Here is a 72,089-nt window from a genome sequence, read left to right as displayed (position 1 = left end):
AACCATTGTTTAGAGAATACGAAATCTATTAAATAACAGAAAGTTATGTTGTATAAGGTTTTTTTTTTCAAACTGACACCGATAAGTTTACATTAAGAGTTGTGTACAAATAAAGCAATTAATGGGAAATAACTTTGATTGCCGATAACTTTTAACGAGAAAATCCAAAACCAAGAGATCAATAACCTTGATTAACGCATATAATTGGTCGGCTGTACTACAGTTCTTAACTGTAATCGTTGGTTTTTGGTACGGTACTGGTTCTTTTCCTTTTAACCTTTAGTAGCAGCAAGAATCATTTTTACGTACCAACACATCACAGTAATTTACAAATTAGTTATCGTTGGTGTTGCACCTTATTTATTACAGGCGTAGGCCTATTTAATTTAATTGATGTCTTAACTGTATAATTTTTGCTTTTTGATAAGATCCCCGTGCGTAGAACGGGCACACAGCTAGTTTAGTAATAAAACGCAAATAGTTAATTAAAAAAATAATTACATTTATAATGTTTACAGGTTTATTTTGGCAATACTGCTGTTAATCAAATGTTTTTTTGACTTATTTAATATGATTCCAATCGTATTGTTGTTAATGTTTACAGTTATTTAGATCAAATTTAGTCTAGTCAATATATGAAATAAAACCCCTTAACCTTAAAAAATTGCTTTAAAAGATTTTTTATGCTTTACATTTCCAATAAGTACGTGAAATAATATACAGTACTAAAAGTCTAATAAAATCTGAGTCTCGGAGATCGGGGTTTTTTTCAATATGGCCAAAATTTCCAAATTTCACTAAAATATTTCCATAGACAAGCAAGCTTTAACACTTTATTTATACTCCATAAGAATAACATGGTAATTTTAAATGTACACTTTTTTATTTTCTCCGTAACCGTTAGGCATACAACAACACTTCTGTATACTAAATTATTTGTTTTTAAGATCTCTCAAAATAGTTTGGAAATAAATTGCAACTTTTTACAGTGAAAAATGGGAAAATCCCACTTTTACCCCGTAAAAAATAGGAGATCTTAAGCATACTCAATTTTTGGGTTTAACCTATACACAAATCATAATACAAAAATTTTCTTCAGGGTTATATGTTTTTAGGACAGTGTCACTAATGTAACCTGGACATTCTAAAATAAAAATATTTTGTCTTATGGTCTGGCAATCTATGGAGGAACGCCTAAACAATTTTGATACAGTTCTGAAAATCTAAAAATGCGACAAGAATCATGCTATACTTAGACAAACGATAACTGTAAAAGATCAATTTTCTAAACTACACATTTTGACTGTCTGATCAATAAATATGTACTATAACTAGTGGCCTGTAGCGTAGGGGCCATAGCCCCTAATTTAGACTACAATAAAAAAAACCATATATAAAAAAGACAAATATTCGAAATATGTTTTTAAAATTATCAATTTTATGTTACTTAAAATTAACAGTGTTTCTTTTTTCATATCTTGGTTTTCCTTCCGTTGGAGTCGTATATTAGTTACTTCTGATGTGTCAATAAAATGCAATTGTAAAATAATGATTAAATCAATAACACAACATAACAAATGGAAACGTGCACACGGTTTGGCCTGAGCCCGGAGAACGACGAATCAGAGCTGAAATCATACTGCTAAACATTGCACATTTTTTTTAGTTTAAAATTGAAGATTTGTTTTGTAATCTTACGAATTCTGTTATAGTTTCCATTTTGAGAACAAAATGTATGTAAAGGTTAAAATTATTATTAATTATTATGAAGGCAACTCCCCATTTTGCGGTAGTAAGTCAGAAATAATCTATGAATTTGTCCCTGAATTTTAAAACATAATTTGGAAATTAGAAAAAATGTCCATTCATATGAAACTAGAAATAAAATTTATATAAATTTATCAATCTCAACTTCTATGAAAAAACTAAAAAAAGGAAACCTTCATGGGATAAAAATTTTTGAATCATTTTCCTACCAAATTAAAAAGTAAAATAAACCAAAATTATTTCATAAATCTAGTGAATCAACTGCTAAAAAAAGAAAAGAACTATTATTCATTTGAAGAGTTTTTTCAATCATTGTAAAAAAAATAATGTTGAGATGCTCTGCTGGAAAAAAATAAACAATAAAAACGACTCGATGACCCAAAGTGCCGCTCCAGAGATTCTTTTAAGATTTGTTCACTGCAACTACTCTACTGGCTGCAAGAATTTGCAATGCTCCTGCAACAAAGTATGGGTTACCTTGTACTACATCTTGTGGACTTTACCAGCTTGGAGATCAATGTGACAGTTCGTAAAATGATCATAACAGTGTACAACTTGATGAAAATTATGAATTATTATTTATATAATGCTCTACTACTAACCACATGAAAGTGTGACTATATTATACTATTACTAATATTATAAATGTGACAGTTTGTTTATTTGAAGTTCAATCACGCATTAACTACTGGTCGGATTGGGCTGAAATGTTGCTTTATGATAGCTCAGATTCCCGATTAATACAAGCCTATTCTTATCAAAAAAATCCTTTCGGGCTAAAAATTTATAGATATTTATTTAAGTAAATAAATATGTATGTTGAATTTTAGCAAGCTTGCGATCTTTATTTTAAGACCTATTATTGGATTTTACAAGCAAAAAATAGTCATAAATTAAAATACCCCCGCCGCATAAAAACCTGCACCCTAAGCGGATTTCAATTTGCCTGATTGAATCTAGACTAAAATATCACATTAAAAATATCACATTTGTTCCCTATTTAAATAGCACTACTTTAACTAGTGATTCGGTTTGCTGCGACAGGGAGGGTAAAAAAGTGTTTTTAGTAAAATTTTTAATAGTTTAGTATAAAACAAATGCACTTTCCAAATTTGATAAAAATATATTCATATACAGGCCAACTACAACAAGTTTTCTTATTCTCCGTAAGAATAACATAGGAATTTTAAATTTAATGTTTTTGGAATTTTCTCCGTAACTAGGTATTAGGCCCATGACAACGCTTCAATGTACTAAATTGTTTTTTTTTCTGAGCCCTAAAATGGTTTCGAAATAAATTGCAAAATTTTACGTTTTTAGGGTCAAAAATGGGGAAAATCAATTTTTACCCCATAAAACCCCCCATAAACCCCTGTTCCCATGGTCCGATCATGCTGGTTCGTGAACTCGTTCAAATAAATGTAGGTTTACATGTTTGTACCAAATTTCATCGAATTCGGATCATTTTTGCTTGAGTTATTGTGCTAACGGACACATTCGACAAAAATCTTACTTGTATACTTGTATACTTGTGTTGATCCCACTAGTAGCTTTCCAGCCGTGGTCGTCAAGGTTGTTTAATTTTCAGGTAGGGCCTATCTTCTCTCAATCCTCCAAAAATTATTCCAGCTTGTAATAGGCCTTTTCTATTAAATAATTTTTGAGGTTTTTCTTGAATACATTTTTGTCTTGGCAGCTTCTTATTTCTTCCGGCAATTTATTATATATCTTACTTGCAGTGTGATGTGGTCCAGCTGTCACTAATGATGTTCGGTGACAATTCAGGTGTATATGGTTTTGTTGCCTGGTGTTGTAATTATGTACTTCGTGGTTGCGTTTGAAGACTTCCGGAAATTTCCATATCATCATAGCTGATTCCAATATATAAACGGAGGTAAGGGTGGGAACTTTAAGATGAATAAAAAGCGGTCTGCAATGTTCTAAAAAATGGGTTTTACAAATTATTCTAATAATTCTCTTCTGTAGTAGAAAGACTCTGTTTGCTTCACTGCTGTTGCCCCAAAGTACGATGCCATAACTCAATACGCTATGAAAGCAGCCATAATATACTTTCATCAGGATATGATGATCCACTATGTTTTGTAGTCTGCGCATAAGACAACATACTACCACAAGTCTTGAGGTTATATGATCAATGTGGATATTCCATCTAAGGTTATTGCTTATTTTGATTCCAAGATAGTTTACGTTATCATTTATTTTTAAGTTTTGATTTTTAAATTTTAAGAGAGGGCTATGGTCAGGTGCCTTTGTGTTGAAAAAATTTAAAACTGATGTTTTGTTTTCATTTAGTACTAATTTGTTGTCGTTGCACCATTCTTCCATCTGATGAACGCCTATCTGGGACTTGCGTATTGTTTCCTCAGAGTTTTTATTATTAACTATATGGCAATTGTAAATCATTGACATAAAGCAAATACAGCACAGGTCCCATATTTGAGCCCTGCGGGACTCCAGTGTTGATGTTATTCTGAATTTTTGATCTGTATTGCCTTATGACATTATCAGCACCTAAGTTATTTACGGCTACTAACTGAGATCTATTTCCAAGAAATGACATAATCCAATTTAAAGGTGCATTTACTATACCCAATTTTTGTAGTTTTAATCTTAGGATCGAGTGATTTAGGCAATCAAAAGCCTTAGTCATATCATAAAACAGTCCAAGTACTTCTTCCGAGCAATCTACCTTTTCATGTACATGGTTAATCAGCGAGAACACAGCATCAATTGTTGACTTATTTTTACGGAATCCATATTGATTAGAATTTAAAATGTCATTTTTTCCAAGTATGGTATTAATCTATTTAAATATGCCACTTCAAAAATTTTTGAAAAAACTGACTGTATGGCCACTGGCCTATAATTGCTTACCTCCTCTTTACTATTCTTCTTGTGTATAGGAACGATTTTTGAAGTTTTTATTATGTCTGGAAATTTTCCTTCGTTAAAAGACTTATTAATGATCACAGATAATGGTTTTGCGATTACATCAACGCAAGCCAACAGTACCTTGCACGGAACCCCATCCACACCTGAACTTGATTTACGACATATTTTTTGTACAATTTCCAAATTTCCACTATTTCCACTATTTCTTTTTCATTTGTATGTTTTAGTTCTAATATTTCATGATTGGGTAAATCTGCCAAATTGAAGTTTGGAAGGTCCGAGGATATAGGCCCACCTGAATTGGCTCCAACCAATTTGTCTACTTCTTCGTAAAAATAATTATTAAACAGGTTAGCTACCACAATAGGGTTTTCTTGATCTAAGTTATTGGATTTAATTGTTAGGTTATCATGAGTTACAACTTCTTTTGTTAGGCTATGTACAATTTTCCAGGATTCTTTACTCACATTGGATGAATTAATTATTTTATTATTAAAAAACTTTTTCTTGCTATTTGCTACAAGTTGAGTGTGCAATTTCTTAGCTTTACTATATTCCATTTTTACTGTAGTATCCTGTGTTATCCTACTTTGCCAATAAATATTTACAAGATTCTCTCGGGAATCAACCACTTCATCATCTATCCAAGCTGTGTCCTTTTCATTTTTTAACCTAACTACCTTTTTGGGGAAGCTAACCATAAAGCAGTACATAAAACTATCGTAAAAATCCTTAAAAGCTAAGTCACAATTATTAGGCCTATCATCATTTTCCTTGATCCATTCTTCTTGGTTCAATCTAAAAATTAACTCCTCCATATTTGATTTGTTAAATTTATGCTTTTCTATTTTTAAGTTAACATTCTTCTTAATATCTAAGGTCAAATCTACAAAAAGCCACCGGTGATCAGACATAGGTGTTGCCATTACTCCGTGGTCTGTGAACTTTATGTCCTCGTTGACTGCAATATAGTCAATTTGTTTGGCAGTGGTGTCAGTCACCCTTGTGTCATCGGTAACTACATTTATTAATTTATGTGAGCTGAGAACATCAAACGAATAAAGTTTTTGAAGTGAGTCAGTTTTCCCATCAATATTTATATCCCCGCAAAAAATTATGGGCAGGTTGAAATCTGTTAGTTTGTTCAATGCATTTTCTAGATATTCAATAAATTTATTAAAATTATTATCGTATGGCGGTCGATACACAACCAACAACATAAAACTAATACTGTTATTTAGGGATAAAACACATGCACTGGACTCAAATACTCCCTCGGCCATCGAGTTTTCAAAAGCCAGAGGCTTAGCTTTAAAACTTATATTATTTTTAATCATTATGGCAACACCACCTCCAGTCGATTTTGTTCTGAACGAGTTGTTGATTACTTTGTATCCAGCTATTTGGATTCAGCCATGTTTCTGCAAAAGCAACGATTTCCGGTGACAATTATTCTAATTCTACCTCCAGTTCATCCATTTTTTTATTTACTGATCTAATATTTAAGAAACTTGGAAATCTTGGACGCCATCTTGAATTTTGGACTTCCGAGACTCCGATTTCATTAGACTTTTTTTCCTGGAAAATACACATAATTCTAAGTCAAAGTAACCAATAAAACAATTTAAAGCAATTTTTTTTAGGGTTCTCGTACGGATTTACTCGACTACAAACCTTCATCACTTCCAAGAGAGCTGAGCTAGTATGAAGATATAAATTGTGAACTGCCTCAAAATTTATAAAAAAGTGCCTATATTTGAACCTAAATTAGTAAAATTCGATTAAAGAAGAACCGTCCTTGTTAAGAACATTAATAATTACAACATCAAGAAATTTACCGTGAAGAAGACATCAATTTTTGGTGAGATCACTCCAGTAGACATTTTCTTTCCTTGGAAGCCATTGGAACATTTTTAGGCCTATTTTTTGAACAAATACTAACATTCAAAGTCAAGAAACAAAAAGAAGCTTATTCAGAACTTAAATTAATTCAACCACTCAGAAGATAATTCGAATATAATTTATATTTCAAAACAAAATTTAATTAGGCTATCTTATAATCACAAGATTAAATTCAAATGCCGCTCGATCACCCCACCTGAGATAAAGATCCATGCAATAAGTTATAACACCTGAACCTAAATTAGAACTATTGTAATAGGCTTAGCCTAAAGCTTTAACTAGTAAATTTATTCCCACTCTTTGTAAACATTATTGTGAACCATTTTGACATATGACTATAAAGTCATATGGTTCTTAATTATTATTACGTTGTTTTTTTTTTAACATAACACAAATTTTAATTTTAAATTATAATCCAATTCAATTTATAATAACTTAATTTAGTAGTAGTTATAATTTAGTACAATTAATAATAATTTAATTTATTAAATAATTAAAGGCTATATCAATTTATCTTCAAAAAGTTTCTTCATTTCTCTCCCTTCCTGTTCGCCGCAGGTAATGCCGACACGCATTACATCGGCCGTGAGTGAAGCGTGAAGATATCATGCTTCCGCATATCCTGCACGGCCCCTGCGGTTCTTGGTATACTGTCAATATCAACAACTGTTCTGGGGCCGCATTTTCACACTGCTGACCATTTCGGTGGTAAAGGAAGACACCAATTGAATCCAGGCCTATTACAATCAGGCTCAGTAGGTAGACGTATATTATGTCGAGCTCTACATTAATCATCGTTGAGATCATCGTTGTCGCCATTGTGCAAGTTTTTTTATCTAATAAATTTGTAAGATATTTAGGTAGGTATTCAAAAGAAAAAATCTAGGCCTATCTGAACCTACTCCTGTAGTATCCCCCATGGTTGTTGTACGCCAAAAAGACAAACTCCGAATCTGCTTAGATCCAACCGATTTGAACAAAAATATTAAACGTCGCCATCACCCACTTCAAACATTAGAAGAAATAGCATCTAGGTTAAATGGCTCAAAGTTTTTCACACTCCTAGATTGCAGAAAAGGATTTTGGCAAATTAAGGTTTCTGAGCGTACTTCTAAGTATTTAACTTTTTCCACGCCTTGGGGAAGGTACAGCTACTTAAGAATGCCATTCGGCATAGCCTCTGCTCCCGAAATATTTCAAGAGCGCATGTGCTCCATTTTATCAGGCTTAGATGGGGTAGAAGTTTCAATGGATGACATTCTTATTCATGGCTCGACCATTGATATTCTGGAAAAAAGGACTTCCAAAGTTTTATCTGCTCTAAATACAGCAGGTCTTAAGCTCAACAAAGACAAATGTATTTTCAAAGCACAAGAAATCAAATTCTTAGGACACATAGTTTCTGGAAATGGCCTCCTTCCAGATCCCACTAAGATTGAAGCTATACAAAATCTAAAACAGCCCTCAAATGTAGCCGAGCTACAGCGATATCTTGGCATGGTAACTTACTTGGGTAAATTCATTAATAACTTTTCAAAGTTGACAGAGCCTTTGCGCAAACTACTTAACAAAGGAATAGCATGGGTTTGGGATTTTGATCAAAAGATAGCATACAAAAAGCTAAATGAAGCTCTTGCGTCACCTCCTTTGCTCCGTTACTTTGACCCAAAACTTCCCATAACATTATCAGTTGATGCAAACTCACACTCTGTTGCATCAGTGCTCCTACAGGAAAATCAGCCAGTAGCATATTCTTCCAAATCTCTAACTAAAACACAGCAAAGTTACAGCCAGTTGGAGAAAGAGGCTCTAGCAATTTCAGTTGCATGTAAGAAGTTTCACGAATATGTATGGGGATCACAAGGTCTGGTAGTTGAAACTGACCATAAGCCTCTTGAATCGATCTTTAAAAAACCCTTGCATGACACCCCTCCAAGAGTTAGGCGTATCGTTATGGAGATAATGCCATACAATCCAAAAATTGTTTATAAGAAAGGAACAGAATTATATATTGCGGACACACTGAGTAGAGACTGCATAAATCAGGCAACTCCTGAAGAAGAACTTTCTTTTGCAGTAGACTTGGTAATATCCATGCCAAAAGAAAAACTTAAGGAGGCTCAACATCTCACAGAAAAAGAAAATGAACTCTCCAAACTTAAGCACTGTGCCGGAAATTCACCAGAAATTTTTGAATTTTTTCCGTCACCAGTTTTTTGGGTCATAAGAGAACTTAATCAACGATGAGAGTTTTCTCTAAAACATTCTTATAGTGCGAGAACACCGAGTTTCTGAGATTTTATTTTGCGTGTGTGGTAGAACTGGGAGCATCGGCAATGACAACCCGAAAATTGACAACGTTATAGGAAATCAAGTGGAAGTTTATTTGTTTGAGATATTCAATATTACTTTGTTTTAGAATTTAAGGCGTATTGGAAATCATGTTGGTGGACGATATTTATTTTGTGTTACTTTTTCCAGTCGTTTGACTATGTTTAAATCCGTTACTGTTGTTTAAGTTTCGGTTTTGGTTTCAGTCGTTAGTTGAGTCGGCGTCCCGGTTTCTTTTTCTCTTGCCTCGCCATCTTGCAGAGAAGTACCATGTAGTTTTTCTCACTCTAGAACTTTTACCAAAGTCTTTTGAATTTTGTTTCCTTAATTATGTTTGAGTGATATCATTTTAAATTTCATGTTTGACTGACTCACCCACAACCCCATTATAATGGTAAGTTGAATTTGTATTAATTACTAATTAAGATCTCAAAACTGACTCAGAGAAAAATGCTGATTAGTTCGTTTCGCCGGTAGGAAGTTTCATACCTGTTAAAATGTTACACACTTTTAAGATTCAAACTATTTTATAAACTTCTGTTCATCTCATTTTAATCCCTGACTTGTAAAATTTCTTTTCCTTTGTTTAATGAGTATAAAATAAACTGTATCATACCCACTAGCCTAGGCCTACACTTGAATTTTTTGGCAGATATATTTTTGAAAGAAATCTCTGTATTGGTATCTAGTAACGATTCATTATTGTTTATTGCATTGCTGTAACTTTGTCAGACATCCAGGAGGCTCTGTGTTTAAGATAAATTTAATTTCTGGTCTTTTAGTTAGCTGGAAGGATAGGACTAAAGATTGCAGGCTAGGCCTACCAGATCCAATGACTGGTTAACGGCACATGTGGCGATTTGGTTTTGCAGATAAAGGAAAAACACTGTTATTGTTTCACACAGGCATAAATATTTTGGTTTCTATAAATTTTGTAAATTTTAATAAAATAGTGAGTTATACTACTTAGGCCTATTATGGAAACACTTGTAAAAAAAAAGGAAACTTATCTTTGTCAATTCAGATTTGGTTTTAGTAGGTTTTATTTCTGTTCTATTTCTTATTTAAATAAGAATTAAAAGATCAAAAGAAACTAAACTGTTTTAATGAAGACACTAATACAAGACAATATTATTAAAGAAAAGTAAATAAAATCATATGGTTAAATATTAATTCAATAACCATAGAGGTTAAACATCTTTCCCTTTGAGTTTCTTTTCAGAGTTTAGTCAGGAAAACGTTTCGTAGGTCTTATAATTCTGCCTCTTGATGATTGTTTTATTGCAGCTTCTTGATTGGGAGTAGTTGATCGTGAAAAAGGTTTACTTTTATCTTGAGTTATTCTAGATGGTGTAGTAGTTGTTCTTTCAGCATTATTTGATAGGGAAGAGTTGTTTTGAGTAACAGTAGTAAATGGCAGAGGATCTGACGTTGTATCTTTGATGGATAAAGGAATAGGATTGTTCGGTTTGGTTGTATTACCTTTGTAAGGCAAAAGGTGGTGTCGATTCCTTCTCAACGTAGTGTTTCCTGTCTTAACCCAGTATGACCTTGGCTCTTGTCCTAAGCTGATAATAATACCCTCTCTTTTTAGGTCTTGGATCCATACTTTTTTACCTACAGGCAGCGATGGAAGTTACAACGTCAGATCCTCTGCCATTTACTACTGTTACTCAAAACAACTCTTCCCTATCAAATAATGCTGAAAGAACAACTACTACACCATCTAGAATAACTCAAGATAAAAGTAAACCTTTTTCACGATCAACTACTCCCAATCAAGAAGCTGCAATAAAACAATCATCAAGAGGCAGAATTATAAGACCTACGAAACGTTTTCCTGACTAAACTCTGAAAAGAAACTCAAAGGGAAAGATGTTTAACCTCTATGGTTATTGAATTAATATTTAACCATATGATTTTATTTACTTTTCTTTAATAATATTGTCTTGTATTAGTGTCTTCATTAAAACAGTTTAGTTTCTGTCTTGATAGTTCTTCAGATCTACGGATAGTGTTTATAGCTGTGTTTAGTTTTAATTCGGGTTCAAGTTGAAGACGATCACTTAGTGTTTCGTCCCGCATACCAATAATCAAAACCATCAGAATCATCTCCTCTTCAATTTGACCCCAATCACAGTTTTTTGCATGATTGTGAAGGTCTGTGATAAAGTTCTCAATCGGCATGGAACCTTGTGTAAGTTTTAGAAACCTAGCCCGTTCAAAAATTAAGTTCTTTTTAGGAAGGAAATGATCGTCAAACTTCTGTATAACAGCTTTGAAATTAGATTTGTCATTGTCATTTAAACTGAATGAATTAAGTATGTCCTCTCCCTTTTCCCCCATACAGTAGATAAGCATGTCAATCTGATGCTTTCCAGAATGTAGAGCTAAATTACTAAGGGAATAATACCTCTCAAAACGAGTCTTCCATGTCTTCCAGTCGTGAGGATTGAAGGAAAAGGCTTCAGGAGGCTTAATGTTTAGGGATACGGGTTCTTCATTCGACTGCGCCATGTTCTATTTCTTATTTAAATAAGAATTAAAAGATCAAAAGAAACTAAACTGTTTTAATGAAGACACTAATACAAGACAATATTATTAAAGAAAAGTAAATAAAATCATATGGTTAAATATTAATTCAATAACCATAGAGGTTAAACAATTTCCAATTGTATGTAGCTATTTTCTTTAAATATCAAAATGTTCTAACATGTAATGTGAACTAAATGAATCTCAAATTTTGAGTGTTAAAGATGTAACGTATTTCACTTTCATTTAAAACTTAGACCTATTGTATACAGATTACTATGTATGAAGTTTTTCGTAACAGGGGTTCGACTTCCTGGGACGAACACGCTGAGGTCATCGTAGAACTAACTTGAAGCCGCAGGCCTACTAGCCTAGACACCTGGGTATGGGAAAGCAACACCACTTAGAGGAACCCCTTGTCTACCCTGTGCTTGGAGGCGAGGACCCTTTTTGAGTCTGTCGGACCTGGAGTTTTTCAACGTTAGAGTACATCCATGGGCAACTACCTACTTCTGTCCACCTCGCCAACACACCTCAAAATTGCTCGATACTCAGGTGACTTCTAAACTTTTTGGAAATTATTTTGCTTCAGCGGATGGACTGATCTACAACTTTCAAAGTGAAATCTAAATTAGGCCTAGGCCTATTTGAACTTAGTGGGTGCACCCATGGACTCAAATTAACTTCATGTATACAACTTTATAAATTTTGATTATTATTTCTGGCCTAACTTTAACTTGGTGATTTCCAGCGAATTTTTGGTAGAGATTCTTGTAACGTTAAACTGTTTTATCTGTTCTGAATTTTAGCTTTAACTTTAACTCATTTTATATTGAATTTTATTCTGTAAACCCATACTGGGAAGAATTAAAAGATGTTTGATTAAATTTCACTTAACTTTAACTTTTATAAATTTTTGGCCAAGCTTCAATAGGTTACAGCACAGACTTGGTGTCCCAGGAATTACTGTTTAGATTTATAGTTAGTTTCTTTATTGCAGGTTGTAATTTTATTTAAGTATTTGTATCTTTTAAGAGTTTTGGGCCCAAAATCTCGTCTTGTGTTAAGTTTGGCGAAACAAAGGTTTTAGTTGATAAGTAATTCACATTTTGACTTTGCAGGTGTTAATTATTTAGGAATTTGTCTACGCTTTTATCATACTTGTAGTAAATTTGTCATTTATGGTTTGAACCAGTTTGTAAAAGGGTATTTGTTTTTCTTTTAATAAATCAGGGTGAGTCAGTTACGATGTGTTATCATTTCCCGGTCCTGCTGACCTGTTTGAGATTGTCCCACCCTTCAGGTGGTACAAATTCTGCGCCACTCTGCTAACAGGTCGAGGAACGGGCTGTGATAAAGTAAATTTTTAAAGTTTTTCCTTTTTGTAGAGGGGTGGAAAGTAAAGATGTGCTAGGTAAAAGAAAAGACGCTTTATTTAGTTTGTGGTTAGGTTGTTGTTAAATTAGGGCGAACCAACATGGCTTTCAATCCGGACCTTTTGTTGAAAGAGGATCTTATTTTTGAGTTAGCGGTACGTGGACTGGATTTTGAGAAATTAGATGTGAACTCGATGAGGCGTAATTTGCGTCAAGCTTTTTCGGACAATGTTGTTTCTGATGCAAAGAACCTTGACGGTGTTAGTTATTTTAAGGTCACAGATGAGGTGAATCGTTGTTATCGCAGGTACGAAGAGTTTTCTGGTATAGTAGAGGGAATTGATGTAGAAAGTTCACGCAGTGCCCTGAAACGATACAAAGCTAGACTTGAACATTTGTTGAGGCGCCTAGGGGTCCTCGTAAGTTTAGGGGAAGGTATGGATGCTAAGGAAAAGAAGGCTGTACAAGGTATGCAATCTCTAACGCCTAACCTTCTTAAGGTAATTGAAGACAGATTGAGGGAATTAGAGAGGATAGAGGCAGCCTCTAATGAACTAACAACGAAGGCTGGGGAAGAAGAAAAGGAGCAGCAGGAATTAAAGATTTTGCAGCCACTGGTGGTACATCCTGAACAGCATAGGCCTATACAGAATACTGTAGAGGGGGGAAGTATCGAAAGTCCCCAGAGTAAAACCGAACCTAACCTAAACCAAGCCACATCCCACAGTCTAATAAATTTGAGTTCACCGAACCAGCATTTCAACGCTAGGGAAGAGGTAAACAGAGTAACTAGCCAGGTTAGTAAGGTATCATTGTATAGTAAATTACCCCACCCAATGGATAGATTTTTGAAGGAAATACCTGAGACTGATGGATTGTTTTTGCCTAAACTAATGGATTTCTTAAGGCGAGTTCTCAAAATGAAACAGCAACCGGGTGCTACTGACTTGGAACTATTGCACTTAATTTATCCTTTCACCCGAGGACCTCTGGCCGAGAGAACAAAATTAGCCTTAAGCGAGGGGTGGTCTTTCGATAAGTACCATGGGGACATCATTGAATTTTTTATCCCAAACCGGCAATATCAGGGAATGAAACAAGAACTTTTTCATAGGCTCCAACGGAATGGGGAACCACTGCCATGTTACATAGCTGATATAAAAGGATCCGCTGAGCTCTTACGCGTACCAGTGAATGAGGCGGAATTGGTAAATGTTATCCTTGAGGGATTAAACCCGGTCGAAAGGTCCCGCTTTGTATTTTCAACTAGGCCTACCAATCTTCAAGAACTAGACAGATTGTGCATTTACTCTCAGAACCTAGGGTATGCCGATAGACACCGTACCCCGATTCAGAACTTTTCAGGGGGAAAATTTTTGGGACAACGAAGCGCAGTCAATGCTGTCAGAGAATCAACTTCAAAGCCACCAAGTACAACTGGTCAAGAACACTTCCCAAGACAAGATGGTGCACGGGGACCACCTCGATGTTACAACTGCGGTCAAGTCGGACATATTTGGAGGTTTTGTAGGCAAGGTCGTAGTGATCCAAAAAACTAGTTGGCGTGAGGGCGTTTGGCCGGCACGTACCTCAAAACGTTTCACGGCGTCATAAACCCAAGAGAAAGTACAGGCGACAATGGACCAGGGCTAAAACAAACAAGTTGTCAGCTAACATTTCTGCAGTTTCTAGGAGTAACTATGGAGTCCCCTGGGTCAGAGTAGATTTTGGAGGATTGTGTGTAAATTCTTTAGTGGATTCAGGTTCTTCTAGATGTTTGATCAGCCATGACCTTTATGCTACTTTACAAAAAAGGGATCTTGTGTATGAATGGGTTTCTACAGACATAACTTGTGTCACGGCCACCAGTTCACCTATTGCAATTGAAGGATTAGCCACTGTTAAAGTAAGAATTTCAGATTTTACATGGAAACTGAAGTTTTTAGTTTCAAGAAATTTAGGAATGGGATGTATATTAGGAGCTGATTTTATAAGTAAGGCTGGGTTAGTTTTGGATATTCAATCACAATACTTGTACTTTAAGTTTAACCGCAAGGTAAAGATTCCGTTAGCCAATTGTAGTGATCCTGACTTAGTCACCCATACTTCCCAGGGCAAAGTTTCAAAAAACAATTTAATTGTGAGTGATAGCAAGACCAAGGATTTGTTAACTCCCAGTGAAAGGAAGGCTGTAGAAGATCTTTGTGCTAAATTTCCAGATGTCCTTACTAAGAAGTTAGGATTGACGCATCTAATCGAATACGACATAAAACTGAAGGAAAACGTGGTAGTTAAGTCACATCCCTATAAGTTATCCCCACCTAAGATGGAAGTTATGAGGAATCATATTGACGAATTGCTATCAAAAAATATAATTGAGCCTTCTATTTCCCCTCACTCTAGTGCTGCCTTCCTGGTTCCCAAAGGGACGCAAAGTGAAAATCCTACTGAACAACAATGGCGTTGTGTTATTGACTTTCGTAAGTTAAATCAATTTATTGAGATTGAACAAGTACCACTCCCCGATCTGCACTCTGCATTTCATTGGTTTAGTAAGGCTAGGTATTTCAGTTGTATCGATTTGAATCAGGCCTACCATCAAATTCCTCTCTCTGACCGATCCAAAGCATTGACGGCTTTCTGTGTGCCATGGAACCTATACCAATTCACTAGGGTGCCTTTTGGGTTAGCAACAGGAGCTCAAGTTTTGACACGACTGTTAGACCACATTTTCAGTGACATTAAGTTCAAATATGTTTTCAATTTTTTGGATGATTGTGTGATATACTCAGAGTCTTTTGAAGACCATCTCAAACATTTAGAGGAAGTCTTTACCCGTTTAAGAACAGCAGGATTGACAGTAAATCCCAAGAAGTTAAATTTAGCTGTAAAGGAGATCTCTTTCCTTGGACACATCGTTTCTCATCGTGGCGTATCCATTGATGCTAATAGAACGCAAAGCATTAGGGACTATCAACCTCCCAAAGATGTTAAAGGTGTGTCACGCTTCGTGGGAATGGTGAATTTCTACTCTAAATTCATACCTAAGTATGCGGAAATATGTGCACCCTTGAATAAGTTGCGGAAGAAAGGAGCAATCTTCAAGTGGGGAGAAGAAGAGGACCAGGCCTTCATAGCTCTCAAGGAAGCTCTGATGAACCCCCCAGTACTCAGGATGGTTGATTTCTCAAAGGAACTAATTCTAACAACGGACAGCAGCGGGATTGCTATCGCGGCGGTATTGCAACAAGAGACAGATGGAGTTAGACAGCCTGTGGCTTACTATTCTAGGACCCTTTCGGAAAGTGAGCGCAAGTTCTCCATTTATGAACTTGAGGGGTTAGCAGTTGTTGAAGCGATTGAAAAGTTTCGTTCTTACCTGGAACATGCACCTTTTCTCCTGGAAACCGATAACCAGGCCTTGTCATGGATTTTAGCTCACCCAAAACAGATTGGAAGAATAGGGAGATGGGTTATGAGAATAATGTCTTTAAAGTTTAGGGTTCAACATATCAGGTCAACTATGAATGTGGTGGCTGATGCGCTTTCACGGATGTATGACTCAGGCAATCAAGAGATGTCAAGTAGGGAAACCAAAGAGGGAGAAGTAGAAAATCTAGTGGGAGGTTTGTTGGTAGATTTTCCTTTGGCCTTTTCTGATTTGATTTCACACCAGCGGAAAGATGAGGAAATACAAAGAATTGTGGAGAAAGTAAAAGAAGGAAATGCCCCTCCGGCGTTTACATTGAACAAGGGAATGTTGTATTGGCAAGGTGGAAAAGGCATTAAGAAAATTGAATTGCCCTTGAGTTTGGTACCTTTGGTTTTTGATTATTTCCACTGCTCGGCTGTAGGAGGACATCTAGGTAAACACAAAACCACGTTAAAGATAGGAGAATTCTTTCATTGGCCGAATTGGCGTGGTGAGATAGCGGAACGAGTAAAAGGATGCGAAATTTGTAGTTTGAGTAAACCTGCCCAAGATTCTCACATAGGAAAGTTGGCGTCAGATGTTTCCGATTATGTAATGGAGAAGATTTATGTGGATTTTGTTGGCCCTTACCCTAGGAGTCGGCAAGGAAACCAGTACCTATTGACAGCCACAGATTCTTTCAGTAAATTTGTTTGGATTTTCCCGATTAGGCAGGCTAAAGCTGAGATTGCGTGTCGGACTCTAAAGGAGAGACTCTTCCAGCATTTCTCTTATCCAAAATGGATTGTGTCAGACAATGGCACGCCTTTCACTAGCAAGCTTTTTAAGAATTTCTGTTTCACTCATGGGATACGACATATTACTACCTCCCCTTATAGGCCACATGGTAACCAAGTTGAGCGTTTTCACAGAAATTTAAGATCTGCACTAATCGCTTTCCACGCTGAAAGTCAAAACAGGTGGGATGAGAATATTCCGTGGTTGGAGTTGGCTTTCAATTCAGCCGTACATGAAGCCAATAAAGACACACCTTTCAAATTGATGTTTGGTTTCCGACCCAACTACCCATTATCCAATCTCTGGAACATCGACACACTGCTACCGGACAGACCAACAACTGGAGAAATTAAAGAGCATTGGCTTCGGGCTAAAAGAAATCTAGTCAGGGCTCATGAGAGGGTCAGAGTAAAATATGACAGAGAACATAGAGATTCCCCTTTTGTAGTAGGACAATTAGTGTGGTGCAAAGATTTTCCACAAAGTAGAGGAAAGGACAAAGTAGCTGCCAAACTCAGTTATAGGTGGAAGGGACCGTTTAGGATTATACGTTTCTTATCCCCAGTTACCGCGGAACTGTGGGACATGAAAACAAACCGAGTTTACAGGAAAAGTCACGTCTCTCATTTGAAGTGTTACCATAAATCTAACAATGGTTAGGTACAAACAAGTGTTTACTATTTGGACTAATATGTAAGATAAGAAGCCTGATCAACTTCTTATTTTCATTATTTACCCGGCTCAGACAATTTCCGTTATGCAGGCATAACGAGACAAGAAAGTAGTACTACAAATGTGTAAATAAAAATTATTTCATCGATGAAAAACTATAAAAGACCATGGCAGTAGATATTAGTATTTAGAATTTAAGTTTTCATAGGTTTCAATGAACCGGGGTTCATTGTTTTGGAGGAGGGAGTATGTGCCGGAAATTCACCAGAAATTTTTGAATTTTTTCCGTCACCAGTTTTTTGGGTCATAAGAGAACTTAATCAACGATGAGAGTTTTCTCTAAAACATTCTTATAGTGCGAGAACACCGAGTTTCTGAGATTTTATTTTGCGTGTGTGGTAGAACTGGGAGCATCGGCAATGACAACCCGAAAATTGACAACGTTATAGGAAATCAAGTGGAAGTTTATTTGTTTGAGATATTCAATATTACTTTGTTTTAGAATTTAAGGCGTATTGGAAATCATGTTGGTGGACGATATTTATTTTGTGTTACTTTTTCCAGTCGTTTGACTATGTTTAAATCCGTTACTGTTGTTTAAGTTTCGGTTTTGGTTTCAGTCGTTAGTTGAGTCGGCGTCCCGGTTTCTTTTTCTCTTGCCTCGCCATCTTGCAGAGAAGTACCATGTAGTTTTTCTCACTCTAGAACTTTTACCAAAGTCTTTTGAATTTTGTTTCCTTAATTATGTTTGAGTGATATCATTTTAAATTTCATGTTTGACTGACTCACCCACACCCCATTATAATGGTAAGTTGAATTTGTATTAATTACTAATTAAGATCTCAAAACTGACTCAGAGAAAAATGCTGATTAGTTCGTTTCGCCGGTAGGAAGTTTCATACCTGTTAAAATGTTACACACTTTTAAGATTCAAACTATTTTATAAACTTCTGTTCATCTCATTTTAATCCCTGACTTGTAAAATTTCTTTTCCTTTGTTTAATGAGTATAAAATAAACTGTATCATACCCACTAGCCTAGGCCTACACTTGAATTTTTTGGCAGATATATTTTTGAAAGAAATCTCTGTATTGGTATCTAGTAACGATTCATTATTGTTTATTGCATTGCTGTAACTTTGTCAGACATCCAGGAGGCTCTGTGTTTAAGATAAATTTAATTTCTGGTCTTTTAGTTAGCTGGAAGGATAGGACTAAAGATTGCAGGCTAGGCCTACCAGATCCAATGACTGGTTAACGGCACATGTGGCGATTTGGTTTTGCAGATAAAGGAAAAACACTGTTATTGTTTCACACAGGCATAAATATTTTGGTTTCTATAAATTTTGTAAATTTTAATAAAATAGTGAGTTATACTACTTAGGCCTATTATGGAAACACTTGTAAAAAAAAAAGGAAACTTATCTTTGTCAATTCAGATTTGGTTTTAGTAGGTTTTATTTCCAATTGTATGTAGCTATTTTCTTTAAATATCAAAATGTTCTAACATGTAATGTGAACTAAATGAATCTCAAATTTTGAGTGTTAAAGATGTAACGTATTTCACTTTCATTTAAAACTTAGACCTATTGTATACAGATTACTATGTATGAAGTTTTTCGTAACAGGGGTTCGACTTCCTGGGACGAACACGCTGAGGTCATCGTAGAACTAACTTGAAGCCGCAGGCCTACTAGCCTAGACACCTGGGTATGGGAAAGCAACACCACTTAGAGGAACCCCTTGTCTACCCTGTGCTTGGAGGCGAGGACCCTTTTTGAGTCTGTCGGACCTGGAGTTTTTCAACGTTAGAGTACATCCATGGGCAACTACCTACTTCTGTCCACCTCGCCAACACACCTCAAAATTGCTCGATACTCAGGTGACTTCTAAACTTTTTGGAAATTATTTTGCTTCAGCGGATGGACTGATCTACAACTTTCAAAGTGAAATCTAAATTAGGCCTAGGCCTATTTGAACTTAGTGGGTGCACCCATGGACTCAAATTAACTTCATGTATACAACTTTATAAATTTTGATTATTATTTCTGGCCTAACTTTAACTTGGTGATTTCCAGCGAATTTTTGGTAGAGATTCTTGTAACGTTAAACTGTTTTATCTGTTCTGAATTTTAGCTTTAACTTTAACTCATTTTATATTGAATTTTATTCTGTAAACCCATACTGGGAAGAATTAAAAGATGTTTGATTAAATTTCACTTAACTTTAACTTTTATAAATTTTTGGCCAAGCTTCAATAGGTTACAGCACAGACTTGGTGTCCCAGGAATTACTGTTTAGATTTATAGTTAGTTTCTTTATTGCAGGTTGTAATTTTATTTAAGTATTTGTATCTTTTAAGAGTTTTGGGCCCAAAATCTCGTCTTGTGTTAAGTTTGGCGAAACAAAGGTTTTAGTTGATAAGTAATTCACATTTTGACTTTGCAGGTGTTAATTATTTAGGAATTTGTCTACGCTTTTATCATACTTGTAGTAAATTTGTCATTTATGGTTTGAACCAGTTTGTAAAAGGGTATTTGTTTTTCTTTTAATAAATCAGGGTGAGTCAGTTACGATGTGTTATCATTTCCCGGTCCTGCTGACCTGTTTGAGATTGTCCCACCCTTCAGGTGGTACAGCACATCATTCTAAGTGGTTGGCCTGAAGAAAAATCTGAATTGCCAGAAGAGCTACACAAGTATTGGAATTATCGGGATGAACTAGCTGTTCATGAAAATATAATTTTTAAAGGGGAAAAAATATTGCTTCCCATGCATCTTCGTCCACTTACACTAAAACAGATCCACCTAGGACACAGAGGAATACAAGACTCACTAAATTTTGCTAGAGAATACGTGTTCTGTCCTAACATGACAAACGAAATCAAAAATTATGTTTTGAACTGCAAAATATGCTCAAAGCTCCAAAAAGATAATATCGAGGAAACATTATTACAGCAAGAAGTACCTACTAGACCGTGGATGGAAATAGGAACTGACATTTGTCACCTATCCGGTAAAGATTATCTTGTTGTTGCGGATTCCTACTCTGATTTTTATGACATTGTAGAGTTAAAATCTACAACATCTTCAAATGTTATTACTGAACTCAAAAAGTTGTTTTCAGTACATGGAATTCCTGAAACGTTATTATCAGATGGAGGTACTCAGTTCAATTCATTTGAGTTCAAAAATTTTGAAAAAGAGTGGCAATTCAATAAAAGGGTTTCAATTCCTTTGTTTGCAAGATCAAATGGATTAGCCGAACGGTATGTTCAAGAAGCAAAACTCATTCTAAAGAAATGTCTAGAAGAAAACACGGATGTTTATCTAGCCCTACTTCATCAAAGAAATATACCCCGGAAAAATCTTGGATCTCCAGCTCAAAGATTAATGGGGCGCAGAACAAGGACACTGCTCCCTAGCACAGATAAAATTCTGCAACCTAAAATAATTCAAAATGTTCACAATGAATTCCAAAAGATTCGGGACAAATCCAGACAATACAGTAACAGAACAAAAAAGAACAACTTAGAATTTGAAGAAGGAGAAAAAGTACTGTATAGGAAAGAACACAGGGACTGGCAGCCAGCTACAGTCGTAAGAAAAGGTCCGGAGCCAAGATCATACCTTATAGAAACTCCAGATGGGAATGTTTATCGAAGGAACTCTTGGTTTTTGAAGAAACGATTTTATGACGTTGAAAAGCCGGCAGGAGCAAGTACAGTTAAGGGAAGTAAAGCTGGAAATGGAGTTAAAGACTTTTGATTATATCTCGAAAACTATCAACTTTTTTGTATACTATAGTAAACTATAAAATTGAAGAAGATTAAATGTTCTACAAGAAAAGTATATAATGTGTTTATTTTGGTTCAACAGATTACGAGTTATAACTTATTTAATTGATATCTTATTAAAATACTCCTTCCATAAGAAATACATGTAAATTAGTATGCGAAATGGGGCGAATCCTATCCGCCCAAAGGAAATATAAATGATATTCTGGAAATCTTGACAAAATTTCCAGTAATTTGACACTTTAATCATTAAAATTGATCCAAAATTAAGGCGAGGGCGAGGTAAAAAAATGTCGAGTTTTGGTGTTTTTTTATTGGAAATATAAAAAAAAACCTTAAATCATCCCATTTTTAAACGCTCACCCTCGCTTTAATTTTTACAAAATTTCATGATTAAAGTGTCAAATTACTGGAAATTTTGTCAAGTTTTCCAGAATATCAGTTATATTTCCTTTGGGCGGATAGGATTCGCCCCATTTCGCATACTAATTTACATGTATTTCTTATGGAAGGAGTATTTTAATAAGATATCAATTAAATAAGTTATAACTCGTAATCTGTTGAACCAAGATAAACACATTATATATTTTTCTTGTAGAAAATTTAATCTTCTTCAATTTTATAATTTACTATAGTATACAAAAAGTTGATAGTTTTCGAGATATAATCAAAAAACCTAAAATGCGTACCTTTTTCCCCCCCTTTTTCCCCCCTCCACCCCCTGGCTCACCACCTAGGAGTCAGGACTTTTGGTATGTTAACACCCTAGGCCCCCTGAACAAGTTTCTGAAGGAATCGCTTAGTTACCTGCTCACGCACTCTACACCTACTTTTGGATCATTCATTGACTGGACTATTATAAGTGAAGAAGGGAGATGACATATGACTATAAAGTCATATGGTTCTTAATTATTATTATGTTGTTTTTTGTAAACAATGTTTCAGTAAAACAAACTTACTTGTAGCTCATTAAATAGAATTCTTCTATAAAGATTTAGTTTTATTTTAAAACAAGAAACACCTTTCTTTTCATTTGTCAACAGTTTTGTATTGTAAATTCAATAAATTTAAATTTAGATACTGTACATGGAGTTTCCATTGTATTACTTAGCTTTAAGGTTGATTACAGTAGCTCAAATTAATTATATTTATTTAGCTTCTAAAACATTAATCTGATACATGAGGGAAATAATTTAAGTAGAAAATTTTATCTATCAACATAACCATTGCATTTGGAAGTAGGGTCTTAAATATACAGGGTTAGTAAAAAGTATGAAGACCCCCTGTTAATTTTTTTCCAGCCCGTACTAGAAAAACTAAACTCGGCACACCTTTATGGCATGTTGTTAAGTACTTTTTGGCATAACCACCACTTGGTGTACATCCCCATAATGGGGGATTTTGGAGGAAACTCAAAAATTTTAAAGATAGACCCATCAAATGAAGGTCCTGGTGAAAGAAACCTATTAACGCAAACTAGAGGTTATCTCCATAGAGACTCTATCTCCAGTAAAAAATTGCAGCTGATTGAAATCTTTAGAAATCAGAATTAATATTTTACTGTGTTAAGATAGAGACCTCTAGCTTGCGTTGTTAGTTTTCTTTTATCACTACCTTCAAAATGAGGGGTCAGTCGACGACGCTTAACATTTAAAATCTTTGAGTTTCCCCCTAAATCCCCCATGTTGGGTTTGGGAACCAAGTAGCAATTAGGCTCAAAAGGTACTTCATAACATGCCACATAAAGGTTTGTAGAGTTTAGTTTTCCTAGTGTGAGCCTTTACAAAATTTACAGGGGGTCTCTAGACTTGGAAAGCTGTAAGTTAAATTTAACTTTTGAGAATTTCAAACGGCTGCCAATTTCTACTGGATTGAGATAGACACTTCTAGTTTGCGTTATTGGTTTTTTGTTTCCAGGACCTTCAAAATGAGGGGTCACTTGATGGGTCTTACAATTTAAAATTTTTGAGTTTCCCCCCAAATCCCACATTTTGGGGATGTACACAAAGTGGTGGTTATGTCGAAAATGTACTTCAAACATGCCATAATGGTGTGCCGAGTTTATTTTTTCTAGTACAGCCGTTAAAAGAATTAACAGGGGGTCTCCAGACCTTTTACTAACCCTGTATAAATAAAATGATAGACTATAGGCCTACATTAAAAAATATCTAAGACTAAATAATAGTCATCGAAACCCTCATTGGAAAAAAGTCTGTATCGTAAATAATGTGTCCTCGTAAGCCACTTCACATGTACCCAGGCTTTTAACGCTCCTTCATAATTTACGATGATCCGGTTGTTTAGAAACTTGCTCTCACTCACAAGTGATAAAACAGTCATTGTATTTACAGCTGGCAACGCGTGTCACAACCATATAAATTGCACTCATAAAACTCATCAAATTAAATTGAAGCCGTACATTAATAGAGTAACTTAATATATTTCTCGTCAAGAGAAATCTGGATCTCCCTGCAAAAACGAGTAACAAACGGCTAAAATAAAATTTATTTTTAGATAAATGAAACAGAAGTTAATAGTTAATTATATTTATCTTAGTTAAATAATAGTAGTAACCTGTTTCTAAAACTTCTAAGTACTGATATATTGAACTTTTAAATATGAAACTCCATAGTCAGACAACGACGTTCCCATGCACAATGAAAACGAGTAATAGCTTCTAAATAAATGTATGTTTTTGACATAATATGCAGTCCTGTAATAAATCTAGGGGGACGTAACCAGATCTCAACTAAAATCTTAATTTTTCTTTACCCATTTACCGCTGTTCATGATTTATGAGCTTAAAAAGTGACCAGTTTTCGTTTTCAAGAGTTTGCTGTGCTACAAGAGTTTGTTGATGCATCTCAAAATATTATGCAGGAAAGTAATTTCAGTAAACTGATAATTTTTAGTTAATTAATATAAATACTTCATTAAATGTTCCTGTGAATTAACATTTTATTCCTTGATTTTAAGTTCAAATCATGCAATGGCTTATGAAACAGGCTACGAAAAATACAATTGTGACACCAAAGCCTTGATTGCACTAAATATTGCGGGGTAAGCAGTTCAGGCTTGCAGACCCACAGCTAAGCACATAATGTAATTTTTACGAAACACAACTTCCTAATAATATAACTTAACATATGGAACATCCGGTTATCCAGATCAATATTTTCACTATCATCTGACGATGAATCAAAGATAAGCCTGAGCCTAATCAAACATTTGCTCTCTGATTGGAATCTACATCTAAATTGCCACGTTATTACCCAATCCATCCATCGTAGTTGAATGATTATGTTTATGCAGCAGCTTAAAGTGGTGTATGAGTCATAATATTAAACAAGAATAATAGATGGAACGTATAGATAAAGAAGGTGATATGATTTAGCGTGGACTATTTTTCGATGGATAATGAAGGAATAATGAAAGATAAGATGACGTTTAAATTAAAGTAAATACCGGTAACATATATTTTTCTGACAATTGATTGTTTCCTAACGCTAACTTGATAGGCCTACTTACTTTGACAACAATAATATTTTATGAGATGTAACAATATGTTTGGTTCCTTGAAAAACAACTAATTGACTAATAAACCATTAGAACAGTCATTAAAATTTGCCGTTTTTTTATGTTTATGTTAAGTGCTTTATATTACTTTAAACACACTTTACACAAAATGGAGGCTATTTACTTTCGTTCCACTTCTGGTAACAAAATCTACCCTATTTTTCAATTGATAAAATATTTTTTTATAGAAGATTTCTAGTGAAACTTCTAGACTTAAACCTCCACTAAAAGTATCTGTTGTAGTCCGTCTTAGTTAAGCAAACATTTTAAATTTAACCTCTAATTAGAATGTCAACTGATGTTAACCTAATATGTCAACCTTAAATGTTCTTTTTTTAATGAATCGATATGAGTTTGGGCTATATATGAAATATCGTCAAATGGAAGTTACACTAAACGAATTAAAAATAATACTGTCCCATCATAAGGTAGATTGACATAGCCTCGCAGATAAGAGCTCCATTTAGGTTATGGTCTCTCTCTTCTGGACAGTGTTTCCCATATCACCTTTTGTTAGTTGCAACAAACAAAACGATTTAGGCTTACTCTGAATTTTTTATTATTGCTATTTTTAATAGTTTTTGCTTACGTAACTGTAAGCATTTTTAAACTTTTTAATATATCTGTAAAAAGTTTTAGCGTACTTAAAAAAAGATTTCTCTCTATTTTACTAAATTCAAAGTTGAGTTTAAATAATTAGTACCCGACATGCAGCAATGTAATTTAACTTAAGATTAATGTTAGCTGTTGACTGAATAGATAAATTATGCGAAACTTCGAATCAAATTTAGAATTTGTATATTAAATAATAATATCTTATTAAGTAAGACAAGGTAAGGATTTTAAATAAATGCGTAAGGTTTTAAACCTTTAAGTGTTTGTAAGTACGTTACGCTTTCTACAAAAATAATGGCTGGTAAGGTATTAGGGAGTAAGTTTAAATGAGGTCGCAACAAACTTTAATTCTTTACTTCATCACCTTCTGTTCCAGCCAGATTAATTGCTGTCAGTTGCGACATTATTACAGTAGTTATTTTGTTGAAAGCAACAAAAAATAAAAATACTATTACTTAATAGCAGATGTTTTCTGTGATAACTTTTTAATAATAATAATTGTGTAGCTAGTTAAATCTAAAGGTTTACTTTCATACAAAAAAGGTTATGGCCCTAATACAACTAAAATGTAGAAACTATCACCTTATGCATATATTAAAAAAACATATTAACCACTTATAAAGCGTGTTGTATTTTAGTAAGTAAAATAACGAAAATAAATGACAATAGGAGTATAAGCGGTCTTATAGTGCAGACCTAAAGAATTTTTTTCGTTAAGCTAGAAGACCAGCCGCCGGTGCTTTGGATGTTTGCATTGGTCGTATCATTTACTGTCCAAACCTCTTGCGGACTTCAATGTTTGGGTTACATCGATATGGAAACGTAAACAAACAAAGAATATTTTGAAAGACAACAGTGCAGAGAACGATCCATAAAAATTAGATTCGTTACGTAACAATTCATTATATTTCCACTGATATTTGTCCATAAAATCATTCAATTTTCACCAAAATATGTGTCTTTTAAATCTGTATGTCAAAGTAAATATTCATTCTCCCTTTTCAAAACCTTGTGTAATTAGCCAAGCAGACCAATTTTAATTAATTTAATATAATGTAATATAGAAAACGTAAAAATACCCTAATTTTGTAAATATGTGATTGTCTATAGCCTTTTGTAATAAAATTGCTTCAAATTTAATATAATTTACTTAAATAACTGTTTAAAATCCAAAATTAGCTCTTTAGCAGATGTAAGTTTTTATAGTGTGCGTGTGAATAATGGATTACAATTCTACAGTGATATAGTCAAAATTGACATGTGATTTCAGTGCAACAATTTCCTAAACCTACCCCACTTCAAGAGGGCTTAACTAGTGCCAACATACTGTAAACTGGCATCTTTAACATCAACATTGTTTTCCCCATATAATTATATTTGGACAAAGTGGTTCAAATGTTTATAAACTTCAAGAAGTATTTTGACCTGTGTAGAAGCTATTAGGACATTTTTAGACTAATATTTAAGGTACATACCTTTACGTCCACAGTTATTAAATGTACGGTCAAACCCACTACATTTTTCGCTTTCCCATAGGCATTGTCAAGTGGTCCTTCATGAACGTTTTGTCCATTGTAGACTCGTCAAAAAACATTTAACACTTAGTAGGCCTACTATTTACCGGTCGCGGTACGGAGGCAGACTGGCTGGAATTATGTAACCCCGACACCTTCTCCGTTATCAGTCGTACTGCAAAGGTCAAACTGTTCCTGTCTATTGTTGTGAGCTATTATTGCGTGAGATTTGAAGTTTAGCTTGTCATTTAAAATATGGTTTTTATTGCCATTATTAGGCCATATCTTTTGAACATTCATACTAAGGTTTTACCTCAATAAACTATTTAAGTATATTCGATAACGTTCATTTAATTAGTTAGAAGATTTTTAGTAATATATTATTTAAGAACCAAATTTGAACTGTTAAAACTTATGTGAAGACAGCCTATTAAAAGATCAATTACATCAGCCAGAACATTGAACAATCAACTTGATCTTAAGTTTCAGTCATAATCTGGTACTGAGTATTTATTGCAATTTATTATATTAGACATTCCATTCTCCAGGACTATTGATTAATAACTATGTTTTATAATCAAATAATTAATTCACAAGATTAAATTCCGACGCCGTCCGGTCACTTCAACCTGAGATTCAGAGCACATGTAAGTAACCCCTAAGCCCATTAAGAACATTGTATTCATAAGCTTTAAGTAACAGTAAATTCAACTCCCCATATTGTAAACCCTGATTGTAAATTCCCTTTTTAACTTTTAATTATAGGTGTTGTATTTTCATGGAATAAAGTTAAGTTTTTGTATTATAAATTTAGAATTCATTTTAGGCCTATCCTCCATGAATAGTCTTTAAGTTCCACCATTGTAGAAGGCCTTCAACCATACCCATAAGCCCCGATCTAACCGTGAGCATAACTGTCAAACTTTGTTTACTAACATTATAGCAGTGTTTTATTTACCATTAGTATAAATATGATTTGTTTCGGTACATAAAATATTATGAAATAGTCAAGTTTCTAGGCTAATTATATTGTTGTCGACCATATTGATCAATCTCTAAATACAACTTTTATATCTTAAGTAATTCGTTTTTCGCCCTACTAATTATATTCCCAGCTTGCAAGTCACTTTTGTAACAAAGTACAGTGTCTCGAAATGATAAGTAAAACTTTATATATAAATTAACTATACTGTTACTTTTCAGCTTACGATGACAGTGTTGGTTGTATCAGCCACATTCTAAAGTTCAGTTTTAAATTTAATAAGTAAGACGACAGTTGTCGAAGAATTTGATAGCCTTATTTAATAACCCGTCGTTCCAGTTAAAGAGTCTCAAAACACTCTTATCTAAGCATTAGCACAATAATTGCTTCGTATCACTACAAAGTATAACAATTTGTACAAAAAAGACCTTCAATAATACAATGTTTTAACATCAGTTTATAGTAAGTACTAACAATAGTTAGATAAAAGACAGTCTAACGTATTTATTCCATTTTACTGTTTTAAAGGACGTAAAATTTTAACTGACTAATAAATATTTTTACAATGTTTTAGTTTGTTATAGTTTGACCATATGACGCCACACACTACAATCTACGATGACGTAAAACAATTAATACACACTTTTTATAACTGAAACACATACAAAATTCGGCCTTAAACTACTAGTATATGAGATCATAAAACATAACCCCAAACTAAGATTAAAACCCGTAGATTCAACGGAATCGGACAATGGTCGTAAATCGTTCTGTTTCGGTTGCATTTAAACGATAAATGACCTCAAGTCCAGCACCGACCACAGACCATATCTCGTACATCTCCGGTCACTTACAACCTATAAACATGCAAACCTTCTAAGTACTCGAGATTTACTAGTAAAATCTGGCTGTATTCATATTTTAAATATTTAAGTTATCACTACAAGTAGAATTTCAAATTATTGGCTAGGTTTAAAATACATTCATTCCATCTATATTATTGTATGCCTAGATACTAGGGCAAAAGCCCGTGCTTTGCAACGAGAGAAGAATATTTGAGATAGATAATATGGGTCTCAAAAACTTCTATAAAACAAAGTTAATATGTAAATTATACGGACAAATCTTAATCCTACCTAATGCTTATTTTAATGAAAATCTCTCGTGTTTTTCCATTAAACTGTGTGACAGAATCAAAACTAACGAGCGTGTGGGAGAAAGTATGTGTCAGAATGCTGATACTGTTTATTTACATTGTAATATGTATGCATGTAAATTAAAATTAAAATAGTAAATACCGGTATTAAATTTCAACAAAATCAGTAAATGTACCCAATGCGTTTTATTGAATTGAAAAATGAATAACATCAATTAAATTATACAGCTGATCAAAATGTAAACAATTACATTCATAAGGATAGCATGGTAACTTATAAAGCCAATGGGGCAGAGCCCAAGGAACTTTCTGAAAAACTGTTACTAAAACATGTAACATTATTAATCATAAAGTCAACAAGCTAGGATTAGGCTACTAGCTTTTTGGTAGTAGGCCTAGGTTTACATTGCTTTGATTTTCACCATTTAGGCCTAGGTTGACAATTATTCTGTGAGACTTAAGTAATATTTTTACAGGTAAGTTTGACAATTCAACGACGAACCTTTAGTTTTAAGAATTATTTATAAAACACAGTTAATGGCTTTATTAATTAAGGGTCAATTACAACATCACAATTAAATTTTGTACCCGTGTTTGAGTTCCCACTTTTATTTAGAATTTCTTCGTAGAAATCATAAAACACATATAATTGAACGTTGAACAGCAAAATAGAAAACAATAACCTTTAAGAATTTATGTGTTATTCCCAGTTTCAAGAACAAAGGATTTATTAGTCTATATTGGTATGCTATATGGTTGCCAGGTTCTTGAATAAAACTTAAATAAACGTGTACAATCAACAAGAACATGGCAATCATTAGGTAAACCGACATAATAAATAACCTCCTAATGATATTACAATTGCCTTTTAATTGATTTGGCCTATGTACCTATTATAATAGATTTTATAATAAAATACCAATAGCAATTACCTTTATTCAACCTGAAGTTTTAAATTATGCTAAAGTACGATTATTTCTTCGTGTTGGCGTATTAATTATATAGAATAACTTTATCGTCATGTAAACAAACATCTATACAGTATTGAGGATCAAAAGATTAACCAAGGGAAATAGTTAACATATAAATAAAAATAAATAAATGTAAAAGCTGATGCATCTTTAATATTTTAAATGTGATTAAATACAGCCCCCAATTGAGGTTTGTTTCCTCAGGAGAGGGTTTATTGAAAAAGTTATATACAGGGTGAATAAAAAGTCAAGACCCCCCCCCCCCCCTCTAATATTTTTCCAAGTAAATATACAGAGATATCCTTTTGGTGGTCGAGCAATCTTAGCAGGAAGTTTCATTTTAATACTGTACTGGGAAGTTTTACATCATTACCTTTATTCAAGTATGGGTTTAATAGGTGTGCGGCTTGTATAAAAAAATCGTGTTCCTTACTAGCTTTATACGAATATAGACATAAATTTGAATAAAAAAGTTATTACTTATTGCGTTAAATGTATATTATTTACTTGATTTTAATTTCTTTTTTATTTTAAGTCTTACAACCCAAAGTCCTGCAGATTTTTTCACGCCCCTGTATAGTAACATGCTTTTAAATAAATAAAAATATATTTAACAAAAATAGAGGCAATTCTTTAAGTTATAAAATTACTCGAATGTGGATTTCTCCAAATTCTTGTTAGTTAATTGATATTTATTACATATCTATATTATAATGTTACTGTAGATTTTTTTATAGTTTTGTGGCTAGGGATTTAAATCCTCTTAATCTTAAAAGTTAGTTTATGGTAAATAGTACTTCCTCATATGCCACTTAGTGTTTTAAACACTACATTATCATTAATATAACGACTATCTGGACGATGAGAAAAACTTGCTTTTACTTAAACTTGATAAAACTGTCATTACATATACAGCTGGGTAACTCGTGTTTCTGCTATTTCTTCATACTCATTGACATGTGCCTTACAAGTAATAAATCATAATAATTACCTAACCAAGATTGTATTAATGCACGCTTAAACATTTGTCGTAAACCTTTACTGCATATATTTGATAACTCGCCTTTGGCTCGCTGGGGGCTCCGCCCCCAGGCCCCCTAGCTGTTAGTCGTCATTAGTAGATTAGAGTTAAGTTGTAACAAAGCAAGAAGTGAAACCGTCAATATTAAGTTATATAAGTTAACTTTGAGTAAGATAACTTCTAGCTTAAGGAACACCTCATAAAAAAATCATTTTTTAAGTTGCGGTAAGTGAGTATGTTAGTCAAGTATTTTTACAATTGAGTTTTTGGTCAAAGGAAGTAATAATATGAGGAGAGAAGGGTTCGTTATAGTAAAAATCGACATTAAAGTAATAACGATTTCATGAATTTATTAGAGGAGATTGATAAGTTAATAAGTTGATAATAGTAAAGTATTATATGAAGTAAATAGATTATAGTAGATATTCAAGTATATAATTACGAAAATAGATTAAGTAAGGTTTGTTTCCCTGTCGGTTAGCCATAAACTTTATGGCATATCCAGTTCCGCCACGAGGAGGCCAGGAAACGTCGGAACCATATTTGCAATTATTTGAATATGTACAAGTTAGTAAACTTTTGTACAAGATAAGTAAATTTATATTGATGTTCATTGATAGGTTAATAAGTTGATAATAGTAAAGTATTATATGATGTGAATAGATTATATTAGATATTCATGTATATATGATGTAAATAGAAAATAGATTATAGTAGATATTCATGACGTATATATTTATGAAAATAGATTAAGTAATGTTTGTTTCCCTGTCAGTTAGCCACAAACTGTATGGCATATCCAGTTCCGCCACGAGGAGGCCAGGAAACGTTGGAACCATATTTACAATTACTTACAAATGTACAAATTAGAGAACTGTTGTATAAGATGAGTAGATTGATTAGTATGTCGATTGATAAGTGAATAAGTTGATAATAGTAAAGTATCATATGAATTAAATAGATTATAGTAGATATTCATGTATATATTTATGAAAATAGATCAAGTAATGTTTGTTTCCCTGTCGGTTAGCCATACAATTTATGGCATATCCAGTTCCGCCACGGGGAGGCCAGGAAACGTCGGAACCATATTTACAATTATTTACAAATGTACAAGTTAGTAAACTTTACTAACTACTTTATACAACAACGGGGACTTTTGATAAGGCAGGCCCCCTATCGTACTGCCGATGTTGTCAAGTCACAACGGGGAGTTTTGATTAAGCAGATCCCCTAGCCTACTGCTAATGTCAAATCAGGTTTAGAGAAGGAGATCGCCATACACGATGTTCTTTGCGTATGCGATTCCATCTCGGACACGTTCGGGGTGTACGAGAACAACAATATGGTCTGGATGTCTGACCCTACTGAGCAAGACGTATAGTTGCCCGTGCGTGAAGCAATCGGTCCGTAAATCAACACCGACTGAATCTATTGTCTGACCTTGGCTCTTGTGTCCGGTCATGCAATAGGCCAACATCAGTGGGAACTGACGTCGACGAACACGTAACGGCGAACCCTCGACAAACGCAAAAGTAAAGGTAATCCGGGGAATTCCGATAGGTTGCGTCTGTCCGGGAAGTCTCACTGTAATCAGGCGGTTGGTGATGCCGATTACGATGACTTTAGTGCCGTTGACGAGTCCTTCAGCGATGTTGAGGTTCCTCATAATGAGGCAAACAGAACCGATCTTCAGCCGCAGAACATGGTCTGGTACGCCCTTGCCAGTAGCCGTGTTCAGGAGTTGAACGTCGACATCCAGGCCATCGTCGTTCTCTCTGTCGACTGTGTCGGCGCTCCTCAGCTCGTACAGATGACCGTCGAGGGAGTTCAAGATGTGGTCGTTGATCTCCTTGACGTTCACTATCAGAGTCGAGAGGATTGCGCGTCGCGAACACATATCAGAGTCGAGTAGGACGTTTGCGGGAAAGACGGAATCGACCAAATCAGTCAAAGACGTCACTTGTCTAATCCCGAGCAGCGGAATTAGACTTTGTTCGTTCCGTCCCTCCAAGAAAGTGGTCGAACTGACAGTTCCGTTGCCTACCCTAAGAAGGAATTCGGAATAGGCTGTGGAACTACTAGTCCGATGAGCTGTTGTCAGGGCAAAAATTTTGAAATGCTGCCACAGATGGGAAGCCCGAAGTGAGACACAAACAATGTCAGTTGGAGTACGAGCGTTTACAACGACAGGCGCGATCTGGCGAAAGTCGCCACAACAGAGGAATATTTTACCACCGAATAGCTCACTGGAACGCATGAGGTCTCGCAGGGATCTGTCAAGAACCTCGAAAACGAACCGATGTGCCATCGGGGCCTCATCAAAGACAATGAGCCTTGCGGCCCTGATGAGCTCTGCTCGCTGGGAGCCGTTGGTGATGTTCCAAAAGCCGGTGCCGTCACCGAAGTCGAGTGGCAACCGGAACATGCTGTGAGCTGTAGTTCCACCAGGCATGTTACCCGCGGCGATCCCAGAGCTAGCGACTGCCAGTGCAACCTGACGACAACCTCTCACGTATGCGAGAATGACACGAATCAGAGTGGTCTTCCCATAGCCTCCCGGGCCGTCAAGAAAAATGATTTTCGACGACGTTCCGCTGGCAGGGGCATTGAGAACGGAGGTAACGTACTCAAATACGCGGTTTTGATCTTCAGAGAGCTTTGGCACCCACTCCTCCACAAACACTCTCTGTTGATTTTCACCATGTAAGAGCAGTTCTCTGCCCAACTCCGTCGTGTCATCGTGTACATCGGGGAGGCCATGATCTGCGACGCAAGAACCCTGCCGACGAAGACTCCGATCAATATCGATGAGACCTAGCTTGTAGGCCAGTTCAACATCGAGAGGATTACGCTCTATGTGGTCCTCGCAGATGGAATCACGGAAAGCATCCCACAGGAGAGCTGCAGGAGCCCCCATGTTGCAGAGGATCACAAAGAAAGAACGAAGTCTCGGGCCAGTCATGAAAGTGGCGGCCTCGCGCAGTGCGTAGTGGTACTCCTGTTCGTCTTGCACCAAGCCAAGATGCCGCGCGACCCCTTGAAAAGTGCGGCAGTTTGGTCCACCGCGGGACAGGAGGTCGGCATAACCACGGCAAGATACAGTCATAAGCAGGATACGCAGGTAATACTGTTCTGTCCTGCTCGGTGAGACCCAAAACAGTCTGCACACCTTCTCGCCACGCTGTCGGGCAGTGATAAAATGGACGCCATCGGGGTGCTCGTATATCTCCGCAGTTTTTGGGCGCTTGACATGAACCACAAACGTTTCATAGAACCCCTGATAAGTCAGGTCGTCAAACAGTGAAATACGAGGCCGGTCAAAGTAGATGGTGAGTTTGGAGCTGTTCCTAGCGGCTGCCTCTGCCAGTTGGCCAGGTCTAAACAGGACGGACTGCTTGCCCTCCAGATGGACGGGAAGACATTCAACAGCCGGCTCAGATTCTGATACTGGAAAGTTTAATAAACGCCAGCACGCGTCACTGGCACCCACCATTCTCTTCGTCACGTAATGCTGTACCTCATCATCTTGCTTACTGAAGGGAGTAACTGTGACGTTCTGGAGAGATCCTCCCTTCATAAGATATTTGAAGAGGTACTTAATCACGCGGCGAGTAGACGCCAGCTCCAAATTGATGTGAGCCTCGTATTTCAACATCAGTGCGGGATTATAAGGCACAACCCAACCGTCATGTACGATAATGTTCTTATTGCGTGATACAATTGTCCCCCGATTGGTATAATCTCGCTTGTACTGGACGAATCCCCTCTCGTCGACGTGGGTGGTTTCACAGCAGGGCTTGGGGAAGTATTTGGTGCAGTAACCCTTTGCAGAGTCCCAACAGAGAAAGTCAGTCCTATGATCATTACCACATGGACCGTGGATCATGTGTTTGAGGACCAACTTTCTCAGTCGGCCTCCGGCCTCTTCTTCCGAGGGAATATCCGCGCGGATGATGGAGTCAATTTCGGACGCCTGAACTGGTCCGTCGCCGTCAATCTTGAATACAATGTGGGCGTGAGGAAGGCCCCTCATTTGCATCTCGATGACGTAGACGATATAGACAGAGCGTCCAAACATTGCTCCGCTGCGCAGGTCTCGGAGAAGTTCCAGAAGTTTGATCCTAAAAACTCTGCAAGCAGTGCTAGGGTCACTGCGAGTACCTCCACGAGGGCAAGCTTTCTTGTTTTCCTCCCAAGTCGCGTTGTAAGTAAACGTCAAAAAGAAAGTGGGGGAACCCAGGCGCGATACGATTGCCATAGCGTCTTCGTATTTTACTTTCATGTACCTGGGCCCCCCGGTGAACGAACTTGGGAGGTAGACTTTTCCTGCCTGCACCCCACCCTCGCCTTGGACGGTTTCATCACGAGCGATGTCGTTCAAGACCTGCTGTGCATTCCGAATCTCGTCAACCGGCCCCACCCGCAAGGCACTATCGGTGTTCTTCAGCTGCGTAAACTTAATGTAACGCAGTTTCTCCTCCTCGTACCTCGCGAACATCTCAACCTGCCAAGCTTGTGAGAGACGGCCTAGGTGAGAGAAGCGAGGTTCAGAAAGTAGGAGGCACCGCGAGTACTTAAAGTCAGTTTGGCACCCTTGTTATCAAGGCGGCCAACGTGCCATCCCACAGTGCCTTGCGGGTAAAGTAGGGGATATTGGAAAGGTTCCATTAGGGGGTGTAAAAGATCAATAAATGTAGGTCTATCGGAACCGGATTTCCATATAGTCAGTCTCCGGGGCTCAGTGTCGTTTTCATCATTGCTGAGCACGGCGTGCACTTCGACGCCTGTTTGCCGATCACCGAGAACAGGGCCATGGGTAGACCTGCTTGTTACTTCAAAAGCCAAGTGAGCTGTTACGGAAGGCTCGTTGCTCAATCGACGGTAATGCTCAATGTAAGGATTTTCCCTAGACAGGAAATCAGCAATACCGTCGATGATCTCGGCATCAAGCGATCTACCCATCGCAATGTTACGGCGCTCTTCGCCATCGTCAATATACAGGCGGGACCGATTCACAAACTGAACGTTCCCAGAACGAGTGGTGAACTTTTGTCCTGGGGCGTCCAGATTGTAGACCTGGTGGTACATTCTTCCCTCGATCTTGAAAAAAGAAAGACCACTGGGATGACGATACCCGCCTGACACTTCGAGCGCGCAGAAAGCAAACAGGTCGTTGTACGCACGGGCTCTTTCCAGGAAGAGACGGTCGGAATAAAAGCGTTCTTGCAACGGAGGAATGTCGAGAACATTGAACGCTCCTTCCCCGCAGCACCATTGCTTTCTATTCTTCTCCTCCTCGAAGAGCCGTGCTTGGCAATGACGACATCTGTAAACGTCGTCAACCCAGAGACTGACTTTTTTTAATTTGTATGGTTGTATTTCATTGAGTGGCTCCCCATTCCAAACAGACATGGGGCCATTTTTGACTACGGACCGAGCAAGTGATGCGGGCATATAGCGAAGTTCAGACATTTTCGGATTTTTCAGGCGAAAAATCTGAACTCTCTCAGCAGAAGCACCGGGATTACGCAGGTCGTATTGCTGAACAGCCTTTCGGTGCACCTCAGGGTGGGTTTGAGTGTAACGTTGACTGTCATCCCGGAGTTTGTCAGCGTGCGTCTCCCTATACTTCTTCTTCGCCGCATCCACTTGCTCTTCTCGGGTCGTGTCTAAAAGCTTTGGACGACCACGCTTTATTGTTTTTGGTCTACCAGGACATTTGGTTTTCTGAACCACTGTCTCAGAGGCAGATTCTGATAACTGAGTTAAGTCATTGTCCGAACAGTCGACCGTGTGGACAGTTTGAGTTTCGTTGACGGAAAACTTTATTTTTGTGACGGAGTACTGCCCACCGACGAACGCAGAATTCACCAAAATGAGGGAAGCTAGAGAACGAAAACTATTACAGACGAACACCCTAGCCTTATTTCTCGCCTCATCAATGTCTCGACGACGGTTTTCGTTTACCGCGTGGGAATCAAAGAGGTACAGCCGCCCTTGGAAACGCCAAAAAGCGACTGTCACCAACTGTCCCGTAAACAAAAAACCGCTATCAACGGAGTCACCGGGCATAGCTGCTTCCAAAACCGAAGACAAGGAAAGAGGTCACCTCATCTAGGCCATCGTTTCGTAACGGATACAACCCGTCCCAAACACAAGAAATTTCTTCGATGGTAACACGATGGTGTGCAACCACGAAGTGCCTGGCGAGGTCCTCAGGGAACAGATACCGGTTAGTGATGCTATGCTCACGGCGAGATAGTGTATACAAGCTATCGCCCGCCATGAGTATAGCGTCAATAGCGTTGGTACTGAATCCGCCGCAGAATGCTTGCCATGCGAGGGCACAGGTTGCATTTGCCATGCATTGAGCGTTGTTGCTCTCGGTAAATCTGGGATCTCCCTGGTGGAACGACCCAGCAGCAACGCAAGAGAATTCCATGCTTACAGAAAATTGCAGCAAAATCGCCAAAATAACAAGTCCAATAAATAGGAAGAAGTGACAGTGAAACTTAATCATGGGTAGCCAAATCCATTAGCAAAAATTAGAGCGAGAACCAAATGACTATACAGCGTTACTGACCTACGCGTTTTGGGGGTCAAGGAGTAAAGTTACGAAAAAACATGTGAAGGGTGAAATGTAAAGTAAACTAAGGAGAGTACGAAACATTAATAATATTTGAAGAAAAAATTTTTTATGTACGAAAAATTATCAAAAACCGTTAAAAATTTGAAGAAAATTTACCAAAATTTGAAAGTAGGGCGTTTTTTTTAGGTGAAGGAGTGCGATTTTCTAAAAACGCGTAATAGTGTCTTGTAGGAAATTTAATTCCTGTTCATGAAGATTCTTTCAAATTTTTGCTAGCTATTACCGTTTTTTAGTAAAAACCGTGTTTTTTCGTTTTTATACGTCTACCATTTTGGATTTTTTTGGGGGTTAAAATTTTTAAAAGGCATTTTTGCAAATTCCACCATTAACGGATGATCCCATACTGCAATACTACAAAAATTTAAAGTCTTTAGAACGTTTCTAAACTAATCAGATGAGCATACCAAAGTATTAAAATTACATAGCTATTCTCCATAAGGATAACATGGGGCTGGTAAAACCGGTAAAAACCAATCAAATTTTCACATTAAAATTAAGTTTTTGGGGGTCAAGGAGTAAAGTTACGAAAATACATGTAAAGGGTGAAATGTAAAGTAAACTAAGGAGAATACGAAACATTAATAATATTTGCAAAAAATAATTATTTAGGTACGAAAACATAGCAAAAACCGATAAAGATTTGAAAAAAATTTACAAAATTTTGAAAGTAGGGCGTTTTTTGAAGCTTAAGGAGTGCGATTTTCTGAAAACGCCTAAGAGGGTTTTGTAGAAAATTTAATTCCTGTTCCTGGATATACTGTCAAATCTTTTCTAGCTCTTACCGTTTTCGAGCTACATCCGGTTGAAAAAAAAGTGTTTTTTCGTTTTCAGAGGTCCGCCGTTTTGGATTTTTGGGTGGGTTAAAATTTGAAAATGGGACTTTTGCATATTCCACCGGTAATGTAAGATCTTTTACTACAATACTACGCAAATTTGAAGTCTCTAGCACGTTTCTAAGTGGTTCAGATGGGCACATGAAAGTCGGCCATTTTTAATGTTATTCCCCATAAGAATAACATGGGGGGGGAATTCGAATTTTCGGGGGGGACCCAGTCAGTTACACATCGGATTGTATAGTATTTAGATTTCTTTGTGCACAACTAAATGAGTTTCAAATAAATGTATGTACCCTCATAATATGCAGTTTCGATCATATACTCACGAATGTGATCGAGGCAGAACCAAAACCCAATTATCTTATTATTCTTGACCTTTTGCCTATTTTATGATAAGGTGAGTGTGATAGAAAATATTCCCAGCTGTTGTTGGACATTGTTATTTTATTTGTTTATGTTGAATGTTTGTAATCATTATTTCATTCTCTATATTTAACTCTTACTTATGAATTCCATTACTTGAATTGTGTTAAATAAAGCCTACTCATTCAAGGCAAACAATCTTTATTCTTCAACAATTTATTTAACACAATATCTGCAATCATGGAAAAACATTTTGCTCCAGCAAAACTTTCAATAGATCCAAACTCTTCAACAGCAGCAATGGAATGGAATCACTGGCTCAGGACATTTACAAATTTTATTGAAGTGACAGAAGCAAATGAATCTGAGAAATTGAAACTTCTAATCAACTATGTGGTGCCTTCAGTATATACTTATATCAGTGAATGTTTGAATTTTAAAGATACAATTGGTAATCTTCAAAATCTATATTGTAAGCCAGTGAACGAAGTATTTGCTCGCCATAAGTTATCTACTCGTCAGCAACAACCAGGAGAATCAGTTGACCAATATCTAGAAGCTTTAAAGATACTCAGCAAAGACTGCAATTTTAAAGCTACTTCTGCAGAAGAAAATAGAGATGACTGCATTAGAGATGCATTTGTAAATGGTCTGATTGCTCCACACATTCGCCAGAGACTGCTAGAGAACTTTAAGCTGCCTCTTCAAGATGCTTATGAACAGGCCCGTTGTTTGGAAAGTGCACAACAACAAGCCCTCCTATATCAACCCAGCTCAAATCTCAATTCAGTTTTAAAACAAGAAAACTCAATCGTTCAAGACGATGATACAAATAATCCAACCATAGCCGCTACTTCTGGGAGTAATAATAGATGTTTCTTCTGTGGATTCAATAGACATCCAAGAAATGACTGTCCCGCAAGAAATTCTTACTGTAAAGGTTGTGGTAAAAAGGGTCACTTTGTTAAGGTATGTAAGTCTTCCTCTCAAATAGATAAATTAAGTTTTGGTCAAAACTGAAAAATTAAACTTACAACTTCATCTGTCATAAGCCACATAAGTTGTTCTTCAAGTTATCCCCTAGGTCTTTCAAAAGCTATTGTCCCAGTTAATGTAAATGGTAAAGCAGCTCAAGCCCTAATTGACACTGGTAGTACCACTAGTTTCCTGAGTAGTGACTTAGTAAATCAGCTGAAAATAAAAACCTATCCTTCTAAAATCAGTCAAGTATCAATGGCGGCTTCTGAGTTAACTTCTAAAACTAAAGGTGAATGCAAAGTTAATTTGAAGAGCTTCATCCAAAACTAATTCCCACTTTGTCACGTCAAGTTGATAGTTCTTAAGGGCAAGTTCTACTGTTCTCCAGATTATACCATTATATCTCTCAACCTGACCATTACACTGAGGGTTGTAAGCAGTAGTCCGACTAGAAGCAATGTCGTTTAAAGCGAGAAACTCCTTTAAGAAGAATGACTGCTTCCTGTAAGGTATGTTCTGAAGTAAAACCAAGATTCTTCAAACATGATGGAAAATTAATAAAAGCAACATCACCGTTTGAACGTCTTAGCCTGGATTTTAAGGGTCCTCTTCCCTCTTCTACAAGAAATCGGTATATGCTAACTATCATTGATGAGTACTCACGATTTCCATTTGCGTACCCCTGTCCTGATATGTCCTCTTCGACTGCTATTTGCAAACTGAAACAGTTATTTTCATTGTTCGGTACTCCTAGCTACATTCACTCCGATCAGGGATCTTCTTTTCTTTCAAAAGAACTAAAGGAGTTTCTCGCTTTAAACGACATTGCTTCTAGTCGGACTACTGCTTACAACCCTCAGTGTAATGGCCAGGTTGAGAGATATAATGGTATAATCTGGAGAACAGTAGAACTTGCCCTTAAGAACTATCAACTTGACGTGACAAAGTGGGAATTAGTTTTGGATGAAGCTCTTCACTCTATCCGATCCTTGCTTTGTACTGCCACGAATTGTACGCCACATGAACGAATGTTTGGACATCCCAGAAGATCACAAAATGGTGTTTCCACACCAACCTGGTTGATGACTCCTGGAAAAGTGTTGATGAGACGTCCTATCAGAAACTCTAAGTATGAACCAATAGTGCAGGAGGTGATATTGCTGGAAGGAAACTCTGACTACGCTCATGTACGATTGCCAGATGGGCGTGAGACAACAGTGTCTACACGCAACTTAGCTCCTTGTGGAAAACAAGCTGAGAGAACAGATTTTGATGATGAATCAACACCGGAGAACCACACAATGGAACTTAATAGCGATGTAAACTTAGTAGACGAGACCCAGGATGTGTCTCATCCCGATGCAGAGGTGATAGAAGAATCTGCAACTCAAGAGCCTCTACAAACCTTAAGGACTGATGAAACACAATCACAGAGACGAAGCTCAAAACAGAAGAAACTACCTTCTCACCTTAAAGACTTTAAATTACTTTTATTAGCGGGGAAGAATGTGATAGAAAATATTCCCAGCTGTTGTTGGACATTGTTATTTTATTTGTTTATGTTGAATGTTTGTAATCATTATTTCATTCTCTAGATTTAAATCTTACTTATGAATTCCATTACTTGAATTGTGTTAAATAAAGCCTACTCATTCAAGGCAAACAATCTTTATTCTTCAACAATTCACGAGCCTTCAACATTAATAACACTTCCTCATTGTTTCTTTTGTGAACTGTAGATACATCCAGAATTTTTTTTAACGAGAGTTACATTTTTAGCCGTATAGTAAAAGTAAATATGGTTAGCTAAATTACAATTTAAAATCATTTGCTAGGTCTACGTTGGATGATTAGCATACGAAACGCATTGATGTGAATAATGTAATAGCTCAAAAGTACAGTACATTCAAGTGATCAGCATAATGTTCACTATCAATTGACGATGCATCTAGGATAAGCCTGGGCATCATCAAACATTTGCTCTCTGATTGGAATCTACATCCAAATTGCCACATTATAACAGAATCCTTCATAGTAACTATGTTGTAGATCGGGCATTGTCGTACCATCCACTAGATAACAAATTTTATCTGAAGAAAGAATTGGCAGCGATAAATAATAATTTTTACAAGTAGTAGACTTTTCATTGAACTTGAAGGTTACTTGCATATTAAGACATGGACACAATGTAAAAATATCTCTTTTGAATAGTTAAATTTATGATCAATAAATTTAACTCTTTACTTGTAGTGTAAATGAGAAAATAGTTTTAAATATATTGTACATAATTCAATTTGTGTTGTTTAAAATACTGAAAAATAATCTTATTTTTATAGCAGTGATTAAATGAGAGTTGCCACGAAGCCGTAATAAAAAATGCCCAATTACAAATTTTATTAAGTTTTATTCTACTGCATATACAGTAGATATGCGAATTTTAATTGCAAAAACATTATGTTGTACAGAATTGAATTTAGTTTCCTAAAAGAAATTGATGTTCTTTTCTGTGCTCAAATATCGATTTTATTGATTTAGGGTTGGCAATGTTAGGCCTACTGAGAGTTTGCAAAACCTTATATTATATTAATGGTACACTATATATAATAAACGTTAAAATATTTGGAAAACTATTTAATTTTTCTTTCACGCAAACTTTGTAAGATTTTACCAACTTTTAGACACTTGCAATACTTTCCGATGTTATAAAATCAAAGTTTCTTTACTAAAAGAGGAAAAGGCGAGTAACCATATTGAGTAGGGGGCCTTTTACATGATAGATTACCCTTAAACGATCGTCACGCATTTTACAGGTCACAAAATAGGCATTATAAATCTTCCACGGCTCGTAGTAAAATGTACTGTACACTGGGTTCCTCTTAAAAAGTTACTTTTCCCTTATTTTAATCCTGTTCTCGTTTTTTGTTTGTTTTGTATATCTTTTAAGTGTACTATCTAAAGTTTACATTTATTAGATAGTATCATTATTTGATAGCCCAGTGAAAAATGGTAGTACTAGGTGCAATAGCAAATACGCTTGGAATTGAACCCGCAAACTTCAGATTCGAGGGCGGGCACCACCAATATTAGAACGGAAATTATGTGGATCATCAATATAATCAAATGAAGTTACTGGCCCAAAAGTAAACATATTTTATTGATATTTAAATGGAACTATTAAACATGTACAAACGTAATAGTTAGAAGTGTATAAGTACATCAGTTTTGTGGGGAATATGTTCTCATTTCGTTCAATTATTTGGAATTTTATCCCGATTGTTGGTTTAGATTTAACTTTATCTACTTTCTATAATCATACGTACAATATCTTGTAAGTGATTTGATTTACTATGATTTTTCCTCCAACGTTATGAACGTGTCTAAACAAACACCGCAACAAATATACAAAATCTCATATAGGACTGTTATGTTATTTTTCAAAAATAGATGTTTAATTTTACTGAAATGAGAAGTAATACAATGTAAAAAGTGGTAATTTATATGTTTGAAGCTTCTAAAAAAATAATAATTCTTTCTATAGCACATTTTTTACACTCAGTGGAAAGTCCTTGTGAAGGTACAGCTGTGGTCGAGACGCCATTTAGGTAATGGACACTCTCTTCCGGTCACACGAAACACTCACAGACTCATATAAAGTCATTATTTAACTTTCATGTAAATTATTTTGATAAATAATAATAAAAAATGGCAATACGATCTTTATATTTCTTTACAGTATGAACTTATTTAATGAACTAAGCATGTATATGCAGAAAGTATACAGTGTGACTATTACGTCTTACGACAACTTTATAGCTTTAAAACAAAAAGAGATATCCCAACCAACTTTGGCATACCATTACTGGTAATAGTAAGCTACATTTGTGTACATAATGATTGGATATCACCTATAGGAGATGGCCTATAGGGAGTAAGTTGAAAATCTTAAGGGTAAGCTTAGGTTCATATACACATCAAATTAAAGGTCTTGTTGAGCTAAAAACTATGCAACAAACCGGGCTTTAAATGGGCAATCGAATAAAAAATGACAGCTGTTCAAAGATTCATTGAATTTGCAATGCTTATTATACGATACCTCCACAGGCCGCTAACTCGTAAACGTAAACATAGGTTGATACGCACATCAATTTATGGGACTTTATTGGTAGAATACAGTTGATTAATTATAGATGCCGCAAATTTGTGCTCAAATTAACAATTGAGTAAAAGCAGCTGTTTACATTTCCAAAGTAGCAGATTCAACGAATTTTTGAACGGCTGCTATTTTGTACTCAGTTGTCCATTTGAGGTCCGGTTTGTGGCATTGTTTTTAGATCAACAATGCCTTTAACTGGATGCACATAACAACATACGCTTTCGGTTAAGATTTCCAACGTACTCATTGTGGGCCGTTCCCTATACGTGACATCCGATCACAATGTACACAGAAAGGTAGCTTACTATTACCAGTAATAACATGTAAAATTTGGTTGTGATATCTCCTTTCGTTTTAAAGCTATAAAATCGTCCTAAGACTTAATTGTCGCCATGTATTTAGCCTACAATAAAACTTATTTTAATCAATAAACTGGAACTAATACTAGCCCAAAAGAGGGAAGCGTTTTTAGGATTGCATGACCCGTTGATTAATCACTTTCTTTAATATCCAAAGTTTTAATTTTATTTTTTACATGACCCATCTTTACATCCTAGGACGCTGGGCTCATGCCCAAGATAAAAAAAAGAGAACCGTTAAGTTTGTTGTTTTGAATGATCATAACAATAACATAATTCTAACATAAAAAAATAATAACTATCCCCTACTATCTTCCACAATGGTTAACAACATAACATTAATTATTGAGGTTAAAACATTTTTATTACATAATACATGAATTGAATGATAAACAAGTTTTGATATATGAATGGAACATGAGACATATACAAGATGAATGATGGTTATAGATAGTATGGTGTACATTAAATGAATGTATGACAGTTGTTGATGATCGTTAACATTTTCTTCCGTTTTTTGAAGTCATAATATTTATTCTCATCAAATTGTTTAACTTGTTCACAGTTCATTTTGACTTGTATCACACTGTGTTTGAAATAGTTTGCTGGGAATCTCTCGAGGATCTTGTAACATTCCATTTCGTTTTGGTAGGCTGTCTAGTGGTGATTCTAACATTTATTTTTATTTTTAATTGGGTTTATTTGTGTGGTATTTGATATAAGGCTGTTGGAATCAGCAGCTGATCTTTTTGTCAAGTCTTCTTTTAACTTTCGTCTGTATTTCAGTCGTTTATTCAAGTCAGATGAGTCTGCTAAGTCTAAATCGGGGACTCCAACCTCTTCCACGTATTGTAAAAACAAGGATGGTGTTAAGGGGGTCAAGTCCGTTGGATAGTCTGAAACATAAGTAAGGAGTCGAGAGTTCATGATCGCTTCACAGTCGCACAGAATAGTTTGCATTTCTTCTTGTTTGACATATGAGTTTTTTAGTATTAATTTTGATCATCATGACATTCGTATCTTCGGATACTTTTAAAGACTTCTGTTTTCTTTTCTACTCTTTGATGCATAAATGGAGCAACTTTTCAGAAAAGTTGTAAATTTTTAAAAGTAAATTTTTAATTATTTTGAAAAAAGGCAAATCATTTGCTGATTCCAACATACTCCCACCAAGTTCGCAGCTGATCTTTTTTTTTTCAGAAAGAAAATTTTTTATTGAAAACTAGTTGTTTACCAGAAGAAAAAATATGGAATGTTCGGACTTCATTCCTCTTACTGGATGTTCCTCTTCGGACCCAAAAATAAACATGTGATCCTTAAAGCTGGTCTCTGAACCAAAAATTGAACACCCTTCGGATCCAAAAAAATAAGCCATGATCCTCTTCACTTTGTGTCTCCTGGGACCTGTATGTCGGCTGAACCTCCCCCGGCTGGGGCAATAGTGGAGGCCCAGCTGGCTCAGGTTCAGATCCTGGCCCTACATCATGGGTTTACATCACGGCTGGCCGGGCTCCAGTGGAGAGTTTGGCTGGCTGTCAGCTGGCTCCAGACTGGATGAGGACCTGCTGGTGGACCTTGTAGTGCTGGTGGACCTGGAAGCTTTTATCTTTTTGTTAGGAGGTGACGGCTCTTAACTTAAAAAACAATAAAGCTCCGGGAGGAGACAACATACCTGCAGAACTACTCAAAGCAGGGGGTCAGTCTATAATAGAAGAACTCCATAAGTTAATCTTAGATGTCTGGGAGAAAAAAGAGATTCCAATGGAATGGAAAATAGCAACAATCGTCCCTATACACAAAAAGGGAAATACCCGTAACTGCAACAATTACAGAGGGATATCCTTAATTAATACTGCATACAAAATCCTATCAAGAATAATTAATGACAAATTAGTATTATATGCTGAAGAAATCTTAGGGGAACATCAAGCAGGCTTTAGAAGCCAAAGATCAACTTTTCACCTTGAGACAAGCTTTATCCAAATAATGGGAGTTTAACAAGACAGCACATTTACTTTTTGTTGACTTTAACAAAGCATACGACGGTATCAATAGGAAACAAATGTGGAAATACATGCAAAAAAATGGTGTACCTGAAACACTAATAAATATGGCAAGGCTATGCAATGAAAAAACCAAGTGCAAAGTGAGAATTAACAATGAATATAGTCAAGAGTTTAGTATAAATACTGGAGTTCGTCAAGGGGATGGACTATCACCTCTACTGTTCAACCTAGCTTTAGAAGAAAGTTTGAGACAAGTTAACCAATGCAACCCGGGACTAGAAATAGGGAGAAAGATAAATATTCTAGCGTACGCTGATGACATTGCTCTCATGGCGGAAAATGAAAGTGATTTAAAAGTTTTAGCAGGAACACTTATAAGGAAAGCAAAAGAAATAGGCTTAACAATAAATGAAAATAAATCAAGTATCTAATAGTAGGACGAAATCCACCACAAACACATCTTCCTCTGACAGTAGAATCCTACTCCTTCCAAAGATGTACCAAGATGTTCCAAAGAATTTAAGTATCTAGGAATAATTATTGATCAATATAACACAGAAGAAACTGAAATTAGATCACGACTGCTCAGTGGTGACAGATGTTACTGGTCCTTGCAAAACCTATTGAAAAGTAAACTTTTATCCAGAAAAACCAAATTAAAAGTCTATAAGACTATTATACTGCCTATAGTTACCTACGGATCTGAAACGTGGGTACTAACCAAACAAAATGAAAAGAAGCTAATAATTTTCGAAAACAAAATTCTCAGACGTATATATGGCCCAATTGAAGAAGAAGGAATTTGGAGGATTAGAACAAATAAAGAATTACGTGAGGTCTACAAAGATCCGGATATTACAGCATTAATTAAAAGCCAAAGATTCCGATGGGCAGGACATGTCTACAGGAGACCTGAAGAGTCAGTCTTGAGAACAGTGACGGATGCTGTACCTGTAGGAAGAAGACTTTTAGGACGCCCAAGGCTGCGATGGTGGGACCAAGTCCGGAGGGATATGAGAAGGATGTCCGTTACAGAGGAGATGATGAAGGACCGAGAAAGATGGCGCAAAGCTGTTGGAGAGGCCAAAAACCTGCTTAGGTTTGAGTGGCCAGCTAGGTAAGGTAAGGTAAGGTAAGTTAGGAGGTGACGGTGGAGAATCACTGAAGTCGGAGTTACTTCTTTCTCTTCTTGGTTGACATATGAGTTTTGTTAGTACTTTACGAAGTAGTGCCTTCAACCCACCCCACCAGGTTGCAGGGGGGTGAAAATCTCCAATGAATTTTCTTTACTTGACTGTATCGTTCAATAGAAGTCCAATCTAACCTTTTGAGAACATTATTAGCTCCAATAAAGTTTGTACCATTATCACTATAGATTATACTCGGACGTCCTCGTCTACTGATAAATCGTCTGAGGCCCATAAGAAAATTGTCTGTTGATAAGGCTGTTAGAAGTTCTAGGTGAACAACTCTGTACACACTACACGTAAAGATGCATACCCATGCTTTGCAAGTCTTTTTCTTATTCATCAAGAATAACGGGCCCGCAAGGTCAACTCCAGTTATTTTAAAAACCTTAACATTTCTTACACGATCTTGGATTTTTGCTTCTGTTGTCAACATTGAAGTTACAAGTAATGCTGCATTTTCATCTGGCTTTTGTTCGGTTGGGATTTTATCCATCAATGTCCATCCTAATTTTGTGTTTATAGCAACCAAACCACAATCTAAATCCTTAAGTTGGCCTGTCCATAGTTTGCCTACGACATCAGCACCTATCAACACCTCTATAGGTCTATAAGAATCAAGATCGTTCAAATTAACTTTTTGAGTAGCCAGCTCTTCAATCCAGGGTCCTCTTGTAACAGGGGAAGTGTTACCACATATCTGTTTGTGGTCCAAAACTTCAAAATGACACCTGCAACTGTCATCTAAGGAAGAAAGTTTAAGTTCGTACACGTTATGACAGATGAAATTCGTACTGCTTCCACCAAAAAGACTATGTTGAACATTTTCTTGACAAATGGGAGTATACCCTACTTTGGTAGCTGTACTGGACAAAATATATGATCTTTGGGAACCACAATCTATTAAGGCTCTTACGCAAAATACACCGTTAGGACCTCTTACATTTATTTTTAAGGTTTGCATCAGAACATTGCATGTTTTAGTGTTGGCAAGTGCTTCATCTGATTTAGTGGCTTTGGTTTGAATATCTGAATTTTCTCTACCTAAATACTTCTCTGTAGGTTTATTTTGACTTTGACCTACCGCGTCACACATTATAACAAAATGAGATTTTTTGCAAATTATGCACTTAGGTTTGTTCCTACATTTACTGGCAATGTGACCTGGCTTCAAACAACAAAAACATGCCTTTTTATTGTTTACAATATTTTTTCTATCTGATAGTGGCATATATTGAGCTTTAATACAGTCTTGGGATTTGTGTGACAATGAACAAAATACACAGCCTGAACTTTCTTACCGGTTTCTCATTCTTCGTTGACGTATATAAACTTGAAGCTGTGGCACAAGTAAATTAGTTCTATATGCTGATGATGCCACTTTAAAAATATCAGATAAAACTTTTAGTGAGACAGAACTATCAGTTAAGAATAATATGACCACTTTGTCTAGTTACTTCACTCAGAATAATTTAGCAATAAATAAAGAAAAAACAACTTTCATCAATTTTAAAACCCCACAGGCTGCAAAATATCCATCTGATAGTCTAAATATCGGAACAAATCAAGTAATTAGTAAAACAAAAAAAACCAAAATTGTTAGGTCTAACAATAGATCAAAATCTAAACTGGAACTCCCATGTACAAGCATTAATTGCTAAAATATCTTCAGGTGTCTCTGCCCTTAGCAGATTGCAGTATTTCTGTGAAACTGAAACCTTAAAACTAGTTTATTTTTCATATAAACATTCAATAATATCTTATGGCATCTCCTTATATGGTTGTACAAGCTGAAATAATATTTTTACGATTCTTAAATATAAAAAAAGCGGTGAGGCGTATATTGAAACTTCCACGAAAAACACATGTAAAAGAATATTTTATCTCACTTAAAATAATGACAGTCTATGGGATGTATACATACAGGGTGGCTGAAAAGTAACTTGCACCCCCCTTAACTTTTCAACCATTTGAGATATTTGAAATCGGTTTGCGGCAACCTTCTTAGATATGAGAGGCCACAATAATTATGGTCAATTTTGAAAATTTTGCCCTTAGGGGTAGCGGAAGTAGGGGGTAGCTCAAAATTTTCAAATGACAAGTATAGTCGAGTTTAGTATCATTTTATAGGTCTTGACGAAACATAAACATTGACATAAAGAAAACCAAAATCGGCTCACTAATAACAAAATGGCGCCCTAAAACGTTTCAAATCCAAATAACCATGAGGGTGGCAAAAAAATTAACTTGCACCCTCTTTAACTTTTTAACTATTTGAGTTATTTGAAATCAGTTTGCGGCAACTTGTTTGGATATAAAGGGCTATAATAATTATGGTCAGTTCTGAAAATTTTGCCCTTAGGGGTAGCAAGGGTTGGGGGTAGCTCAAAATTTTCAAATAGCAAGTATAGTCGAGTTTGGTATCATTTTGTAGGTCTTGACGAAACATAACAATTGACATAAAGAAAATAGAAATCGGACCATTAATAACAAAATGACAGCTAAAAATGATTGAGACAATGGTTATTTAAAGTAGTTTTGAGCTGCCATTTTGTTATTAATGGTCAGATTTCTATTTTCTTTCTATTTTCTTGCCACCCCTAAGGGCAAAATTTTCAAAATTGACCATAGTTATTGTAGCCCCTCATATCTAAGAAGGTTGCCGCAAACCGATTTCAAATACCTCAAATGGTTGTAAAGTTAAGTGGGGGGGCAAGTTACTTTTCAGCCACCCTGTATATATCAAACTAGCATCCACTTCAAGGAAAGGGAACATACTCTAAAACCATTAGGAAGTAATCATGAATATAATACTAGAAATAGGAACAATATTGCAATACCCATACATAATTTGGAACTATTTAAAAAGAAACCTACTTATGCTGGAGCGTTATTTTTTTCCAAATTGCCATTAACCTTAAGACAAGAGCCGAATCAAAGAATATTAAAAAGGAAACTTAAAGATTTTATAACGACTAAAGCATTATATAATATACAAGAATTTCTTGACCCAGAGTTTAATTCAAAACCTTCTGTGACTTGAAGGGCTTTTGGATGTTTGGAATATTTTTTTTTGGAATAATCTTAAATGGAAGCATAGGTCGATATGCACATCAAATTAAAGGTCTTCTTTAGTAGAATACAATGCCGCAAACCGCACTTCAAAAGGTTGATCCTGCGCAAAATGGCAGATGTTCAAAGATTTCTTGAATCCGCCATTTTGAATCTTTGAACGACTGCCATTTTTTACTAGGCATTCTTTTGAGCTTGAATTTACGGCATCGTAATCTACTAGTGAAGACCTTTAATTTGATGTGCATATTGACCTATGCTTCCATTTAAGATTTTCTTCCGACTCCTTGTGGGCCGTCCATCTGAAGAGTTATTGTATCACTGAATATGTGTTAAAATAGAGTTTTATGCCCTATAACTTTGTACCAAGTATTGTAGCTCTATCTGCATTATTTTTCAAAATATTTTACTGTCCAGGGACTTTTTTACCACCCTGTATACTCTTGAAAGCGTTTAAAGAACAGTTTTGCTTAAGTATAAACATCCTATCTGATGCCATCCGTTGGGAAGAGTATTAATAAATATTAATTAAAATGCAAGTTTTAACCCCTAAGCTGTGATAGAACTATAAATAGGTACATATGTAAATCATGACATGATTTTGTCAACTAAACCTTGTGCAAAAGATGATTTTGGTCAGCCGTTGGACACGGATGGTGTACAACAGGCCTGTTCTATCTGTATTTTTTTGTTTATTTTTTTTTTGTTTTTTTTAGTTCATGTCGTTCGTTTCGACTTGTATGATACTGCTTCAGCTGAATCTTTTTTTTTTTATTGTAGCATTGTAATGCCCAAACAACAGTAACCCTTGTCACAACAAATTAATATGAGCTGGGTATTTTAACTACTACATGCTTGTTAATATTTATTTTGGTAGAAAAGAAGAGTAGTTCTAATTAAAATGTATCTATTAGTTACGCTTTATGTTTCATTTACAACTCCCTAAAAATTTGGTGAAAAATATGAAATGTTAAAACATTAAACTTACCACACTCAATTTTACTCCAAACATTAACAATCTATAATACCATGTACTTCCAAAGTGAATTCGATTCCCAATCGTTTCTATAAGAACCACACAACAAACCATCAAAAAAGCAGAAACTCTATTACAAAATCTCTTATTGAAAAACAACTAGTGTTAGAATTTTTGTGAGGCTATTTACAAACTAAATAAATGCATGGTTTTAAAGCAAACAAAATGTTTGGCAGTGAAAAGGCGATGTCCCAAGATATGAAATTGTAATGATTCTATAACTAGTTTTCTCAATAAGAAGCAAATTGTGTCCAATGAATACTCTTTGAAGGACGTGAATAGTTCTTGTGAAGGGTCAGTTGTGGCCGAGTCGCCATTTAGGTAATGGACACTCACAGGCTCATATAAAGTCGTAGTTTAATTTCTCTGTAAATACTTTTAACCAAGTTTTTCTTTGAAAGATAATCAAACAATCGCAATACGTAGCTTTAATTTCTTTACAGTATGCAATAGTCATTAATGTTTTGATTAAATATGTTAGTCAACAATGGATATTTACCAATAACTTAATTTGATCAATAAATTCAAACCAATATGGCCTTAAGAAGAAAGGGTTTTTGGATTGTTTTTTCCATTTAGATAAATACGTTTGGGCATCACTCACCTTGTTGGAATAACACAGTCCTTGTCACCACACTCCATTTCAAACACAAACATGCAAATAAAAAATTATAGACTTAAGTTTTATTTGTGAATTTTATTTGTGGCTTCGAAACAGACTAAAACTAGCTTTCTCTTCCTTGGTCATTAGGCTTTTAACATCTGGCCCTGGCTGAAGAGAAAGCTAGTTTTAGTCTGTTTCGAAGCCACAAATAAAATTCAAGGCCACTCTAATATAATTCTTATATTATTTTTGGATTGAAATACGTCCAGACGCGTTCTTAACCAAAAACTTCAAATTAACTACTACAAATTTTCAATAATGTATATGCCATAAAACCTTTATAATTAAAATTAAATGTCACTGAACTGTATAGCAAAACTAGTTACTCTCGTTTAAACGTCTTTAGGATTACCAAGATATGGGCTGAGTGAATTCAGTTTATCGAGCCCCTGGAGGGCCGTAATGAGCCTTACACCACAGTAATGATAAGGCGTACCCCTCTGGGGTTAATATTTTATGATCACGAGTTTTTACAAATTTTAGATTTTTCCTTCTCCCCGAATTGATAATATCATCCTGAATACATAGATATAATTTTATCACTAAATATCATCCAAACTGTATATTTTTACACACACTATATATATTTTTTATCATACAGTATGCAGTCATAATTTTATAATAACCGTGTGGTTTATAAAAGATTGTCTACAAGTAAATAGTGTACATCAATAGTCATCTAAATAATGGTGGTTAAAACAAAATTTGTTACATAGCAATTACATCCTATACCCTTATAAAGGCTACGAAACGGGGGAATAAAGTAAATTACGTTTAAATTATTTATGTAGTTTAACATGGATAATGGCTAGGATTCTATACAAACGTATGATTCATTATGGAAACAATATCAATCTATTTTTATGCCATTATTTTTTTTAAGATTTTTCAAACTGTTGCGAAACCTGTCTTACTTATTTGGTGTTATTAGATTATATCAAACAGCACTAAACAATATATGAGACTTACTATGAATAAATAATTTATTGCGTCGTTAAATACAAATTATTTAAATATAAATATTCTTTAATACTTACAGACTAAAATAAAAAGAAATTGAAGTATTGAAATGTTGCAAGTTTTGTACATATTTTGTATGCTAATATGTAACAATGCAAGTTACGATCAATTTTACCAACACTGATAAAATTAAAAATAACATTTTAGCTGTAAATGTATATTGATTCAAATGTTATTCTAGAATAAACCAAATTTGTTGAAACCTTTTTTTCTTGGACACAGTTGAAAGATTCAAAAGTAAGGGAAGGTAGTTAAAAATTGTAATAATACACTTAAAATAAAAATAAACAACCTTATAAAGGTTTAATTTGTTCCAGAACTTAATATGATCTAAAATTTAGTAGTTTACACAACGATCGCGAAAAGACGTCTTGAGTAGAAATTTAAGGGATGAGCCTTGGCGAGTGCCATTATCACTAATTAAGCGAGTTGCGACAGTTTTCTAATTACTACTAACAATCACTACTAATAGCTTCTAAGAGAGGTTATGTTTTTGTTTATATCCTCTCAGTGCCACTGACAGTGATGCAACTAACCATTATAACAAACACTAATTGTACCACCTATTAACAATTAAATTGGTCTAACCAGCATTATAATTTTACTTTATCTCTCTCAATCCTCGAAACTTATTGGTCCGTTATCCGTGTTGTTAAGCAAAACAACAATGCTAACAAAAGTAAGTAAACAATGTTGTTAAGTGAATCTTTCCAATTCTAAGAACTGAACTCAAAAACGTCTACTTTAAAAACGGTCGTAGGTAAAATAACTTACCTGTCGGAGTGATTAGGAATACAGTTCAATCATAATGAGTCCAACACAAAGGATTGTTCTGCCTAATTGATTTAAATTAGACAGAATCAATTCCAGCTATTATTAGCTGGCAATATCATAACGGAATTCCAGCCATTAAAGGTTTTTGATTACAGATGTAGAGATAAAACATATTAACCTTATTTAAAACTGTAAATATTTGTTTATAGCTGACACGTTCGGCTGGATCTTATAAAAATGTTTAAGTGCTCAATATTCTATTATTTACCGCATTTACTTGTACGGTATAAAGAAATTTATTAATTTATTTATTCTCCGCATAAAGAATTTTGTTCAAAGACGTTATTCTATACACTGCCTTGATGCTGAAGTAATGGAGGCGAGAGGCTGTAAAGGATCGACTTCTAGATTATCGTGAATGATTGATTAGCTTTAAAAGCTCGACACGGAGTTTGAATCACCTGGGATTGGCAGTCCATAATTACGTCTTGGTAAAAACATAACTACACGTATCATTATAATTATTTACATATTTTATTACAAACGGTATTATATAAGTATTGCGAAATTTTAAATAAAAAACTTAAAAAATATCTGCAAAATGTAAACCATCATAGCAAGAACTGAAAAAAGTTTATTACTATCGATGTCGAGAATATGAGTTATAAATGCTACATTAGTCTTGACTGCTACACTAGCTACATTACTTGACTGCTACATTAGTCTTCATTGGTCAGCATTTGAAATATTTGGTACCAGTGACTGAGACACAATATGGTACAATATGGATGGGGATTCAACCCAATTAGTTAGGACAAGCCTTTGTGTCGTGCCAGTTATTTTTTGACTTCAAATCAAATAGACGGGCTTAGTTTTTGTACGTTTGTGGTGCGATACTGAATATACTTTGGTGTAAGTGTTGTAACAGCTTTTTCAACTGAACAAGTTGGTTCTATGTTGGTGTCTTTTAAATTTATGACTACAGCTAATTCAAACCAAACAGCAACAAAATGCTGTGATACACAATGAGAACTGTGAAGTACGATTGTTACCAGTTATGTTTATGTCTTTAAATTTAACTAGGACTACAATGCAGTTGTCTGCTTGCAATATTTAGTGGTGCAAGCATATTATACTAATATTTTTTAAAGCCAATGCTGCATCTGTTTTAATTAAATGAGATGTCTACTTGCAGTATCCAGGGTCAATGGTTCATCTGTTTCCCATTAATGATATTTCTTCCTGCAGATCCAAAGGCAATGCTTTATCTGTTTCTCGTAAATGACATGTCTTCTTGCAGTATCTAAGGTTATTATACTGCTGTAAGGTATGTAACACTTTTCAATCAAGTAAAAAGAGAACTAACTTTACTACTGGAAAACTCAGTTCTGGAGTAAGCCTATAATTATTTTAAGTGAAACAGCGGGAATAGTAATTTTGTGAAAAACATTATCTAGAGGGAGTAATTTAAAGCTCGTGGAAAAAGAACATTTATACAGTAAATTGGTGCAAAACGCCATTTTAGCTTTCAACGGGTTAGTATTTGTAAAACACACACAATTAATACACACGAAACCGACGAGTAATAGCTAGTAATATTTAAAATAAATCGAAACCACAGTACATTATTTCCCTCTTAAATTAGGTTATTAAACAACCTATTTTAACAACAAGGAGCGTAATTAAAGTGTTTAAATCAGGGTGTTTCGCAATTCGCTGCTAGAAACGAATCAATAAAGTATAATAGGCAGAAATATTGTTGACACAAAAAGAAACAACGGCCTGGCTATTGTCCATAAAACTTTATGCTCCTTTACGCCTTTGTTATAAATTTCTTTGATCCTCTGTGTTCTATAAGTTTTTTTGTTATTTAACACTTTATGTTTCTCATTTTCTTTTAAGGATTAATAAATTCCAGCAAGATTTTACTACATTAGGCAAACTCTTTCCAGGTAAAAGTAATTTTAGCAATTGGAAATTGCATATTCTTTCCTTTTTGTATACATGATATTATTTTCTTTCAAAGTAATAATTTTGAGTACATTTTGCAAAATTCTCCACATCATAAGTGTAACATGAATGTTCGACTTAGATTTTAAGTTCCACAATGTAAAAGAAGTTTCAGACGATAAGACTATTGTCGGATTGCTTTTCTTCGACTACAATAGACTCTTCACAGTAGCTGGAACTCTTATTTCTCCCTCTAATAAGTTTAACAGATATTAAGAATACACCTTACACATTTAGTAGCATTGGTAGTCGTAATAACGAAAAAACAATATATAGAAATGCTCATTATACTATAAAATACTGGACACACTATATTCTTTCATAAAACGACTATCATGTTATATATTTTATGTGAATCAGCAATTATTTATAAATACTTCATGTCCATTATTTTAATTTTCTCTTAGTTTTTTACTTTTAAATGACAATAATTTGATTTAATAAAGCAAATTTCAGTTCGAGGCCACAAGCTTTTATTCACTGGGGTGTTGTTCATAATTAAGTTTACGGATTATAGGCATCTCTATTGTAGTCATATTAATCGCTATAAATTACATATGATGTTAGATGATTATACAGTGTGATTGAAAAGTCCCGGAACGGTTAAATATTTTAAAAAATAATGCAGATAGAGCTAAAATACTTAGTACAAAGTTACAGGGCATAAAACTCTATTTTAACACATATTCAGTGATCCAATAATTCTTCAGGGGGACGGCCCACAAGGAGTCGGAAGAAAATCTTAAATGGAAGCATATGTCAATATGCGCATCAAATTAAAGGTCTTTTTTAGTAGAATACAATGCCGCAAACCGCACTTCAAAAGGTTGATCCTGCAAAAAATGGCAGATGTTCAAAGATTTCTTGAATCCGCCATTTTGAATCTTTGAACGACTGCCATTTTTTACTCAGGCATTCTTTTGAGCTTGAATTTACGGCATCGTAATCTAAAAGTGAATACCTTTAATTTGATGTGCATATCGACCTATTCTTACGTTAACAATTTTCTTCCGATTCCTAGGGCTGTGCCCCCTGAGGAGAAAGCGTATAATAGCAATGTAAATTAAATGAATCTTTGAACAACTGTCATTTTGCGCAGAATCAACCTTTTGAAGTGCGGTTTGTGGCATTGTATTCTACTAAAAAAGACATTTAACTTGATGTGCATATTGACCTATGCTTCCTTTGAGATTTTCTTCTGACTCCTTGTGGGACGTCCCCCTGAAGAGTTATTGAGTCACTGAATATGTGTTAAAATAGAGTTTTATGCCCTGTAACTTTGTACCATGTATTTTAGCTCTATCTGCATTATTTTTTAAAATATTAAACCGTTCCAGGACTTTTCAATCACACTGATGTAAAGTAGCCTACATTAGGTAAGTTCGATGGTGAATGCAAAATAGTCATTTAAAACAAGTAAGAATATAAAAGTACGAAAAGGATAAAATCGTCAACAACAATTGTATAGAAAAACAATGATAAGCTGATAAATCAAGGTTAAATCAAATCTATATATAAAGCCAAAAGTACCCATGAACTTTTGAGAAAACTACAAGTCACAACCCCATAAACCATATACTTAAAATGTTCGTCATGACGAGAAACCTTGCGCAAAACTATCCATTATGCCATACATTGCCCTTTAAGGTCGTAATTCCTTTCTAAAGGGAACTTTTCATTTACCTAATGTTAAAAATACCTCAGCTGTACTTATTTGTTTGTTATTCGTTCAATTTACTACCTTATTAAAATCAGGTGTGATTATTTGTTCCTTTTACTGTATTTTGTTTATTTCAGGTTAACTTAACCAATCAATAGTTTTATTAATACTTGTGTTGTCAAACGGGGTGAAGCCCGCGGGTAACAGCTAGTTCTTATAATATCAATAACACATTCAATTCAATTCAATGTATTTGCAGTTTGAAAATGAACTTATGTCCGAAACATGTCACTTCTTTAAAAATATAATATTCAGGGTGCTCAGTTGTACTTATTTACTACAATAATTTAACATATCAGCAGCCCTATTACGTAAATACCTAAATTGAAACAATAACACCATTATATAAGCATTTGGAAAAGTTTCGTAGCGCCACACCGTGTAGTGATTCTGTGTAAATCTTTAGGCAGAATACCAGCCTTTCAAACCATCATTAAGCGTGAAACTCGAAACCCTATGAACAATGTATTCCATAAATTAAATTACTACAAATATTTTTTATTGATAATTCCCTAATACATAATCAATTAATATTGGTAAGACAAATTATATGTCAGCTTCTCTCATAATAAGCTCGAATTAAACCTCATTCCAGGCCATATTTGCTATCGCAGCACAGTTTATAATAACAGTTTCTTTTTTTAATTTCAGTAACTTACAAGTTCGACATCGGCGAAACAATACGATGGTGTGACGGTGTATATGCCGAACAACTTATGATGGGCGAAGTTGTAAGTATCTCACTGTGTTTATCTTTTCATTTATTTATTTATTTCAAATGGTTTTATTTGGCCATTCAGTTACATAACAATAGGTTACGTCAAACAACAAGTAAATAAACATTCAAAACTTCTTCTTGCACTCTTGACTAACAAGATTAAAGGCTGAAATAAAAACATGCAGGAGCTCACTCATTACAAACCATGCAAAGCAATGTGTGCATACTAAAAATAAAAAATAAAAACTACATGCTGCAAGCAGGGGCGGCTCCAGGATAGATTCTCGGTGGGGGCCATCCAGTGGCTATGGCTTCTCCGGGGGGCCTGGGGGGTATGGAATCCCCCCCAGCGCAAGGGGGTGGAAAAATTTTGAAAAATATGTGTTCAATATTGCTGTTTTATGCTATCTAAAAGTGCTGGCCGTAACTTCATAAAATTCAGTTTACTACAACATTCTTTAGTTGTAAGTACAGAAAATGATTTTTTGATCACAGGAAATGAAGTACACACCTTTAAAATAGTATATGTTTAATGTTTTCTTTTAATCCACACATATAAAAAACATACTATATTACTAAAAATCAACAAAAACATCTTAAAATATGTTTTCTTCTAAATAATATATTCCTAAGACGCAAGAGGCAATAAAACATAAATTCGTGCTGACATTTAGCTGATAAAGCAGTGTTACTGAGAAACCCCTTATTAATTATTGTACTAAGTTTATAAGTTAGCAAATTTGATTCATAATATATGAAATGGTGTACAACAAACTGTTGTCATTCAAAAGAGACTACTGTAGGTACAGTTACTAACCACAAAAAAACTAACCCTAGCCTATGTACATTTAAGTTTTAAAGACACAAGAAAATTACATTATAATAATAAACTGGTAAACAACAAACTGTAGTAATTTAAACGAAACGTCAAACCAGTTAACCACTAAAACAAAATAACCCTAACCTAAGTAAATTTTAGTTTTAAAGACACAAGAAAATTAAATTAACAAGTTATAAAATGGTTTAAAATAAACTGTGGTTATTGAAAAGAAATTACAGCTAACCACTAAAACAAACCAAGCCTTACCTAAGTACTTTTGAGTATGAGTTTTAAAGATACAAGAAAACTAGATTCATAATTAATATGGTTAACAACAAACTTAAGTTATTATACGCGGCACGACAACACAGTGAAGGCATAATTCTCTCATAGTCTCACATGACACTTTGACACCTACCAACATAACAACACAGCCCGGTCCGGGCGCGCGCTTGTCCAAGAACCACACTATTATAGAACCTGATAAGGCTGCTGGACTTATCGAGCAAACAGAGTGTTCATTTAAAGATAACTCGATATAGAATGCTGCTAGTAAATTATCCGCAGATTAATGCGAGATATCTACTCGGTTTGTTAAGTAAGTAAATTTTTTACAACAATTTAATACTACTGAATTTAGGTACTGAATCATTAGGTACCTTTATAATTAACTACATTCTGTTTAGTGCCTAATTAGCCAGACATTGTTTTTGTAGATATTAACCAACTTCTATATTCTAAGCTGGTAATTCAACCATAGTTTAAGCAGTTCAAAATTTATAATAAAGAAAAAGCTGCCAAGATGAATTATAACATATGATCATTGTTATTTTCCCAACCTTTCCTCAAAACGTCGAATAGTAAAATAATTTGCATAAGCTTTCTTTTGAAGATTCGTGAGCTTCGATTCGTATACAGCAATGGTTATAGAATCTTACTTAAGCCTGGTTTACACGGGTAGAGTAGAGTTTCTAGTAAAGCCACTATCTTGTTCACTCTACCGATTTACAGAAGCCGACTGTTCACACACAGTAGAGTGTTGGTGATAGTGTGCCTCACTGCTCGTGTTGGGGATAGGTTTTTAAATTCCTCAAAATGAGCGTTGTTGTGAAGAAAATACAAATACAATAATATTCACACATAACACGCCTGAACACACGAAAGTCAACAATACAAGTCTCAAATACAGCTTCACTCTACTGGAAACTCAACTACTGACTTAAATCACGTTTACACGGGTATAGTGTGCACTGTGCAGGAAAGTGAAAATTTGGGCAGTAGTAGGGGAAGTAGAGTTGGAAAATTCCTTCCCGAGACACATCCAGGCGAGTGCGCAGGCAGAGTTGGCTACACATTGTGCATTTCGGCTGTACGAATATCGCCGAGGGTCGCCATGATGAAATGACCCCCTAACGATGCAATTGAAAGCCATATCAAGATAATGACCAGGAAACTTAATAAAAACGCCTGGATCACAATCACCGAAGTCTCAGATCTATCAAACAAGATTTTTCCTACAGTTACCTAACAATGTACATGTTCTCTCTCTGATTTGAGAAAGCAAAGTGGCCAATTCGCTCATCAGTGATAGAATGTGTTATCATTGTCTCACTCTAATTACTTTGTCTCACTCGCTCCAGATTTGCAACGTGAAGGCACGAAATAGTGAGTTCACTTCTGTGTAAAAATATGTCACGTTTCTTTACCAATTTATTTGTTTTATGGTAACTGTAGGAAAAATATAATGTGCAACTCGAGTACAAAATGTGCATTTGCCTCACTCGAGAAACCATTCCTCATTCGCCTACGGCTCGTGAGTAACTGTTTCTCTCGAGTGAGTAAATAGCTCCCTTTGCTCACTAGTTGCACAAATAACGATTGACTAAAGATTTCGATGAAATTCAAATCAGCGTGGATTCAAAGCAAGGTGCAGTTGATAGGTATACTCAAATCTAGATGCTAAAATAAAAGCGAGAACCAACTCATTATACTGCATTACTGATTTATACGTTCTGCTTTACCAAAATCCGCCTTTTTAAATGTGCAGTTGATAGTTATAGTCAAATATAGATGCAAAAATAAAAGCGAGAACTGACTCATTACACTATATTACCGATTTAGACGTACTGCTTTACCGAAATCCGTAAGTTTTAAAAGAACTTTAAAATGTTACTTTAGGAATATTTCCTTAACAGTTGGATGGCCTTAAAGTACAAATATATGTTCGAAAAAATAATTTTAAGAGATTTAAACACATACAGTTCCAAGAAGTTTTAAACATTTTTGAAAGTAGGGTGTTTTAAGGGTGAAGGGTGTTATTTCGGAAAACGTCTAAGAGGATTTTGTAGAAAACTTAATTCCTGACTATGAAAATTCTTTAAAAATTCTTAGGAAATCTTTGCTAACTCTTGCCATTTTTGGGCTATAGCCGTTAAAAAAAAGTCTTCAGTTCTACTTCAGCTCCTTAACCAAGTATAACCAGAACTTACCAGTTAAACTTAAAATATAAATAGTTTAATAATAACCACAGCATGAGATCCGAGTGGTTAGATTAGAGTTTGCACTAATGACACAACCTGACGACCCAGAAAAGCTTCGTTACGTCGCTCTTAGTTTGGTCTGCAGGTTGTAGTGGGAAGTGTTGTATTATGGTGTACCATTAGGACAGACGGCAAGTTTCAGTGATTTACTGTTTTTATTTTTGCATGATTTAGCTTAGATAGAAAAGTCATAACATATTTTACAGGCACTAGAATGCTTTTGTTGTGTAGGGACTCTGTCAAAATTATTGGTTCGTTGTTGAGGTAAGTTGTTTTTTGAGGGCTTGAAACTGGGTTTAAGTCCCGCTAATTAGCAATTTATCTTGTGCACGGTTAATATACGATCTAGAACACAAATACGTCCATGATATCTCTGTTCGTCAGTGTTAAGGTGAGTAAGGGCTTGGTAAAAAACGAGAGAAGCGTCATAATTAACATATGTCTGTATATCTGTTTTCCTAAATGTCTATAATAATAATATGTTTCACTTGCCGTAAGTTTGGTATCTACTTATAAGGCTAGATCATGCTGTGGCGTTGAGACGGTAAAGTTTACACAGTAAGGCTACATAAACTGTTTATAGGCCTGCGAGCTCTCGCAAGATTAGTGAAACGGATGAAACACTTTCTTCACAGCCAACTAACCACCCCACATTTTTAATGACAACCCACAATTAACTTAAAAATTATTATTATTAGGTTAGTAAAAATAGTAATATTGTGGACAATGAAGTAGGGTAAAAGTATTGATCATAAAGCTTTTATTTGGCAGTTACGATGGTTTTAAAGCGTTTAAAAAACTGTTTAAATTAACGTAAAAGTAAAATTATTTATTGCTAATTGGCATACATTAATATCTCCAAGAGTTTTAAAGAATTACATAACTATTTACAGATTTATTAGATAACTTGTTTATCGTGAAGCTAAATCAATGAATTAAAATTATAAACATATAATAAACGTTGTAAGATCAATTCACTTAAATTAGCATGTTCAAACCCACCAAGGATTATAATAAAAAATTGTTTGTTTGGTGCTATAATTCCTTCTGGATGTATGTATCATAAATGTATAAGTAGTTTTGTATCTTCAAGTGAACTGTTACCGAACGACACGAACACTTCATGTACTTAACATTGATCATTTCATATTGCTAATTAATTGTATTTGTTTATTTGCAGGTGGATTGTGGAATTCTATATCCATTTGTAAGTTACTCATAAACAGATTTGCATGTCACATAAATACAAATAATGTCAATGGTGATGCAGGGAATTATTCGGTTCAGAAAGTTCTATATTGCAGTAAGCTATGATAGCTATCATGTTTTTCACAGCATGGTACTGAGCAAACCTATTTAAGTATTTCAACTTCAGTTCAAAACCTTAACTGTAGCTCAGATACAGCCTAGTAGCGTGTGTTGCCGATGTATACAGTAGCGTGCGGAGATAGCTTCATAATGAGGAAACAGTAGTGTGCATGTCTGTACTGCATCGACATCCTCCTCCTGTTATACGTATGTAGAATAAATGAATACAAAGTCCTACAGTTTCAAAGAGCACACAGTCAACTGGATTGACTTTTGTATGATAGTCAAGTCACTACCTTATTATAGTGATTGTTTCCTTGACAGTTTATAAAAACAGGTTATAATACAACGTTTATTAAACTAAGTTTGTCATTTATATAACTAAAATATTGATGTTTACATTAAGATTATTTATTAAAGCTAATCTTTATAGGGATATAACTAACTTCAACGGAAATCTAACTAACTATCAAAGATATATTACAATTAATTAGATAAGCTATACTACATTACTTACAACAATAAGCTAGTGTTGCTTGCATCCTTAAATTTAATTTCACAATACAGCATGCCTTTCACAACATGGTCTGTCTTTAGTTGCTGACTCCGCATAGCATTAGAATTTATTTACATTTAAATTTCGTAGTTCTATCTTGATAAATAGTACCGTAATTTTTAATAAGGAATTGCTTTAAATGAACAATTCTTTACAATATAGAAACGAGCCAATGTTTTAAAGCCCGATACTGTATGTGATGGATTTCAAAAGAGGTATAAGTCTCTTCCAATAACATTTTATCGCAACTTATCACTCAATTTAAAATCAATTTTCGTATCGTCAAAAAGTCATAATTATTATTAACAATACGATTTAAATATATATTATTGAATATTCTTTCAATACACCTATATCAATTCATGTGTATATTAACGGGAAAATTTTCAGGATTCCAAAATACCAATAATTAATCTTCAAATTTTCCAGCTTTCATATTTGTAATCTTTAAATGTCTTTTGGAAATCTTTTTTTCAAAGACTTACTGAAAGAAAGCGAGATCAAAATACACAAATTCACCATTTGTTACAACAATTCCTATTGATCAAACTAGTATTGTTACTGGAGTTAGTGGAGTAATGAGGTGTCCATGGACCAACAATAGTTAATTGTAACGCCACGCGAACACCAATATTAATTGCGTAGGCATTCTTTTGTTGCTTCCGTAATGATCTGCTCAGGTTGAACTTCACCGTTGTTAAAATAAAAAAAAACAAGACGTACCATAGCAGAGGGTTTGTATTAATTGCACACTAAACTAATTCATAATAAACACTCCCACTGAGCATAGTGTACGGTGTAGAAGAATAAAAAAACTCATTTCCCCGAAAATTAGCTGCTTTAATTTGCCGAGATGCTGACCTACTTTGCTTTTTGTGGCTATGTTTTACCACAAAATTTGTCTTACTACTAATATCTGATTCTGTTGTATTTATAAAATTTACAAATTTTCATATGGCCAGCTGATATTAGGTGGTAACGTGACATAAGTTTACAAGTTTTTTTTTATTAAAACTGCCAGGGTTAGTCTTTATTCGTTAAAACTATCTGCTCTGATTTATATACAGTTGTAACGAAATACTCGATTCCCGTACGTAGGACGAACCAACAGATCGTTTATTTTTATTATATACACTACTGGATAAACGCCCCTAAGTATTTTCTTTCTACTCAGTTAGAAAATCTAAATGTTAAATATATATCTTTTAAAATGAGATGTAAGTAAAGTACTGTAGAAAGTACAGTTTGTACTACTGTAGGTAGTAAGTTAGTCGATGTAAGTGGTGAGGCGATAGCTCGGTTGATAGCCCAAAGGACTTCGGATCATGTTTGTAATGTTGTAGGTTCGGATCTAACTGCTACCACATTCTACCAGTAATGTTCAACTCATGCACTGTAATGGCTCCTTCTTTTGCTGGATACGTTCTATGCACAGGCTTAGGGCCTGTAGACGGGAAAATGTAAGTTATAAGAGAAAGTCATAATCTGTTATAAAAATACCACAAATGTCAATATTTCATCCAAGCAGTATAAATGTTTCAGAAAAATAAACGAGATCGACCTCATTGTTTGAACTCAAAACAGTTTATTTCACGACAAAAGCGGTGCAACGAAACTCATAAAAATATAAGTGTTTCTTCATTGATAATTACATGGATAAATACCGAACTCCTTTGTGATTTTATGAATTAGTTTGTAATAAAGGAAATGTTTGTATTAGATAAATCAAATATTTTTTCGTTCAAATTATTTATGTCATTAAAATAAAAAAAGACTGATGACAATATGTACATACATGTACATTTACACTGTATTCTTACGCTACAGAATAAATAAATTTTAGTTGGCTATTTATACATTTAAGTGCATTTATAATTACATGACGCCTATAGTTATGTTTAATGGAAAGAAGAATAGCACAAACATGTTGATTTTGTCACAACTGTCTGATCCGATTAAACTCTTAGAAAAGTATTTACCGTTTTTTATTTTTCAAAACATAGCAATTCGAAACTCTCATTACTGCCTCTAATGTTTAATTTACACTATACTGTCAATATTGCATAAAAATAACATCATTCCATTCACTGTAGCATCAAACCTAAGTATTCTCGATAGAGTACTCAGGTTCGATAACCTAATACTATTAAAATAGCTAATAAGTCTGATATTTTTCAGGAAATATTTCACTGTCTTTTAACAGTCAATTGGGAATTCACCTACAATGTAGGCTGAAGGTTTAAAATAAAGATTGGAATACTAATGTATGAGTTGCACCATGTTATCAGTTGACCGATGTTCCTTAGATCATCACTCATCATGTTATAAAATAAAATAAAAAATAAAAATATATTTAGTAAAACAAATAGGTACAATTTGTGTGTTGAAATGGATCAACTCAAATAGATGTATGAACCTACAATTCAATTTTATGAACACATAAATTACACGTTTATATAAAAGTTGCAAATCTGTTAAAATTTAGATCTATGTGGCTTGTTTTATTACGAACAGCCAAAGATTGTGTTTTCTTTAAGCCAAAAGGTATTTGAAGTAAAATTTAGATTAAAACAAGCGCAGTTTACTTAAGGTAGATGGGATAGCGACTAATCCACGGCCATTAAAGGATTTACTAAGGACGAGCGATGCATAATAACGAAGAAGCTGACGTTACTTTTGAGACAATTGTTAATTAACGTTAAAATGCTATAAAACGTACCATATAGTCTGATTAAAGGGATTAGTTTTGGTCGTATTTAAATACTATTAAGTGTATTAATACAGTTCAGAAATTTAATCTATTTTCCATCTTTTGTTAATTTTTACTCTTAGCTTTACAACACCAGGAATTATTTTAAAACTTATATAAACATTTTGTAATTTAGATAACATTTGTTTGTTAAAGATGGGAAAAATTATAATTAACGTTATGAAAAATGTGATTAAATTTTAAATATGTTATAATTTCTAATTACTTTGTTAGCATGTAGCCTTAGCAAAATCAAAATAACTCATTGCATTTAGGCATGACACAATGTAGCTTCTGGCATTAAGCAGATAAGTAAATAGTTTTATACTTTTTAACACCTGCAAGCTATTTGGTGTTTGAATTAGTTGTTGATTTTCATATTAATAAAACAAATCATAATATCCTTTTTCCCAAAAAATTTAAAAATAAAATATAAACATACACTTTCGGTGAAAAAAAAGCATCTTACTTACTATTGCTGAAAATAAAATAATTATAAAAATAACAAACAAACAAAAATTCTAGGACGCTATATGCCTACAATAACCTTAGACTGTTTTTCAAAATTACTTCAGGCTAGGGGTTGCACCTAGGGGTTGCGGTATTATCACTTCGATAAAATCCTTTGTTGATTTGGCAGGATTTGAACCCGGGACACAGACCAGCTTGCTCCCCAATAAATTAAAAATAAATAAATAATAATGTAAACATAATAATAACGAATATCTTGCCCCCTGTTAATAAAACGAAATGTAATCGTAATGTAACGTAATGTAATAATAATTATAAAGTTTAAAAAATAAAAGTTTTTGGACACATGCGAATTTCACTTCCAAATTAATTTAAAATATGTCTTAAAGATATTTATGAACATGCCGAGTACAAAATACACTTTTTTGTTTGCAATGTATATGATTGTTTAAAAACAGGTCGGAGTTCACCGCATTAGCACCTCAAAGGAAGCAAAACCCTTAATCCAACCTGTGGTTTGGACTATTATAATCGCTAATAAAATCCACATAATTTAGAAACATTAGTGTTTCATAAATAACACTATTATTCGTAAATTCTAATAAAACTTATTTAGGTTAAATTATCCATTTTAATTTTAACTTTGGTATGCACAGCTCATTTAAATTGAGATACTAAAAAGTAAAATTTATAATCTTGGTCTTATGATGATTAACTATTAACTATTAAATATAATTCTTAACTATTTAAAAGGTTCCCGATAGCCATCAATAACCTCATAGACTTCTAATTGAACAATAAATGATTTTTAGAAATGTTGCCTAACGCTTAAGTGAGGATTTAGGTTTGTTTCTATACAAATATTTGCTTAACCTTTAATACAAAGCTCATGTATGTTTTATCCCCTGGTCAATGTTATCAGACAAACAATCAAAGTATTTACATAATAATTGTTATTTATTTTTTACAACATTATATTACTATGACTAGTAAACAACGAACAATGTTAGAGTGTATTCCACTGTATTCGTTAAGCTTATTACTGGGAATGGAATAACGGGAGGAATAAGTGCTACAACAACCGTGAAGTGTCTATTGTAGTGGATGAAAAGCAATCCGACAATACTCTTATCGTCTGATACTTCCACAAATATTCAGAACCTAAAATCTGAGTCAAGCGATCGTAATAAGCTTATGTTTGTAGTTTTATTATTTTTTTTTTTTTAATCCAGGTTCATTCGAGTAAAGATTTATACAAATTTATTGTAAGGTTGCTAGTAAATAGTGATCCAATACAATCAATTTATTTTCTTGATAGAAAAATCCCTTTCTAATGTTTAATGCCGACTTACACCTAAAGGTTTTATTAATGTACAATTACAGCCTAGGGTGATATTCAAGTAGTTTTGTAGCCTAACTTGGTAGCCAAGCTATTAGTTACGGAATTAGTTACAGAAAATAATTAATTGATGATTTGCGTTGTTCAAGCCTGGCCCAATTATAAAAGTCCTGTGCTCCGACCACTGATCATTTGCGCTCCTTTTAAAGAAAAGAAAAACAATGGTAGTACAATTTAATATAACTTATTTCGTAGTCTGTTCGTTTTGTAAACATTAAATAAACCTATCAACATAAAATACATCTAAGAGTAAAATAAAGAAATACCGTTGTAGTGTGATAATCAGCAAAGTGATAATAGGAATAGGTTTATACAAATGTTTATTCTTCTGTTAATTTTCATGAGATTGTCTTATTATTATATCACCTAAAGTTCCACTCTACATAATAAAGTTGCCACGATTTTAACATTCCTGTTAGAAGTTTGTTGTACCTGTCAGTAATTATCATATTTACTTTACGGCTTGACTAGAATCTATAGACTCAGGAACAAGGTCAGGTGTCTAATCCAGTCCGATTATAGGCTTAGTAAAGACACGCCGGACATTTTGATGAGACATTACAACTAACAATCTGTTTACAAACTGCTCTACCATGATTTTGTATGTTTGGTGAAAAGTATCCAATGTAAAAGTCAAATGCTTGTAAATAAAAAAATATTTACCCTGCAAAATGTATAGCAAGGTTTGTGCTTGTTGCTGTAAACTATGATAGCTAAACCTTTTCTAAAATGTAAACGGGATTCGAATTGTTATCTCTTGTTTAAAATGTATAAATAGTTGGAGTAAAAAAATGTGCTCAGGGCATTTTCTTTCCCTAAATATTTACATTCTTTTACTATACACCCAAAATTTATGTTTTTTTTTTTTTTAGTTTTAATTACAAATTTACATTTTTATTTATTATTTGTATATAGTTGCCCTTTTTACAATAGAAAACAGTACTAGTAGAGAACCAATATACATATAACAAAGTTCATTTACCATGTGAGTACTGTGCTGTATGTAAGAAGAACTGAAGAATTGAACAGTATTTATGTCCTTAATAGTCACATATGAATAGTTTATTTGTTACAAAAATATAAATGCAGTATAACTAGCGTTCAACACAGCTATTAGAATATAAATTACTTTTGAGATTTAGATCCATTACTATTTATGACCTCCAAGTTATTAGAGTATATTTAAATACGCTGATTTCTATTATCTATGAATTTGTAAAATCTTACGTAGTTCCCGGAGTAAAAAAGCTTGAAGCTTTTAAATGGCTTCCAAATTTAAATGTATGATACTACTCCCCGATTTATTTAACTGCTTTGTGAGACTGGATCTCAGAGATACTTCAGTAATTTAACTACTATCTAGACAGGGTACAAAACTATTTCAGTAGCTATCCTTGATACCGACCAGAAACTATTCCAATTTCGGTTTACCAGGGTTAATTACGTCAAACCTTTGCATTTCAAATGAAATAATAAATGTACATTTAAACAATAACTATTAATACCCATATTTATGTGAAATTGAAAGTGATGTTGAATTATAATTATTACCTAGTCAGTCTGTGAGTCTTAGCTTGGTAAAAAAATATATTATTTTTGTACCTTCTCATAATTTTATAAATATGTCTGTATAGTTAGTATATACATAATCTAATACCCAAGCAAACAAGTACTGTATTAATAATAATAGCCAAAGCTCCAACACAATAAGATCCTTTAATTTGTGTAGAGTAAAAAACAAATACTATTTTTACTAAATACTTGCTAATATAGTAAAATTAAACACTTAGAAACAAACGGGTTATGGGTTCTAATATTCAATTTAGCCAAGAGATAGTGGAAGCTTTTGCATGTAAGATAATAGTTAAAGCAGGAATAATCAATGTAACTTGTTTTTTTTTGCCAAAGATTTTAGAAGGCGTTTCTTTATTAATCTTTGGTTTATATTCCCAAAGGATCTTTGGTTCTTGTTGGATAATATTCCCCTGACAGCTGAGGATAAATGACTTCCGCTCGCACGCTCTCTGTAATTAGTAAAGCGTATAAACATTACGAGACCTTTTTATAGACTTATTACAGTTGTGTACAGTAAAAACCGCAGAAACTAATAATTATTGCAATTTGAAGTATGATTTAAGTTTTTGGTTTAAACAAGTCCAGAAAACGTTTAAGTTTGACTTGAGTTTAGGAAGTTAAACATTAGTTGGAATGAATATGATATGAAAAACGATTTCTTGGCAGTAAGCTCCCAATATTTATTCTCTTTAAAAATATAATAGTGTTTCAAATATGAAAATGATTGAAAATGGCATATATTGTATATTCTAGCGACATGTGTCCTGAAAATAATACTACACAAAATGAACTAAACGAATTTTACTTTAAATATTCAATTTAGCCAAGAGATAGTGGAAGTTTTTGCATGTAAGATAATAGTTAAAGCGGGAATAATCAATGTAACTTGTTGTTTTTAGCCAAATCAAATGGGTTGTTTCGATCTAAGTAGTGGCGAACTACGGGTATGAAGCCACTTGGGGCGTTTTTCCCCATAAGAATAACATGGGGATCATTTTTTGGCCACCAAAACCAAAAATCATGATCTTTGCCTATACATCCCCTATACTACTGTACAACTCCATTAACATTACAAATCAACATATATTTTCAAATCATGTGAGATTTGCAGCAGAACTCAAGCGCGCTCCCGGCCCACGCTTCTCATCTCCAGCGGTGTATAGTAGTATAGTTTGTCGCTGCCGTTTTTTGAGGTTCGACATTTTTGGGCCAACTCCCCGCCCATGCCTAATTGCTAGTACATCTACCATTCCCCTTTCTAGTTGATATGTTGATATATTGTTGTCTATATTTCTGTCTTATCTATATATATTAGTCGTATGAGTTGTTTAATATTTTCATTTCTTTGTCTTTTGGGATATACCTCTTAAACTTGCTCTTGGGCCTATACAAGCCTATATAAATGTACAACTCCATATCTATATTGTATAATTTCAAATCCATCTCCAACACCCATTCACATGTATATTCTCAAAATCGAGCGAGGTTTGTATGCGAACTCGTGCGCGCTCCCGGCTCATGGTGCGCTCCCAGTCGTGCTCCCGACTTATGGTCAGGTTTCTCGCTCCCGACTCATGGTCGGTTTTCTCGTCTCTAGTGGTAGCTCTTGATTAAGCCTTGGGTGGGTGACCTCCCGTTGAAATAATTTCTAGTTAAATTGTTTAAAAGTTTTTAATTTCTAGCTAAAAATTTTGAAAATTTCACAATTTCTGGTAAAATTTTTTGAAATTTTCGAAAAGTCTATAAATAGAAGTGACATTCGGGTGATATTTCATTCTGGACCATGAGGC

General features: G+C 34.7%; 1 protein-coding gene across 1 annotated transcript; it reads right to left on the bottom strand.

Moving 5' to 3' along the window:
* Window positions 1-32,594: 32,594 nt before the first annotated feature.
* On the bottom strand, window positions 32,595-35,834 carry LOC128984514 (uncharacterized). Its single transcript, XM_054403845.1, has one exon. The coding sequence runs from the start codon at window positions 35,832-35,834 to the stop codon at window positions 32,595-32,597; it is 3,240 nt and encodes a 1,079-aa protein (XP_054259820.1).
* Window positions 35,835-72,089: the final 36,255 nt, after the last annotated feature.

This window comes from Macrosteles quadrilineatus, unplaced genomic scaffold (genome assembly GCF_028750875.1).
Source record: "Macrosteles quadrilineatus isolate MER2022 unplaced genomic scaffold, UCM_ALF_1.0 Scaffold_2__2_contigs__length_208266976, whole genome shotgun sequence".
In the NCBI taxonomy this organism is placed as follows: domain Eukaryota; kingdom Metazoa; phylum Arthropoda; class Insecta; order Hemiptera; family Cicadellidae; genus Macrosteles; species Macrosteles quadrilineatus.
This window is presented reverse-complemented; position numbering and strand designations above follow the sequence as displayed.

Bases quoted from the DNA above. Each gene is read 5' to 3' on its own strand.
- LOC128984514 (XM_054403845.1), bottom strand. From the start codon at position 35,834: ATGTTCGCGAGGTACGAGGAGGAGAAACTGCGTTACATTAAGTTTACG.